The following is a 72,089-nucleotide window of genomic DNA, read 5'->3' as shown; positions in this document are numbered from 1 at the left end:
AATTACGTTATTGATGGTAATTCACCGAGAATTTAGTTTACCGAAATGTATGCAAGTCGCGAAGCGAATTCATCATACGTCTTTCTTCCAAAATATGTTGTACCTTCATTTGTGTACCGCACACAAATGAAATTATGCAAATTCTGCAGCCTTGCGACTTTCGCATCGTAGAGTTGGACGAGGACAAGGTACTCGTCTACATCGAACTATATCCGTGAGATGATCAACCGCACACGAAATCTTAAAATCTGTGCTTGTTCTTTTATTGGAAGGAAAATTTTCTCCGTGTCAGAAACCTTCAGAGCACCCAATGTGCCTTTTTGAAAAATAAGTTTGCCAGACACGACGAATGCGTTATCTCCGTTGCCATGTTCTACCTGACATAACAGGTATTTGTTTGTTACATAACACTTGTCTAATTGTCCTTGGCTTGTCACAACATAACATGGCTGCCCTTTCCATAAGGTCCTCTGATGCTGCTAAATTTTCAGTTTCAACCTTCCACCTAGAGCAGAATCTGTCTCAGGCTGGGGCATCGTTATTGCAAGTTCTTTGTACACAGTTAAAGCTCTATATCTACTCGCGTGGTTCGAAAGCGTCATCAGCAGTCTTTACCCGAGGATAATCTTGTTATATAGTAATTTCTTTTCGTAATATCTCAGAGTTTCATTTAACAGAATGACAAGAAAAATTCAGTCACTAGACTAAACTGGCCTTTCTGCTACCACCTTCAAAACTTGGGTCAGACTGTCCTTCGGAGCTAAGGACGTTGGCTCTCATTGGAAGGAAAATTTTCTCCGTGTCAGAAACCTTCAGAGCACCCAATGTGCCTTTTTGAAAAATAAGTTTGCCAGACACGACGAATGCGTTATCTCCGTTGCCATGTTCTACCTGACATAACAGGTATTTGTTTGTTACATTACACTTGTCTAATTGTCCTTGGCTTGTCACAACATAACATGGCTGCCGTTTCCATAAAGTCCTCTGATGCTGCTAAATTTCCAGTTAGTAATTTCTTTTCGTAATAGCTCAGAATTTCATTTAACAGAACGACAAAAAAAATTCAGTCACTAGACTGTACTGGCCTTTCTGCTACCACCTTCAAAACTTGGGTCAGACTGTCCTTCGGAGCTAAGGACGTTGGCTCTCATTGGAAGGAAAATTTTCTCCGTGTCAGAAACCTTCAGAGCACCCAATGTGCCTTTTTGAAAAATAAGTTTGCCAGACACGACGAATGCGTTATCTCCGTTGCCATGTTCTACCTGACATAACAGGTATTTGTTTGTTACATTACACTTGTCTAATTGTCCTTGGCTTGTCACAACATAACATGGCTGCCGTTTCCATAAAGTCCTCTGATGCTGCTAAATTTCCAGTTAGTAATTTCTTTTCGTAATAGCTCAGAATTTCATTTAACAGAACGACAAAAAAAATTCAGTCACTAGACTGTACTGGCCTTTCTGCTACCACCTTCAAAACTTGGGTCAGACTGTCCTTCGGAGCTAAGGACGTTGGCTCTCATTGGAAGGAAAATTTTCTCCGTGTCAGAAACCTTCAGAGCACCCAATGTGCCTTTTTGAAAAATAAGTTTGCCAGACACGACGAATGCGTTATCTCCGTTGCCATGTTCTACCTGACATAACAGGTATTTGTTTGTTACATTACACTTGTCTAATTGTCCTTGGCTTGTCACAACATAACATGGCTGCCGTTTCCATAAAGTCCTCTGATGCTGCTAAATTTCCAGTTAGTAATTTCTTTTCGTAATAGCTCAGAATTTCATTTAACAGAACGACAAAAAAAATTCAGTCACTAGACTGTACTGGCCTTTCTGCTACCACCTTCAAAACTTGGGTCAGACTGTCCTTCGGAGCTAAGGACGTTGGCTCTCATTGGAAGGAAAATTTTCTCCGTGTCAGAAACCTTCAGAGCACCCAATGTGCCTTTTTGAAAAATAAGTTTGCCAGACACGACGAATGCGTTATCTCCGTTGCCATGTTCTACCTGACATAACAGGTATTTGTTTGTTACATTACACTTGTCTAATTGTCCTTGGCTTGTCACAACATAACATGGCTGCCGTTTCCATAAAGTCCTCTGATGCTGCTAAATTTCCAGTTAGTAATTTCTTTTCGTAATAGCTCAGAATTTCATTTAACAGAACGACAAAAAAAATTCAGTCACTAGACTGTACTGGCCTTTCTGCTACCACCTTCAAAACTTGGGTCAGACTGTCTTTCGGAGCTAAGGACGTTGGCAGGTGTTTCTTCAAACGAAACAGCTGTCATCAAGTTCATCCGGAAGGCATACAAAGCTGCTCTGTATGTCTTAATATTCGCGTATGCAAGTGAAGCTGAGGATGAACATGTGTCGTAGTTAAATTTGATTTACTATGGAGGCATCAGAAACTGGTCACAGATTCCAAGTATATGATTGTTGTTGGGGAACGCGTCGAGTTGTTCTTCGATGAGTTTTCACTGCGATTTTGAATAGAGACAATTTCATTTTGGGCTTTCTTCAATTTGGCGAGCTCTTTGCTCACGAGAAAAACTCTTTCGTTGGTCTTCATCCGAAGGCAATGTAAATGTGTCGCTTCTGCCTCAAAAGCATAATAGGCAGCACATGAATTTTGCATAAATGTTAAGAATCGATGCGTAATTCTGGGTTCTTGCTCAAGATTTTACTGAGAAGGGAGTCAACATTGTAATAAAACAAATGAACTCTCTACTGACGATAGTATAGGTTTAGTACTTTCCAAAACACGGGTCATGGGCTACTTACATCCTTTTGCAGCATCAGTGCCACGAATACAATAATGAAACATCAATTATGGTATCAGGTTCAATGGTTCCCAATGAGAGAAAATTTTTTAAAGTAGCCTATATATTTTCAACATTCGCATGTAAACGGCAATTAATAACTGGATTAGACTTTGTTCATAAAAAACTAGTAGTACAATTCCAATTTTTATTGGATTCGCATTTGAAATCTCTGAGCAATGGTTGCATATCAAAACAGTTTTGAGGGACATATGGTCCAAACAACCATTTCAAACAGTTGAAGTTTATTCATATTACAGTTGAAGGTTTGATATTACAATTATTTGCAAACAAAAAGTTTAACGAAGGTTTGTATCAATGTCACACTTAGTCGCAGCAAAATATTAGCGTCACTTACAAGTTAGCAAGAAATAGTATTTTATCACTAGTAAACAAACCAAATATTATATATCTCATCACGGTAGCAATTCTTCGCTAGAAAGGGTTGGCACTAAAAAAATTTATTCCACTAGATTACTAACTCTGTTTTTTAGGAACGGGTTTTTCAAGATCAAGTACACCTTTTGGTGATTTGACCTTATTTTGAATATTTTATTGCTGGCATTTTGTTTGTCGGAGCTATTTGTTTTTTTTTCTGCTCAGGAGTCATAATAGCAAATAAACTAGCCAATTTTTCATCTCTCATCACGGTAGCAATGCTTTGCTTGAAAAGGTTGGCACTTGAAGAAGTTATCCCCTTTAGAGTACCGATTCTGGTTTTCAAGAACGTGTTTTTCAAGAGCAATTACATCGTTTGGTGGTTTCATCTGGGTGTACATTTTGTTGCTGGCATTTTGGTTGTAGGAACAAAGAACAGCTAAAACGCAATTAGTTTTAGAGATCACGTAATTTAGGTAATTTAGTGAGTCAGCAACAATTTTACGAGCGGCCTCTATAGGTGGTGAGTACTCATTTACTACAGGTGGTAAGTACTCATTTATAAAGATAGTTTAAAAATTCATCTTATTTGTTTATCCTGATTTTCGATAACTGTACGCATCATCTCGTACCTTCAGTTTATGAAATTTTACTATGCAACTTAGCTTCAAACTATCAGGCCACTCCTTGCACTATGAAGGACTGCTACATTCAAATGTTTGTTACGAAACCAGATAGCGTTTCTGGCCAAGTTTTTTTTTGTCTTTTACATCGACAGAGGGATTTCGTATGACCTCAGAATCTTTTATCGAAAACTTTTCGAGGTCCTCACAGTTCACAACACGCCATAAGTTTATCAAACCTGTCTGTGTTGTCCAACTAATTCTTGTTAACCCATGTCGTTTTAACTTTTCTTTTGTAGGCATCTTTCACTCTCAGTACCAAGTGTTTGCTATCTTCATGGAGAAGTGTCGTCTAGGGCTACACTGATTGCGCTCACATCATCCACTAAAAATCAAGTAACCAATCAAAAATTACTGAAATCAACTAATCAATTTTAGTACAGTTCTCATACAAAACGCTGTTTAAAAGCGCAATTACTAAAGCGCAGTCTAATCAAACAAAAAAGTAGTTCAAATTTAAACAACCGTTTTTTAGAATTTGAATTTGTTTTTAGTGGAGGAACAACAGCAATTTTTGGTCGAGGAGGTTAAGAAACAATTTTTTTTGTTGGAATTAGTTGGATCACAGCATACTTGAGTCGAATGTTTTCGTTCTCTCAAACTGTGCAAAAGGTAGATGTATAGAATCTACACGTTTTGCACGTTTTGAGTTTTAGGGGTTGATATGCGTTTTGTCTGGACATACAAAATGTTCATCAAAACGTTTAACCTGGTTGTGAAAGTATCTCCATCAAAAAAAGAGAGACAGCTGCAATTACTCTGGCAAAATAGCGCCATATACAAAAAATTTTGTTTTCGTTTTCTGTGAGGTTCTGAGATTCATTCCAGGCGCGGATTTAGGAATTTCTCGAGGAAGGGTCGGACTTTCAAAAAAAAATTGAAAATTTTGTCGACCTTTTTTTAGGTCGACCAAATTGATTTTCTGAGCTCTCCTAAAACACTATGAAGGCGCTAACTTGACCAAAAATTCTGCTCCGCAGGCAAACTTTTGAAATGAGGCGTTTTTTTGAAAATTTCGACCAAAAAATGCCTCTCAAAATTAGTATAGATTGGCGCCGAAGGCGCCTTTAAAAAATATAATGGTCAGTCAGCCGAAAATGGATATCTCGAAACAGTACTAAGGGGGACCCTCCGGGTCGGCAGGGGATCAAATCCTTGAGAGGGAGGACGTCCGAAGCCCCCCCCCGAATCCACTACTGATTTGTTCAAAGGTTTGGTAGGTAGCCCGATTGAAATTGAGAAACAAATAAATGTTTTCAGCGTAAGATTCGTAAAAATGTCGGACGTTTCTGCAGAACCCATTTCGTGATGCAACGGATTTTCAAATTGAATTCTAGTTCAATTCGACAGGCATTATCTTGATTCGAAAAAGACGAAAAAGATTTAAAAAACAAAAGAACATTTACAAAAAAATTCTAAAAATCTAAATCATGTGTTTGTAATCTAATTAACCCCGTCGATGTGCTCAATCTATGTTCCGAATTTCTCGACCAAAATTTGGCCTACTTTGAGTTTTTCGGCCAAACTGTGGTACGTTTCAATTTTCTCGACCCAAGGAAAAATGTTTCGGGTTTCTTAATCCAAACTTTATAAGTTCCAACTTTTTCGACTTTCTCGTCCCATTTTTTTCTGAACAAAGTTTTTGATCACACTTATTTTGACTGTCTCAGTTTCCTCGGCAGAATACATGTATGTATGTTTGTATGTATAAAGCTATATATGTATGTATGTGTGTATGTAAGTAAGGATGTATATATGTATATATATGTATGTATGTGTGAATGTGTTATATATATATATATATATATATATATATATATATATGTATGTATGTATGTATGTGTGTATGCATGTTTGTATGCATGTATGTATGCATGAATGTAAGTATGTATTTATGTATATATGTTTGTGTGTATGTATGTATGTATGCAAGTATGTATGTATGTAAGAATGAATGAATGTATTTATGTATGTACGAATGTATTATCGCACGTTTTTCTGAGCAATTTTTTTGCTTAGTTTTTATCTGAAATGTAATGAAAAACTCTGTGGTTGGTCGACCTATGTTTCGACTGTCCTTTACCTATGTCTCGACTTTATTGGCCGAGCTCGTGTTTGTTGACTTTGGGCTCGACTTTCAGTTGCTTCTCGACACTGACTTCCAATCAAAAACTGCATTTTCTCCCATTTCAAAGTCAAAACAAGTCGAACACCTCAACCCTGGAAAACGTTTAAACTGTAAGCATGGTTTTTTAATCAGTCTAGCTGGCCATAAAAAAGTCAGTTTTTCATACCAAATCAACATAAAACAGCAAATGAATCGTTATTATTTAAAAAAGGATGACTTATGACTGCAATGGTAGCAGATTGGTAACTTTGTTTTATTAACTTTTTCATAAAAAAGCATACCATAACCTGATGATTGGACACTTATGCAATAATTTGAGAAAATAATTTTTTATTCACAAAACATGGGTTACTTAAACCGTTTTGCTTATTTAATCTGTTTTATATTTCTACTAATTTAGAACAGTTGAACAGGTTCATAGAGTAGCGCGTTTTCCAAACAGTTAAATGGAGGTTTATTCATTGAGACTCATGATCTCTTGCTTGCCAACTTTTTCTCCCATTTCAAAGTCAAAACATGTCGAACACCTCAACCCTCAATTCAACTATTTCGGAAACTTTTTTTTGAAAACTGATGCAGAAAACATGAAAACGCGGATTTTATGGTTGCATTTCAAAATTTCAATATAAAAACATTTTTTTCCGGTCTTAAGTTTCTCATAAAAAATAGAATTTAAGGATTTAAATATGAATGTACAGTTATCTGGATCATAGATTTTTTCTGGAAATGTATATTTGTTCTTGTCAAAGAAGCGTTTTGGTGATAACTTTGCTTTGGAAGAAAAAACGATTGATCAAAATATACCATTTTTAACCTAAAATTCATATTTGAGCACCGAGTTTGGTAAACAAAGTGAAAGACTTTCCAGAAGTTTTAGTTTCTGTTTTAGCAGGATCCATTCAGCACTGGATTCAGTAACAGTACAAATGGATAAACAGAAAAACTTCAAAACTTTGGAAAAATGTTTAGTTCTACCTCAATTATGTTAAATATTAGATGCAGTTTTCAAAATTTTTCTCTGAAAATTCCTGCAATTTTGCCAGACAGATACTGAGACTACTTCAAAAAACTTTTACTTTAATTTCTCGAAATTTATGGATATTTCACAATTCTTCCAAAATTTTGGAACTTTCACCTGCGTTCCAACTAGGTTTCAGCTTTGCTTTTGATATTCAGAGAACTATATAACACACGTCGTTCTTGCTCAAATTAGATCAAACCTTGTCTATTTTCATTCACAACATGTTTCGTTGTCCTAAATTTATACCATCTAAATTACAATTTGAGTTATGTTTTCCCTCTACACGTATTATACCTCTGGTATTTAACATTTAGATCAGAAGCTATTAAACAATTTCCAAAAACTTGAGATTACTCACAAAAAAACTCGGATTTTTTTACCATCTCAACCCAACTATCCACACCAATACCCGCGATGTGGCTCCGACATATTCTACTAATCCTAGTCATTCAATTTTCATAGTTATGAAACTTCTTGACAAGCATTTTTTTCAATCTCAATATCTCAAATTGTATGACTAGCATTTTTTTGTATGGAGCTCAACCCGGGATGTTGCAGATGGTATAAGAAGTCATAAATTCAAGTTATGAATGTTATTTTAACAATGTATGCCCACACTTTGTCGTTTCAACTGCTTGTGTTCACAATTACCGGTCATCCCAATTTCTTCTAAGAGTTTCACAGCATCCAATCTCTACACTTGAGAAACGTATCGTTAAGTAAAAAAAATGTGCGTGGTTATAATTTTTCTGCTTGAAAATAAAATTAATATATACATGCAGAATTGTGTGGCTTTTTTACAACTCAAGATATGCTATGTATAATTTCTGTTGCTATAGTTTTTGTAATGTATTGTGGTATTAGAATTCAGTGTACTCATTTAGTTTAGTCCCAGGAGTGCTGAAAAAAACTGAATCAAACGAACCATTTTACTAGATATGTTTTATCAATTGTTTTTGTGTTATTCGTCAGAGTAGTTTTTCGCGAACTAACTTCACGAATGCTTTAGAGCAATCTCTCAAATCCTTAGTCTTGTGAGTGTTTTATGAAATCTATTTGCAGTACGTTGAACCTTTTTCCCCCCAAAATAACAGTACTCGCTAGCTATAACTTTAACAGATTTATGTATTCACTGGCCTTGAAAAATATGGCGAGCTTAAATTATTATGCTCTTAAATTATTATGCCCGCAAAACCCCAAACCACATAGTTTGCTAACCAAAAAATAGGTGTCTATCTGAGATTATAATGTAGGGCATTGGTGCCTGTCTTAGATTCCATTATAGAGTTTTGGTGTAGAAGGGCTTTGGTGTGGGTTTTTGTAAGACCCTAAAGTTTGCGTTTCACATTTCTTGGTTTAATAATACAGAAACCTAATTTAGAAATAGATGATTATCTTATGAGGAGTTTTGTCGAAACTGAATCATAATTTTCAGTTATTGTCTTTGAGATAAGTACGATATGAATCTATGTGAAAATTTTGGTCGGAGCAAAAATTACAATTTCTAGTTTTTGTCGTCGAATTTGGATATGAAACTGTTCGCTCTCATTGGCCTTAGAATAATCCACTACAGTTTCTTGTATGGTCTCAAAACCAAATCAGAATGAAGTCCTTCCGCAAATTGTTCTCTGGAAAGTATCTCTGGATTACTAACGTAGTGTCCTCCTGTTCTTTCGCCTTCCTGGGGGATGTTGTCGCTCAACGCATCGAAGTCAGGGGGAGACCAGCAAAAAGTCTTCAAGTTTTAGAGAGCTCTGAAAAAAAATTCGTTAAACTTAAAAATTTTAAATTGCCAGAATTATAGATTATTAAGAAGTCTTTCTGGGTGGATAATAAAATTTGATCGACTAGGATTTATTAAACAATTCCATCCAAAAAAGAAATTTGTAAAATCATAGCACTGCAAGAATGCAATTGCTTATTATAGAGTTACGTTTAGTGAGAGGTCGGATAGTACGGTTTGTTTATACTTTTATCATTCATTGTTGATCTGGGAGTTTTTTTTTCTTAGGGATCCGACCCCCTGACGACCCAAAGGTACTTCGGTACTTTTTAAAAAATCCATTTTTGACTGACCGACCCTAAAATTTTCTACATGCGCCAATATATACTAATGGGTTTTTGAGTCAAAGCGGTTTTTTCAAAATTTTTCAAAAAGTGCCCAAAAACGGCCTTTTTGACTTGCTTTTTCAAAAATTTGCCTGCGGCTAATTATGTCAGAATACGCTCTGCTAGTTTCTGGGAGCGCTCGGAAAATCATTGTTCGACCTAATCAAAGGTCGACAAAAACTTCAAAAATTTTTTGAACCCCCCTCCCCATCCTCGAGAAAATCCTAGATCCGCCTCTGTTGTTGATGATGAGATATTATAAATGAATTTTAAGTTGGTCCCCCCTGATTGAGGCAAGTAAGAGGAGCGATACAGATGAGGGGATGAGGAAGGGGGTGAGAAGAGAGTGGAAGTGGGATCGGGAGAGGTCGTTGAGACTGTCCAGCATGTACTTCCTCTACAGTCCCTGGCAGACTGGACTCTATCTCCTCATGGACACATTCATACCGGGTAAGAGAAGAATCTAAACCGAGTGCGGGTAGGGATGGGTGGGGAGGGGGTGAGGTTGGTGGTTTTTTTTAAAACAATAGGGCCAACCAACATTCCTTCCAAGCAATCAAAAATATTTTTCTAAAAGTGCATAGATGCCGAAGCTGAAAATAATTATTTAATTATTTTTCGGAAAGCTTATATTTAAAAAAATGTAGGTAACTAATTTATGTTATGATCATGTAGTTTGAAAATAATTTATTATGATCTATATTGATAACTCAAAAAACTCATTATTAGAAAAAGCAATTTTTGCATTCGAGCCGGGAGTGTTGAAATCACATCCAAAAAATGTGCCTTAAGTCTAAAATTCGTTTTTTATTTTGCAGCAATTTACCAGATATTTTTTTTCAATCCACTGATCAAATTACAAATAGTAATCTCCCACTAGATCATAGAAAAACCAAGAATAGTATATACATCAATGAAAACAAATGTTCAGAAGGTATCAGGTCATGCAACCTGTTTCTAATCAACTTTGAAAGAGCACAAATTATCTATAGTCAAACCCAATGGTTCCAATTTTACTTGTTGCTGATTTCAACAAATCTTCATGCGAATCACCTCATAATATTTCTGCTGAAGGACTAATCAGATGTTTTAGATGTAAGTCTCTAATTGTTAACATATTCCACTCACATGATATTTCATACACACGGCCAATTCTTTAAAATTTAAGCTAAGTCTTCACAAATAGTGCTAATTTTTATGCAAGTCATCATTGAAAGCTTTGTCGGCAGTCCTTAAACAAATGCTCCATATTCTGTTACTGTTGTGCAATAGGTAATTTAAAACTCAACTAGCTATTTTCATGTTAAAACTTTCTCAATGTATACGTTTTTGGCCGTTTTCAAACCATGTTCTACATGAAATTTGAATTTAAATTTGCAATCAGTAACTAACTAAAAATAAATTTACTTAAGCTATCTAGGAGCTGTAAATCTTTAAATTGACGTTTTTGACTCTTCTGGATTGGCAAATTTGAGATTTCTCCGGATTGACAAATTTGGGATTTCTCCGGATTGACATTTTTGGAACCCTTCCGGATTGACAATTTTGGGACTCTTCCAGATTAGCGAATTTGGGCCTGTTCCGGAATGACGATTTTTGGAACTTTCGGGAATGACAAAATAGGGGCAATTCCCGATTTTCTAATTTATGACCTTTCTGGATCTGCGATTTCGGTACTCCTCCGCGTCGATGAATTTAGGACTTTTCAGGGTTGGCGATTTTGTGACCCTTCCAGATCGACGGATTAGGTTTCCCACCGCATCGACAATTTTGGACACTACTGGACTGAAGTCCGAATCCAAACTTGAGTTGTCCGAAATCCAAATTTTTATTATCTTTATTCTAATATTTTATAATAAAACCGTGTCATCGACAAATACTTTTTAGTTTAATTTGATCACAAATAGCGTTCAGAACAAATATCGTACGAACCAAAAACAGATCTTTTGTACCACTTTTTATGACAAGGTTTTCAGTCTTGAGTTGTCGTTGCCAAAAAAATAGCTGTTGTCACAAAAGCTTGTCGTTAGTAAACCGTGAATTGATCGGCGTAGTTCATGATTTAATTTTTTTTTGTTAACAACAACTTGTGTGGAACCGTGTCAACTGCTTTTGTTAGTTCAATTAAAACGCTCTGTGTCTGCTTTTATTTATGTTTATAATCTTTTTTTCCACAAGACTAATTGAATACATTGCGCTTGAATTGCCTCCCATAAGCATAACCACTTTTTGAAAATAGACTTGTTTCTTTCCAGAAAAACATTTGATTGCTCTTGAAATAATTTTTCAAAAAAAAAGTTTGCTGAAAACTGGCAACATTTATGTCGGACAGTTGTTGGAGCTACCATGTTTTGTCTGATATAATAATAAATGACTAAAAGGCCCAGCTTACGAGCCTTGTTTAAGAATTACTAGCAATTTTGCATTTCATCCAAGTTTTTTCTGGTATCACTCTTAAGCAGCAAATGGCAGGCCTCAGACCAGCGAAGCTTTGACTAACTGGCGAAGACTTGTTTACGTGCTACCTAGAAAGCTAGAAAAAAATCCTGACTGTAAACACTAACTTTCTGTTTTTTTTTCAGGCACCACTATTCGAGCAATCGGGTGCAAAATAATCCTCGACGAACTGAATGCCATTCCACTGTACATTTCATTTGTGACCATCCTATCCCTCCGAGAGGGAAACACCCTCAAAGAGTCACTCAACCGAACCATGACCCAATTCTGGCCCATATATTCTATGGACTTGCGTGTATGGCCCGCAGCCCAGTGTATCAACTTCCTCTATGTGGGATCCGCTTTCAGAGTAACTTATGTCAACCTTGTGACTTTTATCTGGGATATTTTCTTGTCATATACGGTCCATAAAGAACCAGAAATAGCAGCACGTGAACGAAGATTAGAAGACCCAATCAGCTTCAAAAAGAAAAATATACCTTTTGATAGTCATGACCAAGCAATAGTTGGTTGATAAAAAAGAGAGTTTGTAATTTTGGAGAGAAACCAATTCCGTTGCTATAGCTTCGACAAGATTTTGTAACGCCGATCATTCCGCAGAACTAATTCTACAACTCAACCATATTCAATAATTAAAGGAGTACTTTCTAAATGTATTTGGATAATTGAATTTACAGACAGATTTAGCGAAAATTGCTTTGAAAGTTTTAAAAATACTTCTTGCATCATGTCATGTATTTCTTCAATTGAATAATTATTTGAGTTGCTTATCTGGTATAAAACACAAGAGAGAAACTCGGACAAAACACGCACTCATGAAAATGTTTTCACGCAAAATCCTGAGTTAAGTCCGGGGTGGCTTCCTCATACAGTAATTTTGGATAAGATACACCGTCTGTTGATCCCCCTATCTTTTTTTTCGGCCGGATAGATTCGTCCAACTTCTTAGTCTAATACAGGTCCTAATCTTGCTCTTATATTTGCTAGTCTCAATAGATCTAATATATACTGGTATTGTTGCGAGGTTAGAATTGAGGAAGAGCAACTGCTTGCTAAGTTAAACTTAATCTTCTCTGGCTGAAACTATAAATAGTTTCAACCTTATAAATTATTGTAGTTTTTCGTCATCGATCATAATTGATTAGTTCTAAGTATTTTACAGTTATAGTTATCAAGAATATAATTGGATTTATTAAATAGTTGAAATGGTTCCACCCATCTGGGGAATAGAACGTTTTTAAGCATTAAGTTTGTTCGAGTGAAGGCGAGATGGAGAAGAGAAACAGTTGGGATGGTACCACCCAAATACTACCATTGATTTTTCATATGAAACACAATCTTTAAATCTATAGAAATTTAGAAGAAAAAGTTAGTTAGAAATTTGAAAACGTTGTTGAGAATGTAAACGTTGGAGAACACTGATACTTTGGGAAAAGAACCCGCCTGTGAGAAAATAACATGATCACTTAAAGAGCTCGGTCTGGGAGATCGCCGTTAGGCAAGTTAAGCCTGCTTTCACGTTCTGAGCGCAAAAACAAAGATTTTAATTGGGATGGTGTATATTACGATACGATACGATACACAATTTTTAAACTAAACTAAAAAAAACATATAGAAAAAAGTTTAGTTAGAGAAACTTTGAGAAAATTGGGACAAAAAACAGTTCGAGAGCATTTTTTGAAATGGATTGGCTAAAAACATTTAAAAATTTGATGGGTGACTTGTTTTTGAATATACTTGAAAATGCTTGAAAATGAGTTGGCATTTAGCGTGAAGACATTGGTAAACAACCCTGATCATTTTTCGAATGATTCCAATTTTCACGATTTCCTCCTTGAATGATTATTCAGCTACTACAGTCAATCAAAATTTGCCGAAAGTTAATAGGACAGGTTTTGGGATGAAGGATGGCAGGCGTTGGTGAATACATATCCCAGCAAGTCGACACCAACACCATCTAATGTTTTCCTCCCTTAGCACAGTTTTACACCCTCCAATTTGAAAAACGTTAAAAATGTTGGTCAAATTGGATGTTGAAAACTCAGGCTATGGGTGGAAATTTTTGGATTTGGTATTTTGCAAATTTTGACCATCAGCTGATATAGGGACCAGTTTTGAAATTATGTAAAGTTTATATAAGTTTTGAACTTCTGTCTGGGTACCTGCTGCTGTGACCTTGCGATCGCTATCATCTGGCATAAGTTAAAACAACCAAGTGCACTAAAATTAGGTTTTCATACCATTCAGATGCTTGATCAATTTAAACTTACCTTAACATACTTTTGGATCTTCAACATGGGGCAGCCAGCTGAAAGAAAAGGAGGGGGGAAAAATCCGCTAAATATATTATCGTTCTGGGACGCACGCACGCCAGAACCTTCAACCTATTGGGAGGAGTGGATCATAAAGTTCCACTGGGTAATGATAGCAAAAAATGATATCGATCCTGACGATTTATTTTGCTAACACTCTAGATGAAACGGCGATAGCAGCGTTACCGGGGGAACTCAATGGAAAAAATTGAATCGATGCGGAGAAAAGGCTAAAATTCAAATCTGTATCTCTGTATTGGAGATGAAGCGCAAAGGATATTTAAAGCCCGAAAACCGGCGGTTAGTATCAAAACGGAGAGGTACCCACGAGTGCTAGACGAGATGCAAAACGTATTCAAACGAAAACGAAACATAACACATGAGCGAGGACTATTTTACGGGAGAAAGGGAGGACAAACCTTTTGAGAATTTTCATGCGGAGTTAAGCGCTCTAGCCGGAAGGTGCGATTTTGCTAATGCGGCCGAGAATAATGCTAACGCCGCCGGACATCCCTAAAAGTAATACTGGAACAACGTATGAACCCAAGGAACATAATTACTTAGTCCAATTGGGTTTCTGGGGTCCGGTAAATTATGCACAGGGTCGGAAGAAATACGTTTTAGTAGCAATAGATACTTTTCCGCATTGGCCGCCGGCAAACGTCTGCTCAAGTAACAAATCGAAAAACGTAATCAAATTCCTAAGGAAATATATAGATACACATGGTCACCCAAGGAAATTACATATGGATCAGGCGGCCGGATTCTTCTCGATTGAAAACCAAAATTTTTGTAATTACGAGGGCATTGAACTTATAGAATCCCCAGTTAAAGACCACCAGGCAACGGGGATGGTCAAAGAACCATCGGCTCGATGAAAAAAAACTACGTCCTAACATACCTACAGGAAAATAAGAACTATAAACTTGGATTGATGATATCACGAGCGTTAAGCGCTTTACGATTTGTGCCGCATTCTAAAACTAGACTGACGCCATTTGAGGCTTATCACGGAAGAGAAGTTATTACCGCCCTTCGGAACCTAACGAAAAAAACATCGCTTAAAAATCTAACTTGGAAGAATGTAATTAACCACAAATTACAATGTTTAGATGAGGCAAGTGGTCTACCCGAAGTGGAACTAAATCTCGACTGGAAGAAACGCAGCGACTTAGTGTATGCTCCAGAAAATCGAAAAACGCCTGGGGTCTTAGAAAAGCACGAGCTAGCTGAAGCCGAGGTGGAACTCACACATCCTAAGGCACCGGAGTGGCTAAAGCGCAACAAGACGAGCACTACAGCTGATCACCAACGTACCGGAAAAACGGATCCGAAGGACCCAAGGAGGTATAGACGTTTACCAATGAAAATAGAAAAATTAACGCCACATACGGTGCAAATGAATAAAGGATCATTACTCAGGAGAAGTGGGGTTTCGTTTAGATCAGCGGCTGAAGAAAATAGAGTTGAAAAGGGGAACGACGCGAATACCCCGGGACCTAGTAAACCGAGGAAACCTAAAAGTAATGCGGGGGGCACTGAAAAAATGACCTCATCAATGAAACGGGCGTTGACGAACAGTGAGAAGCGAAGGATAAAGAAAAGGCGGGTATTAGAGCAGCGACGAAGAGAGCGACGAGGAGGATGAGAGCGAACGGACGAACGTGAGACGAGAAGGCGAAGTAAAGACAACTACGGCGACGGAAAATCAGACTAGCGGAGCGGACGAACCGTCGGGGACGGAAAAAGCGATATTACCAAAAGCCGTCGGTCATAAAGAGAAAAATGAGTGAAGAAGCAACGCGCCGATCGACGCGACAACGAAAAGGAGTGGGCAAGATGGGCGGAGTGATGATTCATCGTATCGAGTAAAAATGAGTGAAAGAAGAAAAGGACCCAGGGAGAGGGTTGGCAAGTGTGCTCAAAAACGCAAATTAACGTTAACCTAGAACTTAAAACTTTTGTCATTAAAAACTAAAACTGCTGATTAAAACTACGGAGTGAATTATGAGTATAATAAATTTTCAATCTGAAATTTCAAATTTGTTTGTGATTGCCCAAATGATATAAGGACCAGTTTTGAGTTTATGTAAAGTTTATGTAAGTTATGATCTTCTGTCTGGGGACCTGCTGCTGTGATCTTGCGATCGCTATCGTCCGGCATAAGCTAAAACCATCAAGTGCAGTAAAATTAGATTTTCATACCATTCAGTTGCCTTATCAATTTAAACTTACGTTAACATACGTTTTGGATCTTCAACAAAGCATCCGCACATGCGTGACTACCCGATCCCAAAACAGTATCCTTTTACATCCGTTATTAAAAGTTTCGGCAGATGTTTTGATGGGTTGCAGTATATGCTAACTTATTTTTTTTTCAATGTGAAAACTTGCATCAGTGTTGAAAAAATGGAAATTTTGTACCGAACTCTGCATGCTAACTTTAATTTTAATTTCACTCATTTTCAAGTATATTGTAAAATAAATAACTTATTTCCAGTTATTTTGTATGCAAAATTAACTTAACTAAACTTAGCATTATATAAAAAGCTGTGAAGATTCTTTACAACGGAATTAGAACCTGATTGAGTATTTCTTGTAATTTGCAAGTCCGACGAGTTGCTTTGATTTCAATTGCATATTGTGAGGGATTCAACTTCGGTTTACATATTAATTGACAGTGTTTGAGGAGAAAAAAAAATTCGGTATTCCAATAGTTAATTGCGTCAAAAACCCCAGATTTAGCGCTCAATTGCATCTTGTTTTAGCGAAGTTTCGACCTGAGTTCCTTTGAATTATCATCAGAACTGATCATTAAAAGTGATAACAGTTTAAACTGTTTATAGTTTAAGCATGGACCTTCTTACATTAGTTATGACTGTTCTTCTTCATTTCTTACTGCAGTTCAGCCAATCACTCAACAAATTGACCCGAACTGGTGATAGAGTTCAAAGTTTAGCCAATTTATAGGTAAATACTCTCAGATCTCTTACTATCTCCCATATTGCAGAAAAGGACAAATACTCGAAGAGGCTAAAAATCAGTCTATTTTTATCCGTTGAATTAGTTCGTTATCGACGTGGTTAATTTTCTCTAGGCACGATGGTTTTGACAAGTAACAAAAAGGATGTATTTTTTTCATCAAGTTGATTTTTGCTCCTTCGTTCAATTTTCCAACCAATATACTATTTCCGGTGGTAACCCAAAAACAATCTATTTTCCAGCTTTTGACAATTCTCAGAAACGACTGAAGCTGAAAACGTAGGACCAAAAGTTTCTTTGATCATTTCAGGTAGCTTTAATTTTTCCAACTAAACCCCAAAACTTTGATCTCATTTCTTATTTATAAAATTTTAAGCAAAATTGATTAAATAATGTTAAATGAGACACGATCCTCTAGCAAAAAATATTTATTTTGACATTTTAGAATTCAAAAAATCAATTCAACAGTTTTTAATTGATATCAACTCTGTACAACACTGATGATGGTATGGATTTTGTAGGAAATTTTGTCGCAAAGACAATTTCAGCAGCATTTAACTTCATTCAGCGTTTTACCTTTTTCCTCCGCTTCACATTTTTTTATCCAAGTCGCAGTTGGAGGGGATTATGTTCAAGAAAAAATTTAAAAACTATGCTACAAGCAATTTTTTTTGTAGCGCCAATGTCTGTAGCGCCAATATCACTTTTATTAATCGAGAGAGCAATTTGCGCCCCTTATGCAAATGATAATGAACTATGAATGTGAACTGAATTTAAAAACAAATCAAAGACTGTCCAGTTATAAATTCCAGCATGATCAAAATTAGTGCCTTTTCCCACTTCCATCCATATTTGAATTTCAGTTTTGAAAAACTAATTTTACGGTGTCATAAAATAATGAAATTATTTTATGACTCCGTAAAATTAGTTTTTTTTTTTCAAAACTGAAAATCAAGATTGGATGGAAGTGGGAAAAGGCACAAATTTTGATCATGCTGAAATTTATAACTGGGCAGTCTGACTTTTGATTTGTTTTTAAATTCAGTTCACGTTTTTAAATTCAGTAGCGCCAATATCAAATAATCTAATATTCAGCCTGCTCCGTAAAACTTTATTCTACCTTTTGAGAAAAATTTTTAGTGCAGAGGCGAAGCAGTGCTTCGCAAACACAAGCAAGGAAAATGCAAAAAAGACCTCCTTCTACACAGGACAAAACAAAGTGTATTAAGAAAAGATTAATAAAACATGATAAAAATAAGAAGCGGAGAAAAAAGGTAAAACGCCGAATGTCTGTAGCGCCAATATCACTTTTAATAATCGAGAGAGCAAATTGCGTCCCCTTATGCAAATGATATTGAACTATGAATGTGAATTGAATTTAAAAACAAATCAAAAGTCAGACTGCCCAGCTATAAATTTCAGCATGATCTAAAATTGTGCTTTTTCCAACTTCCATCCATATTTGAATTTCAGTTTTGAAAAACTAATTTTACGGTATCATAAAATAATGAAATTTTGCATGGTGAGCAAACTAGCTAAAGTGAACACATTTGTTTTTCAAACATAACTTCGTAACATCACGCGTTCAGCCATAATATTACGTATAACAATTGAAAACAAAGGAAAATTTGAAAGGTGGCGGAAAGTGGAAAAGAGCCAATTTTTTTTACATTGTAATGACAAATATGGCTTTTTTTCAAAGTTTTTAGTTTCAGAAATAAATACATCACGCCGAATGTCTCACATTTATAAACAGTGTAATAAGAAAAGCGTTCAGTTTTTTGCCGAAACCTAGCGAAATAAAGAAAATTGGGTCAAAAATTAATTTATTATTCAGCCTGTTCCTTAAAACTTTATTCTACCTTTTTAGAAAATTTTTAGCGCAGAAAATTTTAACGCAAAAAAGACCTCCTTCTAAACAGGCAAAACAGTGTAATAAGAAAAGATTAAAAATCACCTTAAAAAAACTCGAGTTTAGAATGTCACGCTCTCACATTTGCTCCACGACCGCTTGTAATTTTAATAACACTCACCAACAATAAGGCATCTACAGTTTCTATCAAATTGCCAAGATTATGCAGCAAAAACGCGACCAAAAAAACTATTCAAATGTTCCGGATTTGAATTTCTGACCTGTTGATTAGGAACCTCAAGTCACCGCATCTGCGCCAAGGTCACTTGAAAGAAAGCAAAAGGCCCAGTTAATGCTGGATCTACCTGTTCTAATGTTTTTTGTCATATTTTGTCCTCATACCAAAATGGGTCCTCATATATTGTCCTCATACTTGTGTTTCTCCGCTTCAGTAGGGGATTAGCTGATTAGTTAAAAGAGCATACTATTACTCAAGATCTTTCAAACAAGTCTTTATATCAGATTTGGCTGGGTTGTTTTCGAGAAAAAAAAAGTAAAAAAGATATCAAAAAAATCCAAAATTTGACTTTACTGAATTCATAAAATATTCTCAACTAAAGCATGGCAACAGCCTGCTTTCCACGCCCGATTTTTAAATTGAAGATTTTCGCACCCTGAATTTTTAGATTGAACCCTTAATATCAAATTTAGCCAGTAGTTTTCGAGAATAGCGACGAAACTTCTCAGAAAACAAACGGTTAAAAACTTTATAAGGAATTTTTCCAAATCGATATCAGCTTTTCTACAAAATAAAGTGAACACAAATTACGTTGCAGTAAGTAGAAAACCAAATGAGCAAATCACGTCTACATTGGAATTACAAACATTGCTTTTTTCATTTTTTTGAGCTTCAAAAATCAAACATCGCAGAAAAACGTTCAATTGCGAAAATCCTATCATGTACGTTTTTTTGCCAAAACCAAACCATTTAGAGACAATTGGATCAAAAAGTATCCAATTATTCAGCCTCCTCAGTAAGCTTATTTAATCCGCCTTCTGAGTAACCCTTTTAAATATACATATAAAGCCAACAAACAAAACAACTGCTAAAGCAACAATTAATCTAAGGAAACAATTTAATTTTACACTAAAAGAGTAATAATTGATGTTCAGAAAAGTATATATCACCTTAACGCTATCTCAATCGTTTGTAATTGCCATTTTTTAGAGCAGTTAAGATAACCGGGTGGACAAAAATTTCAATTTCTAAAACCAAAAACCCCCATATTATTCCCCGGACAATTATGAACTACTTAGTTTTTCATAACGTTATCTCAACTGACAACTGAATATATTTAATTTGAAAGAATTTTCTGACCAGTTTCCAGTAAATAATTCAAATCCTTTTTCAGCCAATCAGAATTGAGTATTCTCAAGTCTTTCTGCTTACTGACCTGTCTGCTTACCTATCTGTCTCCTTACTGCCGCACACCGCCAGAATCGAACCTACGTCCTAGTAAACCAGCTCAATTTTAAAACTTATTAACGTGTTGGGAGAAAGTGGCTATCGTATTATGCTTGTACCGCAATATCATTTCCTTCGTAGCAGGGGCGGATCTACGATTTTCTCGTTTCGAGTGGGGCGGATTATCAAAACACTTTCGAAAGTTTTGTCGACCTTTTTTTTGGTCGACAAAATTGATTTTCCGAGCCCTCCCGAAGCACTTGTGTTTAGCCAAATGTTTTGTACCGCAGGCAAAAAAGGCGTTTTGAAATAATTTTTGTAAAATTAGTTTTATTGGCGCCAAAGGCGCTTTTAGAAATTTAAGGTTGGTCAGCCATACATGGATGTCGTAAAGTTATACCAAAGGAGTGACTCGTTGGAAAACAGAATTGAGGGGAAAGGAGGGGGCCGGTCGCTCCCCCTCCCCCAGGCACGCTACTGCTTCGTAGATTTTGGTAAAACCAATAAACGCTGAACCAATGACAGCAGAGTCAACTACATTGGCAATCGTGACAAGCTCGAATGCTGAAAAACACTTCTATCCTTTTCTGCTTCCCCTTATGTTCACAGCTTGCATTCAAGAGCAGAGAATTGATTGCTCATGCGGTAATTTGCTGCTTCAATTTTTTTCAAAGCGTAAATTAACATTTCATTTTGAACACGTATAAAAATATCAAGCACTTTACATAGCAAATTTATCATAAGAAAAGACCATTCGAGAAGCTTTCAATCAAATTTCTACATAAATAAAAGATGAAAGAGCCATTATAAATGATATTTAGCGTAACAAAGGAAAGATTTAAATTTTATTTAACAACTGCATGTACCCGAAACAAAAGATAGGCGAACAGTTGTTAAACATGAAAATGAACCAACACCAGTGTAAGGAGAAGTAATGCTTTCTAACTTATATAAAAAAAATTTGATGGTGCAAACTAGTTCTGATTCGATAGTTCAAATGGATAAATAGAAAATAATTAGGGACTGAATTTTATCAAAACTGGGAGTAGTAGCATTTGCATAGCAACTAATTGGTTCTGAGTTTCGAGATAAAGAAGGAGCTTATCAATACTTGAATCCAAAATTTCAGAGGAGTTGTATACTGTTATACGAAACGAAGTTTACATCATTTAAGCTGTTTTGGTTTCTTATCAAAACTTTTTCTTCGAGTCTTCTAAGGGATCGGAGAGTTACATATTCGAGTAAAATTGAGGACGGAACTAGGGTGAAAAGTAGACTGCAAATAATACAACATTCAGCTTCCAAACTATTAATAAAAAGATGATCCATTGCAAGTCGGTGAATCACATGACATTTGCAGTGACTTTTCAAAATTAGCCAGGTATACGTTATAAGAAATACTAGCATGTGCCTCTTTCTGCCTAATAGTCATTAGTTTTTCCGAAATTGCCATTCATATTTCTTGTTGTAGTCATCATCATCGTAATCCTGGCAGAACAGATTATGCATAATTGTTCCTCTACACTGCATCATTTGTGTATGCACCAATGAAAGAACCATCCTCGTTGTATCCGTCAAGGTCATCGTCCCCTCCGAATGGGTCGTTGAATGAGTCATCGTCTAGGTCTAGGGGGCCAGTGCGTTTGTGTGGAGATATGAAGGGCAGTTTTGTCTCGTCCGGAACATACTCGTTGAACATGTTAGTCTCGTCTTTCCTCGGCAGGAACTCGATGTCCTTCGGCTTAAAGCGACTCTCATTCCTTTGCACTACAACACACCAACTCACTCAAAAACTCGCTCTACAAAATTTGAAATTAGTTTTAGAATACAAACTAGGAACGCTTAAAAGAATACAAAAATGGGATCAGTACATATGTAATTGGCCCTTTGTTTTGATCGGGTGGTGTTTTTTAAAGAAAGAAATTTGGATGGAAATCTCAAATTCGCTCTCAACTCTTCATATCTGTAATAAACCAGCTCAAATGCAAAAAAAAAATGATATTCACCCAAGGATCCTGTACAAATTTATACTTGAAAATAAGGAAAACATTATTAAAAAAATTTTGAAAATGAAATTGTGGCCTATCAAAATGGCGTCTGATTTAACTTACAATGTAAATTAACAAATCCTCATTAAAATCTTGATATGGTAATTTATGAGCTTCAAACTTGGCTCAGACAGATAACAAAACAGAAAAGATCAAAACAGATTCCTATTCAATTAGTCTCAACAGATTCAAATGAAAATGATCACATAGTGACGAATGGTTTCTTTCGATTGAAACTATCTAAAATAAGGAAACTCTGAATTGCAATATAACTTCAAATGCCAAGTGCAACAAAAAATGAAATACTTCATGTTTTTAAAGAACTACAACGATTACCACCCAAAGTTCTAATTAATGAGTTAAATAAACACACACGTTGCACACACGTAGTAGTCGGAAGAGGGGAGACCTACCAACTCTCTACATCAGTTCTGGTTGCCAAAGTCTTCTAGCATTTTTACTAATTTACGCAGGTCATCCTGGCCGACCAAACCCAAAAATTTTCTGAAGACGCCTTAGACGACGCCAATGCATATAAATTTTTCAAAAATCCGCAAAACTGCATTTTTCATTCCAAAAAATCAATTTTGCCAATATGGTTGGTCATTTGGGGGTTTCTGCTGAGCTCTTAAATTTCGAAACAGATTTTTTCAAAATCATCACCCTCCCTCGTGACAAAATTCTCGTGCACAACACTGCGTATAAATCAATTAAAGATACCTCTGTAGTTGTGGCTTCTGTTCTTGGCGTAGTAGATGCCAATGATCACTAAGAGAATGAGCAGGAGGAGGAGAAGCAAAAGAGCAAAGATGAGTCCAGCGCCTGCAGCCAGCACTCCATCCCCTCCTTCCAGGGCCGCCATCGCGGTGACTACAAAAGAACGCTCAACGTTCGAAAGATGGCTTTGTTTTTCAAAACATGTTACAGCCCTCGAAAATCAATTTTTACCAAAACTTGCATCAAATTATTCAAGCTTAAAGACCACAAGTATTTTTTGTTCCAGACTAAATAAAATCCCTTCAAAGATAAAGAACGGACAAATGACCTTTTACCAATTAATTTTTACTTGATCCCGAGCCAAAGCTTTGCATTTAGGCATGGGTTATGAAGTAGGTGTAATAGGGAGAGGACGCGGGCTTAGGTAGAGAAAAAAACCGGATGTTTATCTTTTTTTTATATAAAAAAAGTTCTTTCTATCGCTTGAATTTTACAAATCATGTCTGAAAAAACTTACAGTTGGCCTTGCACAGTTCGCTCTGTGAGGCAGCCGACCCGTACTTGTTTCTGGCTAACAACTTGACCATGTACACATATGGCTTTCTCTCCACTCCAGGGAAGCACTCCTGCTCATCAGTCACCTTCAGACCCTTGCATGACTCATTGTACTCTGCCTCAGTATCTACAAGTTCATAGGAGAAAAGTGTAGGCATAGCTTGAGAGAAAGTGTTAAAAACAATTAATGTTCTCATAGCAAAGGAACTAACAGGCCAAACTTTTCCGAATTGAATGCACAAAGTACGTTCAGCGGCGACAACTTGACAATTTAAAAATGCGATCACGCTGGAAAAATAGCTTATCGGAACTCTTGCTATAAAAAAGATAGCCAACAGATAGTTGGAAAAGAGCCAATGAACGCAAGTAAACAAAAAATACCTTCGAAGGAAAATAACTTTCGAAGAAAAAATAGATAGCGTAAATTTTTTGATTGACTAAAGAAGCCAAAATTACCATTTTTGGGGAAACCTTTAGCGCCGACATTCGCAAAAATGGTTATTTTGGTAAATTGTAAGCAACTTTGGTACTCATCATTGTTTGTCTAATCTCAGCACAAGTTGAAAAAAAGGCGTTTAAGTTTCAAGTTTTGTTCATTTTGTCCGGATAATTTAAATCAGCGCTATATAGGGGCGGAAATTCTTTAGTAATTACCATAGGTGATTTTGCCAAGTAGATCTATTTACCCAATGTGAGAAAACTGGATCAATATGTAAAATTTTCATTTCGCTAAAAAATCAAAAGTCAAAATCAAAAAGTCCAATAAATTCAATCCTTAACTTTTCCTGAAAAAAAGTAGAAAAAAATCATCACAACCTTTATAAGAATCTGAACTACGTTCATCGACTCTTAAATAATAGAACATTTTGAACACTCATGTCTGAATCTAATTGTTTTGATTTGACTCCAAAAACTATTAGTTTTGTCCCGCAATTTCAATGGTTAATTGTGCATTCAAAACATCTACATGTAAGCAACTAGAATAAGGATCATAACTATCGTACTGTGCACTTTGTAGATAACGGAATGAGTGGATGCGTAGTCTCCGAACTGCTCGTAGGTCCACTTGGCCGACAGACGAGTGGGGTCCAGAAAGCCACAGACCAACTCCTTTGGAGGCTGCGGGTTGCCAGGAGCTGAAAAAAAAATCGTTTAATCCAACATCACTCTCCGCAAATGACTGTTTTTTCTTCTCATTTATTGACCTCTAATGATTTCACCGATTCTCAAAAAAGCAATTGAGAGATCGCACGAAAATAGCCAATATCACGACGCCAAGCTTGGTTCAAACTGAGCACACTATTGCGCCAAGATTCTAAGCTCCACTACAACGGAATTTAAGGTTTTACCGGCACTTGTATATCGAATTCAAGCATGCGGTTCAAGCGAGCTCAATGAAACCTATAAAACTTTTGAAATTTTGCAGACATAAAAACAAATCCTCGATTGAATCTATCGGGGTGATGAAACAATACTCAGGAAAGGAAAATAATCAATAATTGTTTAACTTGTCAAAGCTCATAACCAATTTTTTTTGAAAGATACATATATACATAATACACATATATATATATAGATTTTAAAATTTTTCCAGTACAATATAATAACTACCTATATAAGTGTCTTCACTACGTTCATTGACTCTTAAAAACTGTCAGCTTTACGTTGAACACCTCTGATAACAGACAGTTGGAACATAGCCAACAGACACTTGGAAAAGAGACAATGAACGCAAATAAACAGAAAAAACTGCAACTTTCAAATTTCCAAGAAAAAAGCTCTTACAAAAAAGATGGCCTTCAATCTTTTTAAAATTTTAGAACAATTTACGTTTGGGTTTTTTGATAAAATTAACCTAATTTGAGAAAACTGGATCAATAGGTAAAACTTTTAGTTCACTGGGAAATTCGATAAATAAATGCCACAAGTACAACAAACAAATTTTAACAAGGGAATGAAGTGAACTTGAAAAGAAATCAAAAGTGAAATCGCTAAAAAATAAATTTGAGCCTGAACAACTTTATGACTTTTCCTGAACAAAAAATTATCGAGACCTGTAAAAGAGTCTGAACTACTTTCATCAATTCTTTAAAAAGTCAATGAAAAAAAAACAAAAAATCATTTGTCTTAATTGTAAACACTTCTTTAAAACTAATTCGCGTGAAAGCTCTTTGAATTCAAAGAATCTTTCATGACTCGCAATATTTTCAAAAAACTTGACACAATTTGAGATGAAGTTCACTTTTGAAACTAAAAATTATTCACGTTTCTTCACGCCATTTTCCTTTCGTAATTTGAGAGCACTATTTGCCTTCCTCTCAGCGATTGAATGTAAAACACCGAAAAAAATATCTTATTTCAGCGTGAGCAAATTTAAAGACTATCCTGAAAACAAAAAGAAACAAAACTCAGCACGACCTACATAGATGCCTTCACTACATTCATTAACACATCGCATTAAAGCTCTTCGAACTTCAAAAATCTTTTTTGAATGACACTTTTTGAGAAAAGTTACCCCAATCCAGACAGAGACGAAAGTGCATTTTGCAAACACAGGTTAAAAAACCGACAAAAGAGTTTAACAAAGATCGTACAAAATACGTCTGAAAAAAAATCTCTAATACTGAATACTAGGCAGCAAGGAAGCTAATACCAGGCAGCAGTTAAAAAACTGGATAAAACACCTATTAGGATAGTTTTTAATATGTTAGGCGGACGACTTTTCACAATTTGCAAAAAATTATAGCCGGTTTCGGTCAAGCATCATACATTTTTCGAAGCTATGCTACTGTTCTATTGTCTACGTTTTTTCACACAGAGGCGAAGCTTCGCTTGGCAAACACTTGCGAGAGCACGACAAAAAGCAGCTTTATAAATTTCAATAAGAAAAATAAGAAATAAGCCTCGAATTACTATAAAAAACTGTCTACGTCTGAGATTCGAACCTGCGACCTAGAGATTTAGAGTCTCAAACACCAACCACTCAGCCACGGACGCTTATTAGGCACCAAACACTAGCCACAAAAAACAGATGCTATGCAATTTCCAACGGTTCTGTCTATGCAAATTAAAAATATGTAGCTTAGGTGGCAAAAAAATGAACTGGTATGATTACGACATAACCGTATTTAAAAAAACATACGATCTAAATAAATGATAATTCACAACAATTAATACACAGAATATGACCGATAACGCCACTGGGAAAAACTGAATGCGGAAAACTTTGAGTCTAAAAAATTTCATAAGTGACGCACGCCAATTATGAGTCTACATAATTGCTAAGTGACGCAAGCCAATTATGACGCATTAGCAGTACCAGTCAATTTGAAAAAAAAAGAAACTTACCAACTTACATGCCTCAATTTAAAGAGCGGACGCATTTTAACTAGTATACAAAAAATTTCATCAAAAACATCTGACCCTGCCAAGGTTCGAACCCTCTTATTTTGCTGCTGGTCTCCTTTCCTACCTCTACGCTACAGATCCATGATGACTTAAAGCTAGTGCTATTGGTAATATAATAGTATGCGTTAATATCCTTAGCATTGGCTGTTGGCTGTACTTAATTGATCTTGGCTGTACTTTGGTTATTGATCTTATGCATATACTGTAATAAAAGAGCACTTTCAAAAAGAGCACTAATATTTGCGACTTAGGTTGGAAAAAAAGAGGGTTCGTTATATCACACAAGCTTTACTTGTGTAAACGTTTAACAATTGAACGCTCACTCTCTTCGTTTAGTCTCACTTTGAGAGCACATGATTAGATTGATCAATTAAATTAACTAATACAGTTTCTTCCCCTCGTAACCCAAATCCCACTACCGTACAATATAACAACATTACAGTTAACAGGGAGTTTTTTTACGATTTGCTAAAAGACAAATTGGGTTGTTTTGTTGCAAGTAAGTTCTTTTGTTGCAAAATATTAACTACGCTGGCTAGTGTAATAACTACGCTCGCAAGTGTAAAAACTCGCGTCAAGTGAAATATATTATTGATGAGAAGTAAGCAAGATCCATTAAGTTTATATTCTGCATTGGTTCCAATTGAGTTCATAAAAAATGGAGTTTAAAACAAAAAATTCAACTTACGAGTATCTACGGGTAGCTTGAAGGGGACTTGGGAAGGCGTGGGGTCGCTGGTGTACTCATGGTTCTTTGTGAACAGTTCGAACGGGTAGTCTGTCTCGGCCACTGGGTCCTTGTCAATTCCGTCGGGGAAGAAGATAGAAGTGGCGTCGAACTCCGTCTCCTTCGTTGTCTGATCTCCACCACCTGAATACACAAATAAAACTCAAGTTCTCTCAATTGATAACAGATATATTTCTATGCTTCCTCTATTGGTTTAAAATTTAAGAGTACCTCCATTGGTATTTCTTCTCTTCGGAGTTCTGACTTTATCTACTTTTTTACCCTATGCTTAACATTAATGATCCAAGACAAACTATCAGATTTCTCTAGGCCACGTCTTTCGCGTTCGAGTTTAATGACAGTTTTCTTGCTGTTTCAAACGAATACAACGTTAATAATGTACGCATAGCTCCTAGTTTAAGTCATTTTTACCCCTAAACATTGCTATCAATGAGATCAATTAGTTTACCAGGCAGTTTGTCGTTGAATTTGAGGAGGTAGTTGTCGAAATCCCCGTTCATGTCTTCCGGTTTCTTCCAGAATATGACCACTCCTTCGGGATGCACTTGAACCCTGACGGAATCGGGGTCAATTGCGTCAGGTGCTGAACAAAAAAATTTCACATACATAGTGAATATGGCTATAATAGTTAAGATGACAGCACACTTCCTATGAAAAGCAATTTTTAACTAAAAGCAATGCTACTGTTGATCTCACGACTTGCAGGAACTTATTGACTGTGAGTAGTGAATTTTTCAAAAACAACGAGGAGAAAATAGACTTCCTAGATAAAATTAGAAGATTGAAGCAGAAATCTCTGCTCCGTATGCAACTTTGGAACACAGTCAACAGACTGTTGGAAAAGAGTCAATGAACGCAGAAAACAGAAATACAGCCTTTTTTCTTGAAAAAATGTAATTTCCATGAAAAAAAATCTAGTTTCCAAGACGCCTATAGAGCTCATTGAATTTCTAGAACAACTCATGATTGACACTTTTAGATAAAACTAACCCAATTTGAGAAAACTGGATCACCAAGTAAAATTTTTCTTTCGCTGCGAAATCTGAAAATTGAATTCGATATGTTCATCGACTCTTATTAAAACTTGGCACTTTCTACCCTTTGTTTTTGGTACGAAGTGTGAACTAACGTCTTTCATGACCACCATGGTCATTGCACTATTATTAATCTTATTTTAAAAAAAAATCGGCACTCCATAATATTAAAGACTTGATTGAATTCAAAAACCCAATAATAGCGCATGTGAACATGACATACGTGCTGCTTTAGTCTGCCTCGGGATCTCCCCTGTGGAAGTGGAGGCCACTTCGTTCTTCACTACCAGTTCTGCTGTGTACTTCTTGTAGGGGGTGAGTCCGTCCACAGTCAGAGACAACTGCTCCCCAGGAGTGCCCTGGTCAGTGGAACTCTTCTTGCCAACAATCTCCCCAGCTTCGTCTCGGATGATCAACTGCAACAGAAAAACAGTTTCATTTAGTAGATATATGGAACAATGTTAATTGTTTTTTTAATGATTTGCGAGAATACAAGAAAATCTTTCAAATTGGAACCCAAGTATTCTATTTCATATCCTCTGCTTGCTGCAATGGGCAATTAGCAGTGGCATAGGTGAACAGTAGGTTAATTCAAAACAAAGCTGCAGGAAGAAGGAGTCAACGGATTTAAATCATCATCCATCATGGCATAGCATTGCAGAATATAGAAAATATAGAACACATCAACCTTTTTCCACTGCAAATCAAGAAGTCACTTCAAGTCATCATTAGTTATTAGATTGAATAACGCTCAGCAACTACTTGCATATCAGAAAAACAGTTCTCGTCAATATGCTTTAAGCTTGGCGTCCAAGATAGATGTATAAAATATTTTTGTTACATATCGGTAAGAGAAAAAAGAATTCAATTTAATATGCTCATTCTCATTCACATCATTAGCTGCATCGAAACTTAAATCACACAAATACAGTCCAGCAACTCGAACTGGAACTGACTCACTACTGATTACCCTAAACACCTGTTAAAAATTGTTGGGTCAAAAAGTCACAAAAGAAAACCCCTATTCATTTGACATTCTAGAGCAGAGTACAAAAATGTCGGACTCACAAGTTTCTAAGAAAGGAACTTAGCCGAACTCGATCACAAGGACTTACTTCGTACTCCTCGAACTTCCCGTGGATGTCTGCGTCGGACATGGCGTCGAAGTCGACAGTGATGCTCCTGGCGTCCTCGTCCTGTGCCTCTGCCAACTTAGGCTTAGCTGGAGGGGTCTGGTGGTTGTACCCTTCTGCTTCAGTAGGTTCAGTCTCACCCGCATCATTTGAGAACCAGACCTAAAAAGATTCTAGAATTATAATTTATATTAATTCAATCATCATGCTTCACGAACGAACATAATAATAAGTATTTTTCTAAATTTCAAAAATTTGAAAGCACTTAAAATAATAAATATATAAAATGCCTCAGCGTTTTGTTTACAACCTGGTCCGCGGGACAATTGTCTATTTTATGAAAAGTTGTCAAATTCCCGTTACTTCGATTTGCGCAAGCTAAAAACATATGTTTAATCCTATAAATTTTTCTGTCTTCAAGATTTTAATTCTAGATCTGAATTACTTTTTGAATTCTTATTGTTTGAATTTTATCGAGGACATGAAAGCTATTCATCAGAAAGTTCTGTAAAATACAACGCCACCTACCTTGACTTCGTGTTTGGTGTAGGGATCCATGTCGTCCCATCCGGTCTCAACTTCCGTCTTTGAGGGGTCCACGCAGTCTAGAGTCTCTGTTTTCTTCAGAAACTCAGGCGAAGTGGCCACTATCTCCACGTGCATACAGCATCCGTCCTTCTCGTAGCTCCCGAAGTCCTCCCTCGGATAAGGCTGAAACAATTCGAATAACTTTACACTAATAACATAACCATAAAAAGATCATATAATTTTGGTCTATGCAACCGAATATCTATTCAGCCCTATTACGACAAGTTCTAGCAAAACAAAAACTTAGACAACAACAGTTGAAAAAGAGTAATGAAAAAGTAATAAACGCAAAAAAAATTAACTAGTTTTTAGAAAAAATATCACCTTTCGAATTTCAAATAAAAAATAAATGACTCTAAAGCTCTTTAAATTTCCAGAACAATTTATTATTGGCACTTTTTTGATAAAATGAACCCAACTTGAGAAAACTGGATCAATCTGTAAAATTTTTATTACGCTGGGAAATCTGAAAATCAAATTCTACTTTCTAAATTGGAAGTCGATCATATGTTTATGACCTTTACACTTTTGCTGTTCGATAGTGGAGTTTGTTTTCCTTTAAAAATAGGAAATGAGCTGAGCTTAAATTCAAACAAACCGCAATAAAAAAAATTGAGCCTGAACGAATTTTACACTAGTGGGAACGCGACCAAAAAGCAGCTCTATCAAGTGAAATAAGAAAAAGAAGAAATAAGCCTCGAATCGGCAAAAACTCGGCTACGCCTAGGATACGAATCTACGGTCACGAATAAAGCGTCACGAATAAAGCGGCTACATATGCTAATAAATTGCCAATACGATTCAGCAACAGTAGTACCAAATACAAATAGACTCAATTTGGAATATAACAAACTGAAGGCATCCACACTAACTTTGCATGTAACAAATTGCAAAGCATAAAGCCACATTATGTATAAATAATGCATTTCAAAAATGCGAGATATATTGAGTTAGAAAATTTCTGAAATTGAGTTTTCATGATTGTTTTGTTTGAAAAAAATCCCTTTTTTCGGTTCATTTGATGAGTTCAACTGTGTTAGTTTATTACTAGTCGAATGTCAAAGCACATGCTATGAAAAATCTGTAAAGGTGATACAAAAGTAGCACCAAAAGTTTGCAACTTAGGTTGAAAAAAAGAAGGTCCGTAATAATACACTCGCTTCGCAAGTGTAAAAAGAGTAGAGACACTTTAAAGGCAATTCTTACATCCCAGGAGACGACCACTTTGCCTGAATCATCATCTGCAGGCTTGACAGCCACATTCTCCACCTTGGCAGTTGGTAGTGCATCGTCAGACACGTAGTCCACCTGGTTGGAGTTGTCACTCTTGCCGAACTTGTTCTTCGTGTAGACTCGGAAGAGGAACTTGCTGCCTGGGGGGAACTCGAACCACTCTTCTTCCTGGTAGTCCATAGTCAGCTCCGAAAGACTTATTTTGACATCAACCCATCCGTCCCGACCCTGTTAATAGTTCACTCAATTATCCAAGATGTAAGAGACAAAACATGCTATGTTCATTTCTTCAAAGAGAAACGATTTTTGTCCATGATTAAGATAATCTTTCATATTATACTTAAAATTCTGGAAACTAAATTCTGTTTCAACCTCATAGAAAACAATAGCTGATCATAAGACAGCAATTTAATCTTTCAATAGTAAAAATTTCTAAGAGCTTGTTTTTAAATATTTTGTCAAACTAATGACATTTGTATCTTTTTCCCTTTATTTATTAAATATTTTGAAAACGGGCAAGTCGTGTCTCAACGAGTATAACCAGTAGAATGTTCATAGCAGAAGATTTTCGTTATAGAATACAGGGAACATAAGTTAAAAGTTGGAGAGAATAACATGCTAACCCTTTCATCGTCAATTTTCTATAAAGCAGTATAGCTATTAATACCATTAAACGGGCACCAATGAATATGAAAATTCATAAATGCATCAATATGTATGAATGCACATCTGTACTTATTAGACTTTTATGCACATTTTAAGACTTTCCTAAAAAAAATCAGATCAATATAAGAGTCCTCACTACATTCATTATTCTTAAAAAGATATTAATCAAAATCAAGAATGGTGAATTTACAAATTACTGATTGAAGCCAACTAACTTTTAGTTCAGTCAAAAGGATAACTCACAAAAAAGTCAACGCTGTGACAGCTAAATTGGCAACAAACAAGCAGACAAACGATAGCATAAAAAACTTTCACACGAAAATTTTTGCAAAAAGAAACAGGTTCTGGCTGGATTCGAGCGCAGTACCTTTATTGACCCGGGCAGAGACAAAACTGCTGCTCCGCCAAGTATGCCGTGGAATTCGAAAACAAACCCAAACGGCAATTGACAATAACACCAAGAGACCGAAAAAATAATTGACTTTCTAAATTTCAATTACGCTGGACACTTAGTTGATAAAATAAACAGATCGCGATTCGAAATGCATATATGAATAGTGGCATTCATAAGTGCCCTACTATGTATGAACATGCGTCTGCACATTTTAGGGCATCTGAAAAAAAAATCAACACGACCTACCTATATAAGTGAAACTTCACTGCATTCAATGACGCTTAATAAAGTACACATCCGCAATTATTCACTTAGAAAGATTGTTTACCTGGAAAAATAGTTTAGATTCCGCTTTGATAACGCGCGCTTTTCGCAAGCGTTAACAGATCCAGTTTCGAAACTGAAGCCATTCACGTTTCGCACCAGTTGCACATTTGTAATTGGAGAGCGTAATTTGCCTTCTAATTTGCCTTTTAGCAAATTAATTTGAATTGAACTTGAAAAACAAAACCTCAAAAAGTCAAACTTGAAAGTGATCAGATTCTAAGACTTTCCCTGATAACAAACAGAAAACCACACGAACTTAACATGTTCCTGTTGAGAAAATTAATATATAAAATAAAATGGATTGAATTGTAGAATCTCGTTGCTCGTACCACTCTTTGCTGGGTAGTTCCGAGTATCTTCCACTCGATCTCATTGGCCTTCGTTTCTTGGAACACCTGTGCGTACTCCATCACATCCATGACGTCATAGTCACCCGACACTCTCTCACTCTGGTACTCAAATCGCCTTCTAGCCCCATCTAGGCTCAGGTCTTTCGGAGTTCCCGGTTTATCTGAAGTGAAATACAAAATAACTACGTGAAACTCACTATTTTGAAGCCCTTAATTAAAGAAATTTTAAACCAGTAAAAAACTTGTACATATTGAAGCACAGTACATTGTTTACACGTCTAAACGCGAGAGGAAAGGAGAAAAGACCTTCACACTGAAAATTATCTTTCAGAAAATGATCAAGTACCTTTGCACGAAAAAAACTATATTTTTAAAATCATTTTTCATGTTGTTTATGCAACGAGAATCGACTGGTTACCGCGACAAAACAAAACAAATTACAACTCGCAAAATTTAAGAAAAACGACAGCTGGCAAGTTTTCAAAATAATTGTAAAATTTATAATTTTGGTTTAAGATCCCCAGTGGGCTCGCCGTTTCGCGGCGATAACCGATTCTAAATTTCGTATTAAAACCTTCCCTCTGTTGGCAAGCTCGCAACACGTTGACAAGACTGCTGCGGTGAGTATTTTGCGGGTTGTCTTTTGATGCAAGTTGTCGTATTACTCGGCTGGTATCATTCTTGTGCTACTGCACACAAACCAGTTATTTCGTTGAACCTTATTTTTCCAATTCCTAAAAAGAGATATATCTCGACATTGGCGATTATAATCTATCCGTTTTTACAGCCTTTGCCAATTTGAATACTTTGGTTTTATGCCTTCATTGTAGCCACCTAAGAATGGTTTTCTCCCAAACTAGTTTGTGTCCGGTAACACGTCCCTGTCTGCTTAGCCACCATTTAAAAAGACTGTGCTTACTTCCGGATGCGACAGATACGTCTCTGCTGAGTGTTTGCAGCTCGTTTCCATTGGCGATAAGAGTTGCGTTGCAGAGGAACTTCCTCTCGCTGTCCTCTGAGGTCATGTACTTTAGGGTACTGATGCCATACCTGATCCCATTCTCCACAACCTCGCCTGTCTCTATTTTGTAGCCCTCATTACCTGCAAATACAACATGGGGTCACTTCTACTTTTCTTCACACTCAAACTGCGTTTGATGATTACATTTGCAACCAGGTCAGTTGGAAGGCACAATCTAATTGGGTCTTATTTGTTATCCGGCCAAAAATGTTAAGTGAGCTTCTGTTTGTGTAAAATAAAGTTCATATTTTATTTCGCAGTAATTTAATTCATTCAATCATTTGAGTATTATAATCTAATTCTGAAAACATCTTAACCATCTAATTTGGGCCCGCATAACAAACAAAATATGTCTAAGTTTACACAATCGACGTAAAGTAAATTTTGAAAAATTAATTAGACTCAGCTGTCTGTTGTCAAACATACCAGCAACATATTTTTCGCAGTATTTCTATGTCCACAATTAACGATAAGAAGCATATTTTTATCATTACAAATTCATTACTATTGATAGATGATTCAAACAGTTGATTCAAATTGTTAGATTCTAACATCTGGTTGGTGGGGCTGGGTTAAAAAGGACAGATCTAAAATGAATACAGGATTACAGGTTAACTTGAATACAGGATTACGATGAAATACTGTTAATGCAGAAATGGAATAAGAGTGATCTTATCTTTGCTTCCAGCCACTTGAGTGCCTATAGTCGTAACAACAGCCACATTATTCGTCAAAACTTATTTTCAAATTCGAGTAGTCTCAATTTTTCTAGGGCAAGTCAAAAAAATTTCTGCTTTTAAAACACATTAAAGATATCTTAATTTACTTACAATCAATTAATATTATTCCGGGTAACGCGTTTTATACGTCTTAAAAAAAGTTACCCATAGACTAAAGGGAAACTTGTTTTGTAAATTAACAAAAATGTTGTGTAAATTGTTTGTAAGTCTTGTTCTACCGTCAAAGATGAAGCTTCCGTCCTCAGCCAGCAGCCAAGTGAATTCAATATTTGCAGTTCTGGCGCCTGCTTTCTGCGTGGCAGCACAAATAGCCTTGGCCTCCTGTCCTGTGAAGGTGTTGTACTCGTTCTTCAAATCACCCTTCCACTCAAGAGGTTTGTGGGCGATCACTTTGAAGTTGTCCTCGGCTGTGTACTCTTGGCCTTCAATTTGATGTCTTCCAACTGCCTTCAGAGTATAGTTTGACTCAATCTCTCTAAAGGAAACCGATCATAGAAACACACAGCCTTCGAACATGGAGGTACTTCTATTGCTCCTCGTACGTGTAATGCATGATATCATCAGCCGACAAAAATTGATCAGGTATAAAATTGTTCAAAGAAGGCTTAAGATTTTTTGCTATAATCGGAGCAACTTTCCAAAGCATTTCATGTTTTAAGTTCTTCATTAAGCCACAAACAAAAAAAAAACAAAAACCTAAGTCCTGGCGTAATCATTGGCACTTACCTGAAGGTGAACATGAACACGACTGAAAATCGAACGGAGAAGCTATACTTCTGATCATCTTTCTCCACTTCTATTCCATCTATGTACCAGGTCACTTCTGGCACTGGAGATCCAAAGATAGTAGTCCTCAATATGAAGCCTTTCTCCCCCATCAATGCGTCCAGCCTTTGATTAGGCAACGGATTCACCTTGAGTTTCTGAGTGAAAACTGATATGGACACCTCTCTTCGGCTCTCAAAGGAGAGGAGTCTGTAATCCTGGAAATGGATCTTATCGAAGTCTTTTGTGAAGCCGACAGTCCTGAGGATTTGCTCCCTAGTCTGTGGCTCTGCACTGGCTGTTATTCTAAGCACTCCGGTGTCCTTCCCTTCTGACAGCCTCTCCGAGGTAATGTCAATGTTCCAATCGTTTCTACTCTCTTTGATCACAGACTTGATAGACAAATCTGTCGCCTCTTCTGTATTAACAAAAAATTAAACATGGAAGCCGCATTCATAATAATAAACAGTATCATACTGATTATTTAATATGAAAACAGCTGACCAAAGAAAAGAAGCAAAAAAATGGATAAATACCTCCCTTGGATAACTTGTACATAGCTACCTCCGCTATGAAAAACCTATTGAACACTTAAATACAAACAAATTCTAAAATATTTAACTTAGTAACTTATTTGTACATTTTATCATTAGAGGTATATCAGACATATTTTTTGGTTTTTGTGCAAAAACAAACAAACCAATTGGTGCGTTGTTCCACTGCAGCACAGGTTTATTCAATTCTAGGTATTTGGAGCTGACTGTGCATTTCTGATTCAGGTTTGATTTGGGTACCTCGATAATGAACACTTCGAAGTCACAATCCAGTTTGGGAGACCCTGAAAACAGACAATTATTTGAACATAGGAATCAATTGAGCAATCTCCCCCCCCCCCCCCATTCTCATGTTTATAAACACTTGAAAATAGTTTGAATGACATGAAATCATAAAACGTATTTTCCAACGAATGTGGGAAGCCAAAATTTACGATGAAAAAGCTCTAAAGTTTCATTTAGATTGAAAAAAGAATCAATAAAACAGGCATAAAAAGCGACTTTTTTCTTTCTTAAAATGACAAAAACTTTTTGCGAACAAAATTAAGGTTTAAGGTGCTGCGGAGAACCGTTTTTGCTATTCAGATACAAGTCTAGAGCACCAACCCTGGTAAATTGCTTTCTTCGATGAGGCTATGGTCGCCTAAACAAAATTTTGCAAAAAAAAAACAACATTTTTTTTTCATAAATTTCGATTTTTTTTTCAAAATTTTTCTCGATACTCATGTAAGATAAACTTCGTTCGGTCAATTGATTGCGTGCTTTAAACACATCATCTATCTACTTGCGTTTGCTGTTATCTTTTTGTAGAGTTTATTCGTTTTTGCTGGGGGGGAGATAGCTCAATTGGTCATTACGGGGGGGGGGGGGGGGGGGGAATCTGATAATTAATTTCCATTTTCGAAATTAAAAGTCGATCACATTTTTCGTGACCTTTAAAATTTTGCTGTTCGATAGTGGAGTTTGCCTTCCTTCAAACAATAAAAATAAACTGAACTTAAAAAGAAATCACAAGTCAAATTAAAAAATCGAAATCAAATTTTAACAAAAGCGTGAACAATTTTTAAGACTTTCCTGTAAAAAAACCAGCAAGACCTATACAAGAGTACTCACTACGTTCATTTTTCTTAAACACGCAGGCCGAGCAACTAAGCCGACCTATGACAAAAACAAATCGATCGACTCAGATCAGACTTCGTAACCAGTTAAATTCAAACTTATGCTCAATTTCCGGAAAATGGTTCAATGAGTCCTAAAATGGTTCAATGTGTCCTAACTCATTCTCATAACCAATCACTAAAAAAATATATTTTTTCAATTTAGTTACATGTTTTTATTAGCGGACTCACCTATAACCTTGATGGTCTGTGAGTACTCCACAGACGGGTCTTCTTCAAGATAACACGTGTATTTTCCTGCATCCTTCTCGGAAATGCTTTTGAACCACAATCCGTAATCGGTTCGGAACATACTGCCACCCTGATCATACGACACGTCAATTGCCTTTCCGTCCTTTTTGAACAGCACTTTAGTGTTCGATCTGGGAATACAGGTCACGAAGGATTCCACTCCTCGCACGAACACGTAATTCTTGTAAATATCGAAGAATCCTTCGTTTACTAAAGAAACAAAAAAAACGTGGGAAAAAAATTATAACTTTTATAATCGTTCCTAGTTACAGCCAAACTACTTTTTTTCATGATGAAGTCCAAGAAAAACAAATCATATGGTTATAGTATTTAACAAACGTTCTACTTTAAATATTAGGTATTCACCCAATTTGATGTGTTTTCTACTCGCCATGCAAAAGTCGATAGCCTTTATAGGCTAGTTAGACCACTTACAGAGTCTCATAAAAAATAGAGGCATCTTTAATCAACAGAAGTCAAAACTGTACCTCCTTGGAACGGTGCATTCAGTACTTTGATAGGCGCCTGACGGTATGCGAAAGTGGTCAAGGTGCCGTACTCCCGGAAGTTCAAAGTTGCCATGGACGAGTCCGTCGTTTTCGCATCGAGCACGTACAGGTCGAAGTTGGCTCCAATTACAAAGCGGCCATTTTTATTACTCATCGTCACTTTCGGCTGAAACAAATCACTAAAAATATATACAACGTCCATTTTGGAAGAAATTACTCAATATCAAGTAATTTTTCGGTATTTTCTTCCGGAATTACACACTATTCGCCATTTACTAGTCCTTTCGCTCCGAGGTTCCCACTAACGAGGTCGACAGCTGAATCTCGCCTCGTACAATAATCAGAAGTTGTGTTTTATCTTTTTTAGCTTTTTGACAAAAAACAGGCAAAAGCGGAGCTTCGCGCCACTTGCGATAAAGCAGAAAAAATCCAAGGCAGCAAGCCGTCTTATACATTAAACGGTCCGAAATCAAAACTTATGCATCTTGAAGTGAACTAAATTTTGGCCAACCAAATCAAGAAGCACGTTGTCAGGCCTTTTAGTAGCATTTCAAGTAATTTAAAATGCTGACAAAACCTTTTCTATATATAAAAAGCATTTCCAAAATGACAACCGAGTAATAAAGTTCATACTTATTGCTGCTCGTATTTAATTTAACTTCCACATTAATGAGCCAAAAGTGCCATTATTAATTGGAATTTTCCTCATAAGAGTGAAGAATTTTTGTAATAGTTTTTGCAAACGAAAAGTTTTTGTAGGTCGGAATTGTTGAGTTAAGTCCTTCTAATTGAACCGTTTAGTGCATAAGACCCGCTGGCCAAAAAATAGGACCAAAGCCCCCGCATACAAAAAATCGAAAAAAAAAACGATTGGATAATTTTTCATCTCAAATGCTGTCCAATTTAAGGAAAGATGTTGAGAAACACATTTGCCAGTGTTGAAACATAGCCAACTATCAGTTGGAAAAGAGTAATGAAAGCAAGGACACAGAAAAAAACGGACTTTTGAAAAAACTCAACTTTCGAATTTTTTTTAAAATTTTTAAATCAATTTGAGCATGAACAAATTTTGACATTTTCATGAAAAAAAAACACAAAAAAAATCTACGTTTATTGCTCTTAATTAAGTTTGTTTTTCAATTTGAACGCAGCATTCTATTATCAACGCCAAATGTCAAATAATATTGCAAAATTTGGCTACAAGCGACAATTACAAGCTTAGACCTCATGAACCTGCTTTAGCCCTAAGCAAAGTAAGAAGAGTCTGCAAGCTTTTAAAGTTCCATACTAAAGAAAGGTCAATTTCTTAGAGACATCAAATTAAAGTTGATTTTGGGAGAAAAAGTCTAGTTCTCGATTACATGTACTAATGCTCTCACAAGTGAAATAACACATCATTTGATTTAATTTTGACTTAAGCAATTTTTGACAAAGATAACTTGATTTCGAGAAAGAATCAGAATACATTAGATACTCAAACCACATCAACAATCAGGTAGCAGATTTCAAAAATAAAACAACACGCTTTTTTGTTTTTCTTATGAAAATGTATACAGTTGAACACAAAGGCATAGCGAAGCTTCGCATCACGAGCGATACAACACAAACGAAACATTACAAGCTAGCAGACAGAAAATGAGAAAACTTTGTCAAGAAAAAACTCGAAGAAATAATAACTACGAAAAAAAAATTGCATGAAGGAAAATACGTCCAAAAACACAATCGCCGGCGTTGAATAAGTATTCAGAAACATTTATAGAGCGGAACCTAAGCATAGCGAAGTTTTTAAAACTCCCGTTGAGCTGAAAACAAATTTGTTGTCATGAAAAACTTAATACAAAATCAGTTGAATCATTTGATATAAAAAAAATTCGAAACTAAATTTTTACACTCCCTTCACCAGTATCACACAAATGGTTAGAAAAAATACTTTTAATCGACAAGCTATCAAATTATTCAACTGATTTTGTTAACACTCCCTTTTTCTGAGCACTTCCAGATCCTTATTTTCACCAAATTTTCTGCTCCGCCGACAAATTTGTCGAGCAACAGGCCAAAAAAGTCGTTTTTAGGCACTTTTTGGAAAACTATGACCAAAAAATCGCGTTTTTTCCGCACACCCCACCCTTGAAATTAGTATACTTTGGCGCCAAAGTCGCGTTTAGAAAACTTTAAGGTCAGTCAGCCAAAAAAAGGACTTTTCAAAATAGTACAAAGGGGGGCCCTTTGGGTCGGCAGAAGGGCAAATCCCTGGGGGGGGGGGGGGGTGGTGGCATTTTCTTTCTTAAATCCGCTACTGGGCGTAAAAATAACAATAAAGATTTTTCCAAAACAACAAAGTGACCTATGGCCTAGATAACCGGCTGAAACAGCACATAGTTAAATTCAAATGATTTCATAGTGCTTTCTAAAACAATAATTGAAGAGGTTCTCTCCGTAAAGCCATGTTTAACTATTTATCTCAGTGATTAACCTATATCTTTTAAGGAACAATGAGCATCAATAAATTATCTCACTTTCAAAATTTCGGTGGCTTTAGTGTTGTCCCATTTGATGGAGTAGAAGGCGATCAGTGGTACATCATCATCACTCGGGGGATCCTTGGCCATTTCAAGTTGAACACTTTCTCCCGCCATTACTTCCGTCAATGGCAGATCTTCAAAGCGCTGTTTGATACCAGTCTTGTCAATGTGGCACTTGTTAGAAGTGGCCTTTCCATGTTCATTTTCTGCCTCACACCAGTAGTAGCCTGTTTTCAACCCCAATTTTTTTCAATTTAGAATAATTTGAACATAGCCAACAGACAATTGGGAAAGAACAAGGAAACCGAAAAAAAAGGAAACCGAAATATAATTTTTCAAATCATTTCCAACTTTCAAATTTCAAATCCTGTTTGTGACTGACCATTTTTTTCGTTAAGTTGTTTTGTTCAGTGAAAACTGGTTCAATAGGTACCACTGGTTTTTTCTCGCCATTTCCACGTTCGTATTTGGAGAGTGCTCTTTACGTCACTTTCAGCAGATTAATTTCCATTGAACTCAAAAAGTGCACATATACCTAAGTGCATTCATAAATGCATCAATATGTATGAATGCACATCTGTAGTTATTAGAGACTTTTCCTGAAAAAAAAAACAAAAAAAATCAGCAAGACCCATATAAGTCTTCACTAGGTTCATTACTCTTAAAAACAAACCTACGGGCTTCTACTTCTATATTTAAGGGCAAATTATTGGCAATATCGATGACTTTGAGCAATTTAATTGGTTACAAACAAAGCTTTGCATGTTACTTGGACACTGCTTTCACATCCTGAAATGGATTCAACATTGATTTTCGACGTAGACATGAGAAGTTGTTAATTAAAATGAGCAAAAAATAATTTTGACGTCAAAATGAGCAGTTATAGATTAATGAGCTTCCGTCAGACTAATAACCGAAAAAAACATTGTCAATACTTTGACATTAACGAGACAAAGGCGATAGAGGGATCAGTGAATCTACCTGTGATGGCAGTCCAGTCTTTGATGTCCGGATGGATGTAGAGACTGTCGTCCTCGAAATGGTACCGTGTGCTGCTGGCCGCCTCGTGACCTTCGTGAGTTAGTTCTTTCGCATCTGAGAGATCTTCATTGTGAGCGAACATCCAGGTGAAACTATAAAAAGTGACGATAAAACATTGCACTTGGTAGTGTTTTTTATAGAGAAATTTAGTCAAAAAGCTGGGCTGTTTACCGTAAAGGTGTAAAATAAACCCAACTAAAATCAGCAACAGAGACTTTAGAAAGAAAATATAAGCTTAAGATGTCTTATACAGACAAGATTTACTTGTGATGTGTAATCCCGACACTAAATATAGCCACAAAGTCTTTCAAAACTTTAACAGCAATACTATTATTAACCAGTCTTTTTTCACGTAAGGCCATCCATCCATCTAGCATCCACTCACAAAATTTCGATCGCCCTTTATCTTAAAACCTAACAGGTTCTTCCTACATGTTCTCAAGTTTCACTTTAATTATTATTAAACTAGGAGTGTGGTCCAAGCGTATATGGTACTAACAACGTGGTTTGCTTCAGTTGACTTATCAATTGTCCCGGTTCTCTTCAATCGAGTCACAAAAGAGGTGGATAAACAAGACGATCATTATCATTATCTTCATCGTCAACAGGGGAAGGGAAGGTGAATGGAACTCAATACATTTCTACTCACGTGACTGGGTGTGTGATTGAGCAGACGAGCAGCTCGCAAGCCAGTTTGAACTGCTTTCCATTGTACTCCAGGAGTCTCAAGTCCGGCAAGTCCAGCAGGGAGGGCGGGAAGGGGACGACGTTGTCTGAATCAGAACCAGAACAGAGATTTGGGAACTCAGTTTGGGAACTACTCTCACTTTGGTAAAATTTAACTGATAACATCATCATAATAATTGACAAAAAATGAGTCAAACACGCCATCATGTAAATTATAAAGTTTATAGGAACTAGGTTATTTAAAGGAATTCAATGGTCATCTAAACTCCGAATAACTTTCTGTAGAGAAAAGATATGAACTTCTACTTTCTGTAGAGAAAAGATATGAACTTCTAACTAGAGGTCTTGTTTAAGTTGAAGTAAGTAGGAAGCTTAGAAATTTAATTCAATTTTAGGGACCTTATGTTTGCAATTGATTGGATTATTTGAGCAGTTTCAAGTTAGATTGGGTTCTTAACCCAAGTACTTATAATGGGTTTGTGGGTATTTAGGTCGAAACCGATCAATAACTGCATGGCAAGAATAACTTGGCCAAATTTTCAAACAACTTAAACCAAATTAACTGTTTCGAGGCGCTTCGATTAGGAGCAGACTCCAATCGTATGATTGACTATATTTTTTTGAGTCTTCAGTCGAAATCTGGCCAGGTAAACTAATGAGTTTTGTTCATCTAACGTAGAGTAACAAACTTGAAAGCAGATTCTTTTTGAGTAATTCAAAAACTGCTTTGATATTAAATCGGAGCGCTGAAAACTTCTTTCAAGACAACATAAAACAAAAATTATGGGTCTGAAGCGATTCGTTACACGTTTGCTTCTTCAAACGCCTACTTTGGAGCCAGCAAAACAAAATGGCATTGATTTACGTCCAAACTTATCCTAAATTATGTTCTAATGTTTTCAATCGAGTCTGTTTGGTGAGAGGGATTTGAAACTTAAAACGAGAAAGTTTACCTCAACTTAAAACATAAATCTCAAAGAAAACGAACTGAAACTTCCACTTGCCGCAGATGAAACGAAAAAGGAATTATCAGCAAGTATTTGTCAAGTTTTCACAACCCATTCAACCTGAATAGCCATCTGAAGAGATCAAAACTTGCAACCCGACAGGTGCTATAAGAGAAAGAAAAGCTGGACGAACTATTCTTGGACTGGTATGTTTAACTAAAACCCATTTTAAGCAAACGGTTTCAGGTTAGTCAATTGAAACTAATCGGGCAGACAAATTACACGCAAATAGACCAACATTACAATGAACAGCAAACAGGTAAACTTAGGCTAATGGGTGATTAGAAAATTGATATCGCGGCAGATTATAATCTGTTTCGTTGGCCCTTTCTTTCATTAGCAGACATCTCGACAATATTTGTTAAAAGCAATTCCCTTCTGAGATTATTTATCCAAATATGCGGTTATTGGCGCCGACAGTTCACGGAACTAAACAGGACTTACCAACAGAGACTTCGGAAGCGCGGTAAGCAATCTAATTTAGACAATGACACACTTTTCTCCACTAAATGTTACTAAGCTTCAGTAAATATTACGGTTATTTTTGACCTTGCTTATCCTTCCAGTTATTTTAAAGTTCTCAAATTGTTTCTGCTAACCTCAGCGACGATTTTAATTTTAAATTTAACCAATTAGCAGGGCGATTATTCTACCCGGAACGATAACTTCTCTATTAATAATGAACAATTTTATAATTCTGATAATTTTTAAATTTTTTTAGTAATGTTTTAAGTCGAGATTAAGTCTCGCTATTGCTTAGCAATGAAAACAAAATCATCGCACCCAAGAGAAAAAATTGAAGGTAACTAATTCAACTTAACCAATGCTTGCTTACTCGTCTGTATTTGAAATCAACGAAAGTAAATTTTAAAGAACATGAGAATAATTTCGATTCATCAACAAAAGACTTTGATTTGACAGAATCCCGGGAGCTTTAAGCCATGGAATGAATTGATGCTCGGAAAATTACCCAATTTCAAAGTATTGTATGAAAACTCTTCAGCTGCGTGTCGCACATAAACTAATTTTAAGTAAAAAACTGCAGAGACAGGACTTGACAAGGTAAGCTTTCTTATTGCCTATAAAAACTTTCACCTTCCCTCGATAATTCGTAACAGTCGACAATTCGTAACAAGCGACAATTCGTAACAAAGCACTGGCAAGTAGGATACGCTTGCTCCTCTGCGCCTACGTCCGGAACGAGAGGAACACTGCTCATGAATCTTAATGCTTAATTTACTGTTACGAATTCTCGCCGGTTACAAATTGTCCTATCAAGGAATAATGCTACAGTAATGTGTATGTAATGTAAGATATAATTTTTCGAAAAACCAAACTGATTTGATTCTGATACGAAATTATTTGACCTAGAAGCACAATTAACACATGGTAATGCAACAGTTTGAAAAAGAAATCAGGCAACACGTATTAAAATTCAACCAACATCAATCGGGCACGATATCTGCTGTACCGACATTAAAATCGGCAAGCTATAAAAATGGTATTAAGTCATTTATAACTCAAAAAGTAACCAGATTAGAGACGATGCAACTCTTTTGGGAGCTTAAATGAACGGACAATAAAAGATTCTGGCTTGTCTTCCGCAGGTAAGCGTCCGAAACATTTGCACGGATATGAAAGTTGAACCTTGTGTTTTAAATTCTAAGGCACGTACACCAATCCGCCGAACATCAAAGGCTAAATCTTGGCTTAAGTTGATTACAAATGTAAAAGGTACCCAACAAAATTTAATAAAAATTCAGGAGAATAATTTTAGAAGGAACAAAAAATTATAGATTTTACTTTGATCTGTAGAATTGGGGTTCAACCATGAGGGCCGAATAACAATTACAATTTCCAATTCATTTGATAGGAATGATTGTTTAGATATGGATATTAAAGAAAAGACGGGGGCTGTCTACACTTTCGTTCGATTTCGCTCCAGATAAACCCAATATATCATCGAATATAGGGAAACCGTATCAGAAGTTACTATTGTTTCGATTGCAAGAAAGATCAACTGGCCATTGTTATTTTACGATTATGCTCATTTATAACTCAAATCAACAAAACATTCAGTTACTCTCAGACTATCTAACAATTTGCCGTATTTTTGAATTCGAACCACCCCCAATCAAAGAGCCTTCAATTCAGAATTCTTTTATTTCGAAGCAAGACAGCAGGGCTACTAAGCTCATGAACTGAAACACCGCCTGAAGGAAGACATTAGAGCGACTGGGACGCTAAGGAATCTTTCAGGAGAGCGTTTGGGGAGCTTACCCAAAATTGGTGAGAAAAAGCCCATTTAGCTTGGGAAAACGATTAAATAATTTTTTCAGATAGCCCACTTAGACCGGTTGCAAAAAAACGTAGTCAACAGACAGCTAGAAAAGAGTCAATTAACGGAACAAATAAACTTGTTTTTTTTTCGGCAAAAATCTCAAGTTTCGAATTTCAAAGAAAAAGATAGATGCCCTTAAAGCCTTTTGAATTTCTAGAACAATTTACGATTGGCACTTTTTCGATAAAATCAACCCAAGTTGAGAAAACTGAATCAATAAGCAAAACTTATATTTCGCGGGAAAACTAAAAATTAAATTCTACTTTCAAAACTAGAAATAGTTCATGTTTTTTTCGCGCCATAACCACGTTTGTATCTGGAGAGTCCTATTTACGTTATTTTCAGCAGATGATTTTTAATCGAATGGCAATGAAAAAACTCCAAAATCTGACCTTATTTGAGTAAAATAACTTTTACGGCTAAAATTGAGCATAAAGAAGCCATTACAAGCTTTATTCACACGAGTTTAGACTAAAAATCACAACTGGTACAACTTTTTGAAAATTTTGTCGTTTGAAGAGTGCTATTTACATAAATTTCAGCTGATGGTTTTCAATTCAAATGAACTTGAAAAGTGCATTTATATCTAACAGCATTAAAATGTATAAATGTACAACTATAGACTATATAAGAGTCTTCATAACGTTCATCACACTTACAAAAACTAAAATCCACCCGAATACAAACTTTCTCCTCACTTTCAATGGTTGCAACATTTACATAGATATGCGTGTCGTGAGCATCAAATCAACACTATGCAAACTCTATTTTTTTAAACAAACATGCAATTTAACTTTATTTACATTTTTATTGTTCCGGCCACTCTCGGAAGAGGGGCAGTACTATACCGCAGCGTGGTTTTACCAAACATTTTAGACATCCTCAAAAAACTCGACCTAGGTCAAGTGTAATCTCATAAAAAAAGCCTCTTAGTAGTGATTGCGACACTTGAAAGAAATTTCAAACAATCGCTTGGTGCTGGGAAAAGCCATTAGTGCTTCCCATGAAAATGGTAGAGAAATTCAGTGAAACTTCGATAAAAAACCATCTGACTGGGCATCAATTTGAAGTTGTCGGGTCCAGTTTTGGAAAATTTTAAATTTTAAGTCAGGTTTTTGGTGTGCAAAAATTTTACATCTGTGCTATTCCACTGCAGCCTGGTGTTCATTATTTATTTCCGAATATTTTTCAACAATTCATTCTCACTTACGTATTTTTCGGGCGAGCTAGCATACCTTTTTCATTTTCTCACTTTTTAAAAGTCAGCTTTCTCTAGTTATTAAGGCACAATGTATACGTGTAATAATTATCGCAACCCAAAGAAAGGCGACAATAATGCAAAAAAAAATAAAAAACAAGAATAGCCTGTTGCTGTGCAAGTAGCACCAAATTTCCCGAAACATTCCTAGAAAAGCTACAAAAACATTTTATTTTTAAAAAAATTAAAGTCGGTTTTTGTTCGTCGAGTGATGAAAGAACTTTACAAATGCGTAGAAACTAAGTGACTTCAACATAATAGACAACAGCTGCATTTCAAAAAAGAAAAAGAAACAAAAAAGGAAAAAATTATTTAAAAAAAACTTTCAGCATTCTACTTATCAGAATTTTTTTGCAGAATAATGTATAATTTTTCAAGAAAATTATCATAACCAAAAAAGCGCTAACTGAAGCTTAGAAAACTAATTTTACTGAAAATGAAATCAACATTTTTTTTAGCCTAATTGACTTATTTTGATATAACGAACGTTACTCTATCGAACCAAAAAAAATTCAAATAGGTTTGTCTCGACACTGGGACAACTTATTGGTTTTTTATGTTGTTCGAATATGACTGAAAAATCTTTAACATGTAAATCACTCGTTCTATTCTGATGATTATTTTAAAAAAGTCTAATTAGATTCCAATTTTGAGCTGTGTAAACCGCTGGAAAAACAATTATAAAAATAGATAGGATCAAGGAAAACAAAAAAATGCCAAATTCAATTAAGTTTTCAAATCAGTGAAACTGAAACACTTCAAAGCCTACGTCAACCTGGCGAAATCAAAGCCTCCCTTGAAATCAAAAGATCTAGTCTCATTGGTTTGATTAGTTTATAATTTTCCGCATAAAATAGGTAAGCCAAAATACATCGAATTTACGCCAGGATGGCAAGTAAACCAACATCGAAATTTATATGTTTAAACATAGCCAACAGACAGTTGTAAGTAGGTGTAAAAGAGCCAACAAACGCAGGCTAACAGAAAAAAATACTGAATTATTACTAAAAAAACTTCAATGTTCGAATTTCAAAACCAAAAATAAATGGCCTTAAAGCTGTTTTTGAAATTATGATTGGCACAATTGTTTGATAAATTAACATAATTTGAGAAAACTTGATGAATAGGTGAAGCTTTTAATCCGCAGCAAAATCTGAAAAATTAATTTAAGTTTCGAAATTAGGAGTCGATCACGTTTTCCGTGACCTTTACACTTCTGCTGTTCGATAGTGGAGTTTGCCTTCCTTTTAACAAAAGAAATGAACCGAACTTGAAAATTAGTCAGTCAAACCGCAAAAAAATGAAATTTAGCGTGAAAAAGTTTTAAGACTTTTCCTGAAAAAACGGGAACAAAATCATCACAGCCTATGTAAGATTCCATCGACTCTAAAAAATCTGTCAACATTTAATCGTCAGGCAGTTATTGCTAACTCCTCAATTAAGTTTCATAAGCAATAACAAAAAAACACCATTACTTAATAAAATCAGAAAACAAACTTTACAGAAGCGAAACAGCGGAATTTCGCATCACTTGCGGTACAATGCAAGCACAGCATTGCAAGAAGCTAGCGAATAAAAATGAAACAGAAATAAAAATGAAAAAAAAAACACTGAGAAAAATTGAAACAAACTTCAGAAAAATAGCCAAGAAACACAATTAACAGCTATCTAATCTTTATTTTTTTAAAAGCCAAGATTGCGATCTTTAAGCCAAAAACAGCCGCTCAAAGATTTTCATTGAGCCGAAAACAGTTTAACCATAAGAAAATCTTGACGAAAACTTTTGAACAATCAAGTTTTAAGACTTTGAACTTTTGCGAGCCAAACTATTGATTTTTTAACCAATCATTTTTTGCCCTTGAAGCTACAGAAAGCAAAGTAACTAAGCTGATAAAACGTATTCCGAAATTTTTAGGACGAATGAAGCTTTAAAGCAAAACAAAATGTACAAATTCAGGGCTATTATTTTTATAAGCTACGTACATCAAGAACATTTGCATCTGCTACTAAAACTTCTGGCTGCACTACAAAATTCAACAATGTGGCAACTAAGCCGACAAAACATAAGCAGACAAACATAGGACTGACAATTCAATTTTTTCCGGAAAATTTTTTAAATTTCATAAATACTGAAAAAAAAACACGGTCTATTTGGGACTCGAACCCTAGACATTAGGGTACAGAGACAACCGCGTTACATTAAGGCCAAATGAAAAGCAGTCTCGATAGTCCCAATGTTCACAAGAAGTACCTTCAATTTCAACTTCAGATTTAAGAAAAGTTGTTTACGGGAAATAGTTCCCGATTACAAGGCATTTACTTTCGCAAGTGTGAAAATTAGGAACAACTTCTTGAAGAAAAAAAATTGAAAACGTTTAGAAACGAGAAATAAAAAATCAATGTTAAGCTCTGAATCCTAATAAGTTGCCCTTAGAATCGAAAATAAAATTTGTGCCGCCCACAGGATTTGAACCAATTCTAGAACTGAAAAAGTCAGGAGACCTACTCTTAAACCATTGCTATCGGCAGTGCAAAAAATATCATTGTAAGATAAACTGCAGTTTAAAAACACCAAAACCACAAAAGGAAACTGAAGGATCGCGATCGCCGTCAAAAGTAGTCTACTGTCACCTAATTGTGAAAAAAAATATTACTTAAGATATTGCGAATTTCTGATGAGATATACAATAGCCTGAGATATAAAAATGCTATTGCTATCACAAACATCTCAGGGCGAGATATTGGATAAAAAACGAGACCAAAACCCCAAAGTTTAAAACATTTTGAAAGAATTGCAGAAAAACTAGCTATGCCGAAAAACTAGTTAAACCAAAATTTTCAAATTGCTTCGAATGAAATTCATTTTGTAAGGAAAAACATATCGAGAAAGACAATGAACAGAGTTAAAACATAGCCAACAGACAAAATGCGCTCTTTAAAACTCAAGAACAATTGAAGATTGGTAGTTTTTTGATTAACCCACTTTGAGAAAACTGGATCAATAGGTTAAAAAAATTTTTTTTGCAGGGAAATCTGGTAATAAAATTCCATTTTTGAAATTAAAGTCGATCACGGTTTTGGCGACCTTTACACTTTCGCGGCTCGATACTGGAGTTTGCTTTCTTTTTAACGAAGGAAATGAACTGAATTTTCCAGAAAAAAAAAATAAACATAGCCAACAGACAGTTGGTACAGAGTAATGAACGCAAGGAAATAAAAAAACTAACTTGTTTTTCTAAAAAAAACTCCAACTTTCGAATTTCGAAGAAAAATCATATGGCCTTTAAGCTCATTGGGTACTCGTTTAGAAGTATGGTCTCGTTAAAAACATCGTTTGGAAGTATGCTCGCTTTAAAAACCTCGTTTCGAAGTATGGTCTAGTAAAACTATCCATGGTTCCATTAAAAATAAGAAAAAGAAGTTTTTAAAGGTAGTGATTTGCTTTTTTGATAATTCTATTTCAAAAAAAAACATAAATGGCAAATCAAATCGAGAAATGTTTTCAAGTTTTCATTTTATTTTCGTCCATTTGAAGTACTGGGTCACTTTTCTTAACGAGTACCGCTCTTTGAATTTTGATACTTGCTTAATAATTTTTTGATAAAATTAACCCAATTTGAGTAAAGTAGATCAAAAGGCATAAAAATTTGATTTCGCTGGGAAATCTGATCATAAAAATCCATTTAAAAATTAGAAGTCGATCACGTTTTTCGTGAATTTTACGATTTGACTGTTTGCTAAGAGTTTGCAATTAGTTTGAAAATTAGCAATTAGCTGCGACTCACCTTCGTTGTAGTCACAGGCGGCCTGTACTTCAGGGACAGTGATCGTGATGAAGAGGAGACAGAGTGGGAAAAACATAGAGAGGGGTTTGGACTGATGATCCATCACAAAAACATGCAATGAATAGAACAGTTCGGTAGTTCAGCTCGATGCCCAAGTCAGAATCGTATTCATCAGGTTGTTCACACAATAATCAGGTAAATGATCAGTTTCCACTTCTGAAACAGTAATTGATTTAACTTTGTTCACGGTATAATGGTTCAAAAATTTCGATAAGGGCTGAACAATTGTAGAATAACGTGCATGTCGAAAATGCAAAACCATTCACTTTTTATATACAAGTGTTAAATGTTCAAAACTAACAGAGAAGAATAAACAACAAATAGCCTCGAGAATTAAATACTTATATCAGCCTTTCAATTCAATAAAATCAAAGAATTTAGTACGAATACTAGTTTGGCCAAAGAATATGGGTACACAGATAGTCATGAACTGCTATTTTACCCGATTGGTACTACTACTTATGGTGCAATTGATAATCATGAAAGAACAGAATACTAGGCTATACGCAACTAGCATGGCAGATTTGTTAGTAGACTGGTGAATTAACAGGTATTCTCAGGGTAATTCTGTCACACGCACGCTAGGACCTACTTTCAGAATACCAAAAGATTGAAAAGATCCCGAACGCCTTCGTAAGGTTCATACCGCTCAAAGTATATTTATATCTGCGATTCCATATACAGTAGAACTTACTTGGAGCACTTTGAGAACGTCCAGAATGGACCTCGAAGATAACATAAAGTCTACAACTAAGCAAACATGAGCACGGGCAGACAAATTTAACTAGAGCGGCTGAAATCGTCAAAAAGCTAAATAAAACTCAGTTTGTTTGTCTGTTTTGAATTGAAAAGTCATGTTTCAACTGACTATACGAAAAAGACGAACCATTTAAGCGTTAGCTTAACCCTCAGTTTAAATGAGAGACGAAATCGGAGAAAAAAGGCAAAACTGAACTGGGTGTTAAAGAGAACAGAAATAATACCACAATGTAACACAAAATTGCTATTCCAAAGTCAATGATAGTTGAGCCATCAACAATCACTGCTTGCTAAATCTTAACAGAGCCTTCTAAAAGACTTCAGCCGTTTACTAAGCTTTAATTCGCGAAATAAAGCAAAAGCTGCAAATAGAAACTCTTAAAACAAGTAAGAAAAAACTCTCAAAGAAAAACAAAAACGACCGGAAAAAAGCCTTGAAAAGGCATTAGTTCATCCCACAGGATTTTAAGCATCCACATTCTAATTACAAGTCACTTTCCGAGACCTCTGCTCCATGGGTCCTACTTCAATCTTTAATTCAAACAGTATTGTACGTACATTCATGAAGCGGATATCGCTAATGGCATTGAAAACCCCACAAATAAATTTAAGTTTTCACGCCAACTTAACACAGCAAACTAACGGCAGAAATGCGCAACCTCCATTGGACACTTCTTATAACAACAGCGCTCTAACTTTTGAAATCATAAACAATCAAAAGTAGATAAAATTTATGGGACGAAGTTTTTACACTGAGGCGAAGTGAAGCTGCGCACCATTTGCGCTAATCGAGACAAAAATCTGCGCAAAAAAACTTAGCGTAAAATTCATAAAATTAGAAAAGCCAAAATTATCCTAGGCTCATCGCGACTGAGGTCCAGTTGGAGGAAACGTACTAGCAGTGAAAGCCGATTTCCTGGGTTAAATAAGCATTGAAAGAAAATTTACAGAGCGGTAACTCAGCTGGCAATGCTTGAGTAGGCTTGTTCTCCGAAAACACACATTCAAACAATATTTTGCCATGAAAGAAAAAAAAACATGTATCCAAGCCAAATATTTTTTTATGCTCAAAAACAAAGCCTACAAAATTTTAGTGGGAAGAAGCAAATCAACATAGAAAACTAATCGTCAAATGGAATAGTTATTTATTTATAAATGCAAGTATGCTCAAAAAATGTTTGCGGCTGAAGCCTCCGAGAGAGTTGACAGTTGACAACTTGGTTCAGTGATTCTGTAAGCTCACCTGGAAAAAAGTACTTCTATTCGATACGGATTGCCAATCGCAAAGGTGACAACAATGCGGAATAAACTTTCATTTTTGAATTTAACCAAATTAATTATTTCTAATTTTTGGCTCATCACTCTGGTAATAAACTGTCTGATAAATGAGCAACCTCCATTGTGCAAGGGTTCTAACAAAAGCGCTCCAAGTTTAAAAAAAAAACAACATATATCAAAAAAAAAACTTTCAGAAGCATCAACAATCAAAAGCAGATGAAAACTATTACACAGAGGCAAAGTAAGGCTTCGCACAACTTGTGATAATGGAGACGGAACCTATGTCAAAATTATTGGAAAAAAAGCACTATTTAAAAAAACCGAAACTATCAGAGTTTCAATGCGAATGATGTCCAATTGGAGAAACATGTTGTGAAAGACAATTCTTAAATAAGCACTGAAAACAATATTAACTAAGCGGTCACTGAACTGGCAATGGTTGGGTGGACTTGTTCCCCGAAAACACAAATACAAACAACATTTTTGTCATGAGAAAAAAACAGATGTATGGAAGCAGAATACTTCTTATGCTTACAAAAATGAGTCAGAAAAAGCTAATCAATTAATTTCAATGGAATAGTTATTTGAAATGCAAACACAGTGACTTCAGTGCAGCGTAGAAACCTGTTATAGGGTATTGAGCAATTACTACTAAGCAGGGTGCGGACGCAAGGTGGATAATAGTCGCCAATAAGGATGTGAACTGCGTGAGCTGGTAAAGCTGTTTAGGGAAAATATAGAAACTACCGGGTACAAGTCAAATTGTGTTAAGCAGTTTGAATGCGTCGAGGTTCTTATTATTACTTAAAATCTGAATCTTGTTTACAGCTACCGAAAATACAAATTTAAAATAATCTGGTATTTCGAAAGGACCGCCAAAAACAACAAAATTGACCATTTTTGGAAGTTCTTCAAGTACAAAAAAAATAATTTCTGTTTTTTTCAATGATTTTGACACAGAGGCGAAGCGAAACACTAGTGAGAAGAACGACAAAAAGCTCTACAAAAAGCAATAAGAAACATAGCAAAAAACTTCGAATTAGTTAGAAAAAAAATCGGCTAGGTCTCGGATTTGCTCTGCGACCTACTGCGATCTGGAGATTATGATTCTCACGCACTAAACACTCAGCCATGCACGCTTAATACCTAACTAATCTACGTTTACTCAGATTATGATTCGATCATATTTTTGATCATAAATTGAGGGTTCCTTTTAATTTGCATGGGATATTATGAAACGAGCGTTTTACTTACATGGGACTTTTTGTAACTGTATCTTTTGCAGTAGGTGATTTTGGCACTGAATGAGTAAAACTTTTAGCATACAAAAATTCTTAAGTGACGCACGCCAATTACGAGTCTACATAATTGCTAAGAGACGCAAGCCAATTATGCGGCATCAGCAGTACCAGTAAATTTGAAAAAGATATTTACCAACAAACAAGCCTCAATTTATAGAGCGGACGCAATTTAACTAGTAACGAAAAAGTTCATTAAAAACAATCGACCCTGCCCAGGTTCAAACCCTCTTCTTTTGTCGCGGTTCTCCTTCCCTACCTCTACGCTACAGATCATGATACCTTGAATCTAAAGTGCTATTTGTAATATTATAATCAGTGTTAATATCCTTAGCATTGGCTGTACTTAATAGCTGGTTACTGATCAAAACGAACACTTTGAAAATGAACAGTTTGTCGAAACAATATTTGCGTCGCAACAATATTTGCGACTTAGGTTGGAAAATAAAAGAAAGTTCATACTATCACACAAGCTTTGCTTGTGTAAATAATCTTAAATCATTCAGAAACAATTCTCAAAAAACCTCGGAAAGATGAAATATATCGTTAACAATAAAAACACAATTTTTGATAACAAAAAATTTGGTAACTCTTTCACAGATAGGCTGAATTACAACCAATATACTTAAAAATCAAGTGGGTTTAAAAATCAGGATAATCAAAATACAAGACGCAAAATACGACACTCAAAAATGAAAATGAAATACTCAAAATAAACTCTCCGGGCATCTGTTGCAGACACACTGTAATCAAACTGATGAGCCAACCCTGTTTAAGCTATCTTAGATCACGGGTTGAATTCACAAACGCGGAAAAACCTGGTCTGAAAAAACTGCACCAGGAAAATTGCCTACTCTGAGAACTGTTAATGTCAAATCATTTTGTTTAAAAATTATGAACTCCCAAATGATTAATAATGTTGAATTTTCAAGTTTCAACTTACCCTTAGAAAAATATCCTCCACTTAATAAGCTCAGTAATCAACATTGCACAAACGCAGTAAAAATGAGGATAAAAACAGCAACACAGTAAGGGCTAAGCGCGTGTAAAGTTAGAAGAAGGGTAAAAAGACCTTCATGTAAATTTTGCTCCAACACAGACGGCTGTTTGATGGTCAATCTACGCTTTTTACAATGGCAGGATATAAAATGAGTGAATTTTAGATTTCACGCTTGCAGGAGAATTCAAATCGAACGTGATGTAACTGAAATAAAACGCTACAAAAATAACTGGAATAAAAACTTAACGCACCAGCTCCATATCAAATATTGAAAAAAGAATAGGAAAAAAATTGATAAAAGAAAAGCTTTACAATGAAAAAAATATATATTAAAAATTATTGCAGACTATTATTGATAGTAAAAAACGCCTCAAACTGCCATCGGCCTAGTATTTAATCTAAAATGTAATTCTAGTTTAGTTCAGATTATCTCTGTCAGTTTTAAAACATAATTGAATTCAGTCTGTGTCATACGCATTTGTATGCATAAAAAACTGCGCACCAATTCAAAAAGTGTGAAGTCTAATATAAATGCCAATTTGGCTTGTCGGTTCGAAAAACGCTCGGTCGAGACTCAAACGAATCGTTGGTATTCACTGAACGTTTCTTTAAGAGAGCTCTTATAGATATCTGGCATCCTTTTGACTTTCACAAAGGATTTCAATATTTGTTTCAAAAGTTAAATTATCACGGAATTCATTTTTATGATTAAAAAAAATGACAAGTTAGCTCCCATTTAGATCTTTTTTACATCCCTTTTAAACAGTTGACCTGTGAGCACCAGCTAGTGCTCAAGTTTAGGATAACAGCCCTCGCCAAAAAGAAAGAAGCTCATGCAATTTTTCAGTCAAACCTTTCCAAAGACGTCTTAAGCGAACATTTTTCGAAATTTCTACCGCAATGTAACAAAAAAAGATCCAACAAAAATAATTATTGATTTGATGTACCAACCTTAGTTTAAAGGCAACTAATCACGATTACAACTGAGTTCTACTAACCTTTATCTTTTGTTGTTTCAAGTTACTTTGTTCCAGATGAAGTCAGAAGTAAGGACAGTCAGCAAATGTCAAGTAGCCGCAACTTAATCCTTCAAAGTCTGTCAACGCTACAGTCGTATTGTAACCAACCAGAAAATAACTCCAGTGGGACTTGAAATGAATGAGAGGAACTGAATCGGGGATGAAATCTGCTCAGAGTTTGAGATAATGAGACACTAGACACAGATAACACCAGCAGAGCAACGATGGAGATAATTAGTGGAATGGAAATTCTTTTTCAAAGATCTTCCCTTTTTAACATTTACTATATCTGAAATTTAAAAGGGCAGTGAGAAAAAGCAGCAATTTATTATAGAAAACAAATCAGCAACCAGTCTCCTCTAAATTTATTTTCAATGGTGCTATTTTCGCTTTTTAGTGTTTGAAAAAATGAAAACACGGTGCTACTGTAGTTGGCTATTTGACAATGAAATATTTAAAGCAACATTGCGAGTTAGAGCTTTTTGATCACAGCGCAATGATAGTGATCAAAAATATCTAATTGAATGGCGCTGCATAAGTTAAACAAACCATGGATTTGACTGACCGTTAGGGAAATTTTCAACGAAAAGCGTACTTGAAATGCTGCAAAACATAACCATGTTATTATACCAGGTATGGTAAAATAAGGCCAAATAGAAAAAAAAACAGACACGTAAGTATAGCTAACTTATTTTTTTTCATTTCCTTTCTTCTCCCATAACACAGTATATAATACGGGTGATATTTTAGAGGGTTTCTAATAACGAGGACAAATAATCGTATTATCACCCCCTCAAAAGTTATTATCACCCCCTCTATAATCAATCAATGATACCAGCCTTGCAGCCCGATTTTTTTTTTGAGACTAGTCGAAAATTTTTCAGATGAATTTTTAAAATCAATAATAAAGGAGCGGTTGACTGACATTGCGCATTTTAATGATTAAACCGAAAATCCAGAACATCAAATTATATTTCCTCCTGACATTTTGGTCCTCCCTGTCAATTCGAATTCAAGAAGACACCATAAAAATAGATAGAAAATCAAAGACTGCGGAGGCTGGGAAAATGAGAACTAACTGACCACAACAAAAGTTCGATCTAGTTTGAAATAAAGCCATCTGAACAAAAATGAGCTATACCAAAACTACTCAGTTGTAGGGAAGCTTTTAAGTACCAACTCAGCCTCATTTTCCTTCTGCGACGTTCATAACTTGAGACACATTTTTTCTTAACAATTTATGCTGCGCAACTTTGTTGTTCTTGCTCCAAGCGCTGAACAATGTCATGGCAACTACAAGAAAAAAGTTTATGTTTTGTAGCCCGTTCACTGAAGATTTTCACGCTCTTTCCAAGTTTCAAATAGTTTTTTAACACGCTTTTAAAATAATTTTTGAAGCTGATCTGTAAAAATAGATGCAAAAATGGAGCCAAACTCAATTCTAATTTAAAAGCGGATTAAACTCTTGCACAAAAATAGTATCTATTGATCAAACTTGCTCCGATAGGATTATTTTATTTACCAAGTCAATTATAAGTATCAGCAAGTATCACAGAAAAATCTGACCAAATAGATTTCAGAAAATAAAGTCAAAAACAGAGTATTTTCTAAATCGAAACAAAAACTTATATTATTTTTGATTTTTTTGCCTACATTTCCTACTATATTTCTTTTCTGGAAAATTAGAGTAAAAAAGCAAGAAGGAGCAGTAACTCTATTTTGAAAATTCCTAGAAGATAGTGCTAAAATTCTGGTAGAATTAAATTTGGGATGTAAGGCTCTCAGCCACCTTCGTCTAACTTAGTTTGAAAATCGAAAATGTTCAGACCGATTTTCCTAGACACTGAAACGAATTATTATAAGTTTATTAAGAATCCAAATGACGACCAATAAGATTAAAAAGATACCACATTTGACCCCTCTCAGCTTTTCTTGAGGCAGTCAAAATTGGTCGAAATATTTGAAAAAAAAAACCAACATGAACTAGTCGGAACAAAAACGCCTTGATCAAATGAACTTTCCGCTTCGTGTTGATGCCAAGCTCAGGCAACATAGACCTGTAGCTGTGCAGGTAGCACAAAACGCTCTGACCACAGTTTTTAAAACTACAAAAAATCTCCTCATGAAAATAAGGTCAAAAATGGTTGAAAAAAGCTCCTTTTACCAGTCTGATGGCATGGAATGTTTCAATTCATGTCTAATTTTTTAACGAATAGTTAACATCGTGAATTTCCGGGTTAAAAAAATTCCGACTGAACATTTTTTGACCACGCAGATTTGAGCTTTATTTGCAATAAATTGCGCCAATCAAAAATAACTTTCGATTTATGTGGTCGTTTTCTGCTCGTAGATTTTCTGTACCCAGTCCTTGAAATGCCAATGTGTTTCGTAAAGAACTCAGAAACATTTTTGCAATTAATTTTGTGAGAATTTTTAAAGTCTTTTAAGGCTTAAATTGAAGTCTTTTGGTCTTGCTGCTATTACTACTTATATTCCAAGAACAGTTTTTGTCAGTCTTATCCTACTCAAAAAAAACCTGGAAATTTTTAGGAAACAAAATAGGTTAAAAAAGTCTAAAAACCACAAGATTAAATCCGACACCCATTCAGCTGCAAGTCGACCAAAAATGTGTTTCAAGAACATCAACCTTAATTTTAGCTCTAGTCCGAAGAGTCAGTGCCCACAAACCGTAATTTTCTACCGTGTGTTCTTAATCTACATTAATGATATGCCAAAAGCCTGTAAACATACAAGTGTTTCTATTTGCCGATGATAGCAAAATAAGTGCATTAAGCTGTACTGTAACCGATATAAAATCAGACTTATTAAAATTAAATAATTGGTTAAACGCAAATAAACTTGTATTGAATATTGACAAGAATGTACAAATAAATATAGGAAACAGTGCTTCCAATCAATATAAAATGGAAAATTTAACACTTAAAACTGAACCCCTCTGTAAATATTTGTTCTAATAGATTCAAAATTATCTTTTCAAGGTCAAATTCAACTTGTTTCCAAAGAAACTGGCTCGTAAGTGGTACAATTTGTGAGCTTCCTCAGTTTGTACCTAGAGGTTAGCTGATTAGCTATTATAAGTCGAATAATAAACCCATTATCCAACATGGAATTCTCAGTTACGGTTGCTGTAGTTACACTTCACTCAAAAAAAATAATTTAACAGAAAAAAAAACTTAAATTCAATTACTTCCGCAAACGGCGTGACGCTTCGGAAGACATTTTCATATCGAACAAAATTTCAACCGTTTTTGAATTACTTGCAGAGCTACCAAGCAATACAGAGCAATAACCTGATTTCAAATGACTTGCTGCCCTGTAATCCTTTAGAATTATCAGAAAACTCTATTTTACAGTTGGTGCACAATTTTCGTGATAATTATCTTCTTAATAACAATGAATTATTTATATTTATTTATTCCTAACTGATCATAGCCCGGAGGTAACACCCTAAACTACAAACCAGGGGGCATGGGTTATTCAGGGAAAAGGCCTGTCTAAGGGGTGGGTACCCGATGAAAAGTGGATGGTGGGGCGGAAAAAAGATCGGGCTAGATGAAATAAAAAGGGAAAAAGAAAAATAATTGAATTTCGATTTAAATTATTTTGATTTTCTTCATTTAGGAAGGCATGTTGCTCTAGTGGTAACAAACGTGACTTTCGTTCCGATACAGGGCGTTCAATTCCAGTAGCTGCCTTTTATTTTTGGCGTGGCCAAATTTCATTAATTTAGTAATTTTTATGATTCAGTATAAAACCATAACTATGGTAAAATTCCGAGTAAATTTCAAGGTTAGACATAGAGCAGATCAGCTGATCTCTTTATCTACCCTCTCCAATGGTTTTGCACCATCAGTATTTTGTTATATAATTTGCACTCTTGGATAAATTAATTCTTCTTCTTGAAAACCTATAATCAAAAAACATCTTAACCGAGGAATTACTCCATCCCACAAGGACAAATGGGCTGCGAAAGAGCCTCTAATTTCTCAAATTTTAGATCAATTGAGCAATTTCCTCCCGTAAGTACCAATTGAGCGATCTCCCCCAAGAAAAAATGGTAAAACGCTACAAAACTTTATCAAACGCAATTAGATGGTTAATGTGTTCTTAGTGCGCAACGCATTAACCGGTTGATGTTTAATTTAAATGAGTGTCGAGAAAAATTGGAAAAATTCTTGAACGAAAAAAACTTCCGAAATTTCGTTTGGGTGACCATTGCCTCGAGTAAAGCAAGTTACCATGGTTGGTGCTATATCTTTGTATGTGAATGCCTATAACTGTTCTCAGCAACCCCACAATTGTATGAAACAGCATTTTTTTTAAAATTTAGGACAGAAAAAAGTTGGCTTTGAATGCATCCAGTTCAGCGATTTTTTCACTCGAAGTATTTTTGAGTTTTAGTATATTAGGAACTTTGCAGTTCCACATTCATTCGATTCTCATGATTTCAAATATTAAACTATTTCAAGTTAACAAAAATTTTCCTCAAGTACCTACTGAACTATCACCTCCTCTCTCTACCTAACCCTACCCCCTATGCATACGTGTTTGATATTGAACGAATTTGCTGATTTGGCACGAAAAATGTGATTTCAAAAATTAGACTTTTCTCAAAACTTAATTATTTCTCTGCTAAAAAAACTGAGAGGAGTAAAACATTTTGAGATGATCAATTTCCTCAAGGAGATAGCATTTCGCTTACCAAACCTACGGAATCACCGCTTGCACAGGAACAATTATCGCAACCAATTCTTTCAATTTGAATTTTTCATCTCAGATTTGATTGCGTAAATGTCAAGAAAATTTAAAAACTTTCTGAAAAACGGCCATAAATTCTAAAGACAAAAAAAAATCCAAAATCCATAAAAATATCCTGCAACAAACATGTATAGGCCGCTTAAGTAGAGAATATTCACAAAACCGACTTTCGTGATTGAGCACAACCTGAAAATACTCAAAAATTATTTTAAAAAAGGTGTAAAAGTCAAAAATTTGACTTTTCCGAGGGCGATAACTTATTGTGTAATAATCTTGAGTGGTCGCTGATTCAGGGGAGCTTCCCACTACCCGTTATACCCATTGAAACCACCATATCAGATTTGAGATGTTAGTTTTGGAGAAAAGTCAAAAAGATTGACAAAACCGTCCATCAGTTTGTTCCGAGGGCCATCACTTTATGTGTAAACAAATTGGGCGTAGTCGCTTATTCAGAAAATTTTTCAAAACCATTCGATTCATTGGAAACAAAAAATCAGATGTAAGAGGGGTACTTTTCGAGAAAACCAAACAAAAATGCGTCCCCTAGAGACTTTTTCGAAGGCTTTAGAAAGGGCTCAAGTAAAAAGAGTCACTAGAGGAGTATGCAGGCACTCAGGGGAGTAGACGGTTCAATTGATAGCCCTTTTTGAAAATGTGGAAGCTTCTGAGAAAAACTAAAAATTTTTCCAATGAATTTGGAAATAGTTTTCCAAAACGAAAAAAAAAAGAAATTTCAACAAACCGCTTGGTGAACATAGAACCAAACTGAAAAGTGCGGAGGGTGTTTTCCTTGAAAAATGATTGGTCCTTATAGAACCGATTGGTGAACATAGAACCAAATTGAAAACTGTGGAGGGTTTTCCCTTGAAAAGTGTGTTTTCCTTGAAGCGACCCAGAATTAGATCATAAAGCCCATATCAAATAGGCCGAAATAATTTGGTCCGAGGAACTTTTTTTAGGGAAACAAAAAAGGAAATACGAAATCAAGGTAAAATAGCAAATTGTAAAATTACAAATTGTAGGAGTAAATCAAAAACTAAAAGCAGCATAAAAGAAAAATGCTTGCAGCAAATAACGAACGATTCCAAGCTGTGGCAACTAAGCCGACAACAGATAAGCAGACAACTAATTGGCCAACATTTTTAGTTGAAACAGAATATTTCAACAAATCGATTGGTAAACATACAGCCAACTTGAAAAATGAGGAGGCAAGTGTTATAATTATGTTTCCCTTGAAGCAAAAGTAATTCATTAAGCCGATGAAAAATAGGCCGAAATAATTTAGGCCGACTAATTTTTTTTAACGAAACTAAAAAAAAAACAAAGAAGGAATCACAAAATCAAGGTAAGTAACATAATAAATTGTAGACGTAAATCAAACACTATAAGCAAACATAAAGAAAAATGCTTGCAGTAAATAAAAAACGATTCCAAGATGTGAAAACTAAGCCGACAATAGATAAGCAGACAAATAATTGGCCGACCATTTTATTTGAAACAGAATATTTTTGGTTTGAAAAAACAGGCCCTCGTCAAATTCAAACCCAAGACCTTTACCGCCCCAGGCATATTTCCTCTAGGCTAAGTTGGTCGGGAAAGCTTAGAGGCTTTAATTTATAATGAATCAAGATGCAAGTAATTCGGTTAAACAAGTTGTTAACCCGAAAAAAGTCTATATTCCGGTTTGATAACGCTTGCTAATCGCAAGCATAATTAGAGAAAAATGAATGAAAATACATTTATTTAGGCAATTAACAGCATTCAAATGCAACCCCGTAAAAATATTATGAAGACTAATTTGAATTGCGCGTTTACTCGAAATGCGTATTTTATACAGAATTAATTTTCTAATTAATACTTGGCTAGGGAAAACAATTTACAGCTGGTCACTTAGGTGATGGATGGGGGAGATCGTACGGCTGATCCGGTTTGGTCCGTTGTTAGCCTGTTGACTTGGGCATTACAAATGTAGTAATGTAACAATGAAACACTAAATTAATAACTCAGGTCTTTCCCGTAAGATTATTTGAACACTGAGAATTCATGCGAAAAGGTGCTCTTTCTCTGATTTGAAAGATAGATAACTTATGATTAATAAACAGTTAATAACTAATGATCATCAGGTTTTATTACTCGATGCTTTATGTCAGACGCTCCGAGCTTTTTGCGCAAACAGACAGCGGCCAATTGAGTTTAGATTGTCTTTGAATCTATTTGAACCTAAATTTGCAAACAAGTTTTGCTTCCAATGAAGTTTGAATGTCACTTTCAAATAGATTAAAGAAGCCGGAGGCAACAAACAGTTGTATCAATTTATGTTCCTCTAATTCACCAATATACGTTTGTCCTAGCAAATACGAACGATGTTTTATAATGCCATGGAAATAAAAATAACGCGGCATTTGTTCAGAAGTTGAAGAACTGGTACTTTCACTTGTCACATATTTGAACTTTTTCAGCAAAAGGTGTAAAATTTGAACACTTATCTTGAAATCTTGCAGCAACAATGAAAACAAAAATCAACCAATAGGCCATTTATTTTCTAGACTACCCAAAGAAAACTTAGCCCATTGACAATTTCTAAAATGTATTAAACGTAAGAAAACCGCAATAAAAAACTTTTTTGAAAAAAACTTTCAAATTTTGATGAAAAAATATATGCCCTTAAAGCTCTTTGAATTTCAAGAAAAATTATGATTGGTGCTTTTTTTAAACTAAAACACTCGGTTCATAACATCCCCCTTTTAAAAAAGGTAGGGAGATTCTTGAGTAGATTAAAATGGTCGCTCCTTCGACCATTCAGAACGCAGCAAAATTAGAATTCTCAATAGAAAGCGCTACTGCTAATTTACTGTATTTATCTACAGTGCTGATTTGAAATATCCGGACAAATGAACAAAACTTGAATTTTTAAACGCGTTTTTCTCAAGTTGGGTTGGCCTTAGACAAAAAATGATGAGTACCCAAGTTGCTTAGAATTGTGCCAGAATTATTATATAGCAATTTATTTTGCGAATTTCAGGATCAAAATTTTACCCCAAAAACGGGTGATTTTGGTTTGTTTTATTCAATTAAAAAACTTACACTATATCTATGAGTCAATTTATGAGCAAGCTATATCAAAAGGAGCCTCTCATACAGCCCAAGAAAATTTTAGAAGATATTACCTCCAAAAATTTGGGCAAACCGTTTTATATTTAATTTCGAGCAAAGATTTGGTATTTTATACAGTAAAAGTGACATTTTTGGCTTTCAAACAAAATATATTAATTAATATTGGATTTTGGAATTTATATTCTTCTAAAACTTTGTTATGGCTGACTTTGATAAAACTTGCTTTTCAATTGACTCATTAGATATGGCGTAGGTTTTTTGATTGACTAAAAAACCAAAATGTCCCATTTTTGGGGTAAAATGTTGCCCCCCCCCCCTTGAAATTTACAAAATAAATTTCACCTTGATGATTTTGGTAAATTTCTAAGCAACTTTGGTATTCATCCCAGCCCAATTTGAGAAAAACGCGTATAAGTTTCAAGTTTTCTTCGTTTTGTCCGGATAATTTAAATCAGCGCTGTAAAGGGGCGGAAAATTACCATAGGTGATATTGTTAAGTATATCCATTTGAAACAAAACTCAAATATCCATCTGAAACAAAACAATAGGTAAATTTTTAATTACGCTGGGAAATCTGGACATTAAATCTGCTTCGAAACTAGAAGTCGATCACGTTTTTTGGGACCTTTCCACATTTGCTGTTCGAAAGCGGAGCTAGCCTTCCTTTTAACAAGTAAATGAACTTAAAAAGAAATGAATAGTCGAACTGTGAAAAATCAAAATTGAGAGTGAAAAAAGTAGATACTTCGATAACTGTGCTCAGAACTAAACAACCTGATCCTCGGCAAACCAAGATCCATTGCCATGATTTCAACTATTCCCAGAAAACACAAAATACTACGGAGTGACTTTTCGTTCAAGTTAGTTCTCCAGGTAAAAGTAAATTGTTTTAAAATATTTCATTGCTGCAAATCAGTCAATACTATTCATCTTATTTGTTTGTTTCTGATCCAGAAGTGGCTGTAGTGGGGTCCCATTCGTGGATCTTCTTGGTTGTGGTTGAGAAGGGCGTGTAAGACCTGAGAACAAAAGGTCAGAAATAAAATATGGGCTTCTTGAGACAAAAAATAAAACCACGCAACTTGTCTTAACCCAAAAGTTGTACTCATTTGCATTATTGCTACCAGTATGTCAAAATGTAACATCCCCACAAATATAACAAAATAGAACTCTCATACTTGAAATATGCAAGCATGTAATTACCCTCTAGGGAAACAACTACTATACCAGCTGTTCAGATATTTTACGGAAAACCACTGTTGTGCCCTTGATTAAAATATAAATGCAATCTTTTGGTTATAATAGTTTCTACCTGTTGAGTCCACTGTAATTGGGCTGGTGGGGCATGTGGAACTTCTGTTTGGGGAGGGGGTGTTCAGAGGGGGCTTGGTCTGTCATGTGGTGCATCCACCTGTGCCAGTCCGGGGGGATCTGGGAGGCGTCGAAGTGGAAGTAGCCGTAGGCGGGGTCAGAGGGCTTAGGGTTGAACTCCACCCACCGGTTGCGGGCCATAAAGTAACTAAAACAACAGCAGTTCATACAACACAGGGCTACTGCAAGTACGTCATTGTAGAACATTACATACAAAGAGATACTTTTTTTCACAAAACTGCTGTTTTCTGAATTGAAATTCCGTGCAACATTTATGTTACAGTGATTTTCTGTTATGTTGCATTAACTGAATCTTATTGAACGTTGATATCTTGAAGATTGAAATCAAAAATTGCAAATCGTTAAAGTTGTCATGAAGCTGCAAGCAGTATAGCTGTTTTAAAGCACTGCTTTAGAGGCTAAAATCGCTCAAATACTTTTGTCGAGAAAGGATGAAACTTTTAAATGACTATATAACTGGTTTCTCTTCTTACTTTTTGTTTTCGAAGTACTTGTTTCCAAACTGGTCCTCCCCCATCAGAGTTCCCTGTTTGGGCTCGATGCCCCTGCAGTACTTGAGGAAGGTGCCCGTTACTCCCCCATTGTGCTTGATCACATTGAAGAACTTACTCACCAAGTTCTTACCCTCAGCCATACTCAAATCTGAAATAAAATCTGATTTATAATACATGTCTCGAAGCTATATGTAAAAAATTAACTTCGTTTTCCAAAATAAGGGTTTGAAAGTCTAATGCAGAATACTCCATTTCGTAAATCAAGAAAGTTAATCAATACATAGCACTCAAAAACGAACTAAACTCATATGCTCAAGATGCAATTGTCTTCAGCTTTGCAAGAAAAATATCTGAACTAGAAAAAATCAACTTTTTTAGCATTTAACCTCTTGAACGCCATCCCATCCAGAAGCTGGTCCTTTTCATTAATTTCATTAAAGAGGAAAACCAGCACAAATTGAAATAATTTTTTCCAATCAGAATTTGACAAAAATCAATGTCGCGTTATATTAACAACCTTTCAATTTGGCAACTTGGTTAGAAATACAACGTGACTAATTAACTGAAAACACCAAAATTTAATTTCAAGCTTTTAGATCAAAAAACGGATTAATTGAGATCCCCTTAAAACGGATCCCCCAATTGACCTTTGATACCTGGAAACACCTTAGAACTTAGTTCTTTTCCACTATCGGAGAGTAGTCGCTGAATAAGCGAAGAATCTGCCAGTGCAAAAAAGTATTGCATTACTTGAATAGACAAAAAACATTCTAAAAGATATTGATCAAGATTCAAATAAAACTATGACAAAGTCATAAATCACAATCAGGAGTCATAAACGGTTCTGACAACACGAGTAATTTGGATGGATGACAGTAATAACAACAACGCAAGTTCTTTTTATTCTGGCGAGGAGAACTGGGCTCGCTACATAGCCAGTAAATGTCGCAAGTGGACTGGCTACTGGTCCATATTCAGTCCAGAGACGCTCGAGTTGGAGAGGACACTCAAGGAGAGACTCTATTCCGTTTATTTCATTTTCAAAGAGAAGAAATAATATTAAATAATTGAACTAGGCACAGCTATGGTAAAAATTTAGAGCTTGAATTCAAATTTCTATAAATTTTGGCATAATTTTTCAGCCTAGCTGCATATTTTTGCTAGCATAGCGAACTTATGTTATGTTAAAAATAGGATTGTTTTGGCCTAATTTTTAAAGCAACTATTAAAGCGAAGGCCTAATTTAAGTTAAAGCATACCTGAAACAAAAAAACCAAAATAATTGAATTGCGATTGGAATAGAGGACAACTTATGTTAGATAATCAAGCGGTGTCGTGCAGGTGATACCGAAATGGTACTTGAACATACAGTGGAAGAGGATCTATCGCACACGGGAACTGGACCAGAGGACGACAAACACAAAACAGGTCAACATATTAGAGTTAAAACCAAAATGCATGCGAGGTCTAGTCTGGAAACGATTTCTTTTGATCTTTACTCAGAAACGTGAATTTAACTAGCAAGCCCGTCTCCGTTTATCAATAGGTTCGCAAACATCTCTTTGTAAGCTAGTCAAGCAATGAAACTTTAAGCTTAAGGTCAGTCCATATTGGAAACTGGTTGGCAAGTTTTGCCGCTAATTATTCATTCAATCCATGCAGCTTTGAAATCTTTTAATTGTTTTCAGCTAGAAACGGGTCAAAAAACGTTTATTTTGCCCAAACCAGAACGGAGAAAAATTTCGGATGACATAGTTTGTTAAGTTTGCAATTGAACAAGGAAATTTTTTCGACCTCTTCATTTTAAACCTCCACCAAAGACTTGAATCTCTGAGTCTTGGGTTGAAACCTGCTTTGACTTACTTTTTCAACTATTCTTTTCGGATGATACCAATATTGGTTGTGATAGCACAAATTTAGATGATTTTCAGGATGATTTGTTAAATCTAGCTATGGCTTCAGTCCAATAAAGTTATTTTAGATAACAATAAAACGACAAATAAGTTTTGATAAAAACAAAAGTGCTTCCAATCTCTTTGTTGAGCTTCAAAATGACGTTTTCGACCCTGAATTTTCCTGCAAACATCCAGGTGTTATTGTAGCCAAAACGCTTTCCTTCATTCCTTCATTAATCATTATTCAAGAGAAAGTCAAAACAAAATTAAGTAGACACTGCGGTGTAATATCAAAAATGAGATACTTCGTACCAACGTCTGTTATGGGTTAATTGTTTATGGATTTACAATTTTCACTTCGTTAAATCAGATTTTGATGTGCTAGCGAAAAACTTTAAGAACGATTTATCTTAAGCGAAAAAATGAAAGCATTGCAGAAGCTTTTTACGAAAACAAAGTTTCACACAGATGCCAAGCTGCGCTTACCAAACTAAGGAGAACACGACAAAAAGCAGGTCTCGAGTTCTAAAAAGTGCAATAAGAAAAATTAATATAAGCCTCGAATTAGTAAAAAGTCAACAACGTCTCGGACTCAAACCGAAACCCTACAGCAACCTTGTAATTATGAGACTCACGCACTAACCACTCAGCCACGATTGATAAGTCCATCACAATCACTAGCCACAAATAATGACGAGATCAGATGCTGAAATTACCAATGCTACAGATCGCGCTTATAGCAAAAAGGCACACAAGTGAACACTTTTAATGAACACTTTTATTTGCGAGTAAGGTTAGAAAAAGCAATGTTCGTACTAAAAAACTAGCTGCTCGCTAGCGTAAGTAGTTCATGATTTGTATGTATATGATCTACTCAAGTTTTGCTGATAATCCATGAGTTGTATCCATCCAAACAGTTTTCTGAAATCTTTGTTTACATTAAGAACATATTTTTAAAACACAAAAAACGAGAACTCCTATACATGTGCCGCCTTTATGTAAGAAAACGAAATCATGCTTGATATCAACTACGGTTTCAATGATGCTGAACAAACCAAGTGTTAATAAGCTGCTGCCGCAAAATTTTGCAACAATGTGGGAAAACGATCTGAAGTTTTGCGTACGTATATTCAGAGACAATTATATACTAGGAAAAATTTATTTAGTAAAAAATATATTTCAATTAATAATTTTTGGTTTATACGTAGAAAATCGCACCCCTAAGGTGGGATGCTTTCAGAAGTTGGCTGTACAAATCCTTTTAGCTTAGGATATGTATATGGCGTTTTCATGATTTTTTTCATGAATTTCTACAAAGTTAGGAAAGGTTAAGGGAAAAAAGGAAAAAAAAATCCTATGAGCTGGGCTGTGCGACAAATTGCAGCAAAAGATATACGTTTATTCTAATGATTTGTTATACAAGCTTCTCAAAACTAGGCAAGTCAAAGATTTAAAAACCATAGAAGAAACCATTAATATTATTTTTATTCGATATTTTTTCTATATGATTCATTTTTGTTTTTATTATAACTGTATTACAAAATTCCTGAAAAAGGAATTGGGACATCAGTAAAAAGAAGCAATTTCGAGTATTCTAGTAAAATTGAGAAAGCCAGTAAGGATCGGAAAATGACAGTGGTTTAAGTTTGTGGAGAAGGACGCCTTGACAGTTATATGGACAACAGTTCTCATGAAAGGGAAAATGGGACCCCAGAAGAAAAGCAACAGTGTAGAATATTTTAATGCAAGTTGGTCAGTCAGTCAGGAGCAAAAAGAAAAAAAAATAACAAATTTACTGGAGAAAAATGCAAAAAAAGTTGAGGGAATATCACTAAAAAATGATTGAAAATCGATAGGAAAATTTGATTGAAAAGGAATTGACTGGACAGTATATACAAGTTGTTTTTGTTAAACCGTACTCGTTTCTTCAATTAGCTCCATCATAGGATGAATCTAATTCCGAAGCTTTGGGGAGTTTCAGAAGACAAGAACAACAACACTTTTATGAAATTTCAATTGGCTTTTGTTTGTTTTATTTTTTATTCGTAGTTTTAACTATTTATATTGTCCAAAACGGAACGGAAAAAAAATCTGATCGCTGTTTGGAAATGAACAAGGAATTCAATTCTATCAACCTATTCAATTTAAACTTAAAAAAACTTGAATTTCTGAGTCTTGGGTTAAAATCCGCTTTGACTTATTTTTTGAGCTGATGGATTTCAAGCTGTTTCATTGCGTGTATCTATTCGCAAACGTTCAAGTTTTTTCAAGCAAGCTACGTAGCAATAAAACTTTTGAAAAACTTCCAGTCTTTTTTTACAGCTTGAATCAACTCAGGCGAAAAATTCAGGTTTTCTGATGCAAGCTATTGAACAATAAAACTTAGAAAATAGCAAGCTATTCACTAGATGAAACTTTGAAATATATCAAGGTAATTAATAAAGCGAACCGGTTCGAACAAAATCAATTTTTCGAAGCAAGGAGGTTGCTATATTATTTAGTTTGTTCCAGACTAAAAATGATTTTGTTCATGCACACATTCGCGAATCAGCGCACTCGAAAAATCTGACAAAAAGTTGACAAGTACTGGTAAGCCTTGAAGTTGAACCGAGTTCATCTTGTCTGAAAAACTGACTTTATCTATAAAATTCAAGAATGTTCTCAGAAATGAGAATGTTAGAAAGTTCTACAATTTTCTCGGCCTTCTTAAACGTCGACCCCACAGAATTTTTTTCAAACGTTGCGCTCGACAAACTTAAAACAATTCGTTCAGCTAAACATTGCGTCCATAGCGAATTCTGACTTTTATTTAATTTAAAAGAAGATACGCTTCAATTGTTTTTATTTGAGTTCATAACTTTTATTAATGAGTAATTGCGCAGTGTAGATATCATTTGGCATACTAGTATACAGTAGACAAAATCTTGGTACTTTCTACATCAAAACTGATGTTTAAGCTTTTGCTCTATTGCTATAATAAGTTTTTCGCCAAAAAATGTCAGCAAAAACTTACATAATGAATTAAAGCACTGCTTGTTAACCTGTTTTCACTAAGAACTGATGTTGATGAAAGAGGAGGCGATGCAACTAAAGGCGTCCAACGAGAGAGACAAGAAGTTCCCCAAGCCCTACATCTCCATAAAGACCAAGGCGGGACTGTTCCAGCACCTCACTTTAGATTCAGACCAGGAGGTCATGCTCTCTTGGGACCTGAGGTGTGGAGACTTCAAATGCTACCAGGTGCATATGTTCGAACCGTCGAATATAAATGATTGTTCTCTCGAAAATTATTGTTTGGTCCAAAAACGAATATTGTTCAAAAAGTTCGTAAATACGCGCGTTAAAAGAAACAGCGCACAAAATAATTTCAATGCCAGCCTCAAACGTCTTGATATTTGGTACCTGTTTTTTATTTCAACGCAGATCCAAAACGAACAGAAAATCAGTCGGATAATTGATCATGTTCTTGAAAGCAGCAATTTCACATTCCTAATGACTTTTAGATTTTAAGACTTTTTGATTTTAGGGATGTCCTTATGAAAAAACTTCTATAGAAACAAGCATATTTGATCCTAGTTCACATTCCGGAGAGCAGGCATCTCGCATACCCTGTGCTACTTGCATGACTTAGACTGGTGTCCGGTGGTGGTGACTGTGATAGAGGAGGCAAGCGAGGCCAGAGATGTGAACAGACTAGAAGAGACAGTCTCTGTTGTACCACGGACACTCATGCCACACGGGGAGTGGAAAGGTAAGACATTTCAGAATATTTCAGTCAGAAACATTTATCCACGGTGGATAATAACAAAATACGAATTAACTATAAACGGAGAACCGCTATCCTGTTGATCATTTAGACCTTCATGTCGTTGTTTTGTTTATGTTTTTTTTTCCTGTATAGGAATTTTTTCTCAACCTCTCAACGATAAACACGCATATAGCTGGACCCGCCCAC

General features: G+C 35.5%; 3 protein-coding genes across 11 annotated transcripts; 1 reads left to right on the top strand and 2 right to left on the bottom strand.

The window, feature by feature from the left end:
• The first annotated feature begins 7,823 nt into the window (after positions 1-7,823).
• On the top strand, positions 7,824-12,297 carry LOC134848480 (mpv17-like protein 2). 6 transcript variants are annotated; one of them, XM_063865955.1, is made up of 4 exons: positions 7,824-8,063; positions 8,603-8,740; positions 9,432-9,588; positions 11,721-12,297. In XM_063865955.1, the coding sequence occupies exons 2-4, from the start codon at positions 8,633-8,635 to the stop codon at positions 12,107-12,109; spliced, it is 654 nt and encodes a 217-aa protein (XP_063722025.1). In that variant the 5' UTR covers positions 7,824-8,063; positions 8,603-8,632; the 3' UTR covers positions 12,110-12,297. The 6 variants fall into 6 exon arrangements, with proteins under 6 accessions (XP_063722025.1, XP_063722024.1, XP_063722020.1 ...); XM_063865954.1 differs by having other exon boundaries at positions 8,588-8,740; XM_063865950.1 differs by having other exon boundaries at positions 8,538-8,740.
• Positions 12,298-20,875: 8,578 nt separating this feature from the next.
• Positions 20,876-56,858, bottom strand: LOC134848479 (uncharacterized). 4 transcript variants are annotated; one of them, XM_063865946.1, is made up of 23 exons: positions 56,440-56,858; positions 51,047-51,262; positions 42,618-42,741; positions 41,909-42,060; positions 40,922-41,154; positions 38,385-38,571; positions 37,837-38,106; positions 36,634-36,771; positions 35,895-36,351; positions 35,387-35,643; positions 35,107-35,128; positions 34,327-34,511; positions 33,387-33,568; positions 31,644-31,898; positions 30,378-30,560; positions 29,832-30,011; positions 28,940-29,132; positions 28,131-28,265; positions 27,623-27,805; positions 24,531-24,662; positions 23,489-23,653; positions 22,975-23,124; positions 20,876-21,973 (listed from the first exon to the last, which is right to left on the bottom strand). In XM_063865946.1, the coding sequence occupies exons 2-23, from the start codon at positions 51,147-51,149 to the stop codon at positions 21,726-21,728; spliced, it is 4,134 nt and encodes a 1,377-aa protein (XP_063722016.1). In that variant the 5' UTR covers positions 51,150-51,262; positions 56,440-56,858; the 3' UTR covers positions 20,876-21,725. The 4 variants fall into 4 exon arrangements, with proteins under 4 accessions (XP_063722016.1, XP_063722018.1, XP_063722017.1 ...); XM_063865948.1 differs by lacking the exon at positions 56,440-56,858 and adding an exon at positions 55,385-55,922; XM_063865947.1 differs by lacking the exon at positions 56,440-56,858 and having other exon boundaries at positions 51,047-51,566.
• Positions 56,859-64,895: 8,037 nt separating this feature from the next.
• LOC134848265 (probable NADH dehydrogenase [ubiquinone] 1 alpha subcomplex subunit 12) lies at positions 64,896-66,383 on the bottom strand. Its single transcript, XM_063865652.1, has 3 exons — positions 66,219-66,383; positions 65,666-65,872; positions 64,896-65,372 (listed from the first exon to the last, which is right to left on the bottom strand). The coding sequence occupies exons 1-3, from the start codon at positions 66,377-66,379 to the stop codon at positions 65,285-65,287; spliced, it is 456 nt and encodes a 151-aa protein (XP_063721722.1). The 5' UTR covers positions 66,380-66,383; the 3' UTR covers positions 64,896-65,284.
• Between the last annotated feature and the right edge of the window lie 5,706 nt (positions 66,384-72,089).

This window comes from Symsagittifera roscoffensis, chromosome 6, assembly GCF_963678635.1.
Source record: "Symsagittifera roscoffensis chromosome 6, txSymRosc1.1, whole genome shotgun sequence".
Lineage (NCBI taxonomy): Eukaryota > Metazoa > Xenacoelomorpha > Acoela > Convolutidae > Symsagittifera > Symsagittifera roscoffensis.
The sequence above is the reverse complement of the archived record's forward strand: the minus strand, read 5'-3'. Positions and strand labels throughout refer to the sequence as shown.

Bases quoted from the DNA above. Each gene is read 5' to 3' on its own strand.
- LOC134848480 (XM_063865955.1), top strand. From the start codon at position 8,633: ATGAAGTCCTTCCGCAAATTGTTCTCTGGAAAGTATCTCTGGATTACT. The intron at 8,741-9,431 runs GTCAGGGGGAGA...CCCCTGATTGAG, and splicing joins TTGTCGCTCAACGCATCGAA to GCAAGTAAGAGGAGCGATAC. The intron at 9,589-11,720 runs GTAAGAGAAGAA...TTTTTTTTTCAG, and splicing joins CATGGACACATTCATACCGG to GCACCACTATTCGAGCAATC.
- LOC134848479 (XM_063865946.1), bottom strand. From the start codon at position 51,149: ATGGATCATCAGTCCAAACCCCTCTCTATGTTTTTCCCACTCTGTCTC. The intron at 42,061-42,617 runs GTGAGTAGAAAT...CACTTTTTATAG, and splicing joins TCAATCACACACCCAGTCAC to TTTCACCTGGATGTTCGCTC. The intron at 29,133-29,831 runs GTAAGTCCTTGT...TTTCTGTTGCAG, and splicing joins GGAAGTTCGAGGAGTACGAA to TTGATCATCCGAGACGAAGC.
- LOC134848265 (XM_063865652.1), bottom strand. From the start codon at position 66,379: ATGGCTGAGGGTAAGAACTTGGTGAGTAAGTTCTTCAATGTGATCAAG. The intron at 65,873-66,218 runs GTAAGAAGAGAA...CTGTTGTTTTAG, and splicing joins AAGTACTTCGAAAACAAAAA to TTACTTTATGGCCCGCAACC. The intron at 65,373-65,665 runs GTAGAAACTATT...TTTTGTTCTCAG, and splicing joins AATTACAGTGGACTCAACAG to GTCTTACACGCCCTTCTCAA.